This window comes from Cajanus cajan, chromosome 9 (genome assembly GCF_000230855.2).
Source record: "Cajanus cajan strain Asha chromosome 9, NIPB_CcT2T_4, whole genome shotgun sequence".
Classification (NCBI taxonomy): Eukaryota; Viridiplantae; Streptophyta; class Magnoliopsida; order Fabales; family Fabaceae; genus Cajanus; species Cajanus cajan.
In genome coordinates, this window is record NC_138525.1 from 48,982,918 (window position 1) to 49,055,006 (window position 72,089).

At 31.9% G+C, this 72,089-nt stretch overlaps 5 protein-coding genes across 6 annotated transcripts; 3 read left to right on the forward strand and 2 right to left on the reverse strand.

The window, feature by feature from the left end:
• Positions 1–6,895: 6,895 nt before the first annotated feature.
• On the reverse strand, positions 6,896–10,094 carry LOC109795310 (delta(8)-fatty-acid desaturase 2). Its single transcript, XM_029274058.2, has 2 exons — positions 8,265–10,094; positions 6,896–7,169 (listed from the first exon to the last, which is right to left on the reverse strand). Exon 1 carries the CDS (start codon positions 9,966–9,968, stop codon positions 8,625–8,627), a length of 1,344 nt encoding a protein of 447 aa, XP_029129891.2. The 5' UTR covers positions 9,969–10,094; the 3' UTR covers positions 6,896–7,169; positions 8,265–8,624.
• A 15,251-nt stretch (positions 10,095–25,345) lies between these two features.
• Positions 25,346–27,966, reverse strand: LOC109804975 (uncharacterized). The gene is made up of 3 exons (XM_083064362.1): positions 26,942–27,966; positions 26,286–26,831; positions 25,346–25,847 (listed from the first exon to the last, which is right to left on the reverse strand). Exons 1-3 carry the CDS (start codon positions 27,964–27,966, stop codon positions 25,346–25,348), a joined length of 2,073 nt encoding a protein of 690 aa, XP_082920488.1.
• Positions 27,967–38,198: 10,232 nt separating this feature from the next.
• NBP35 (nucleotide binding protein 35) lies at positions 38,199–41,005 on the forward strand. 2 transcript variants are annotated; one of them, XM_020354940.3, is made up of 4 exons: positions 38,199–38,358; positions 38,864–38,931; positions 39,036–39,137; positions 39,887–41,005. In XM_020354940.3, exons 2-4 carry the CDS (start codon positions 38,895–38,897, stop codon positions 40,813–40,815), a joined length of 1,068 nt encoding a protein of 355 aa, XP_020210529.1. In that variant the 5' UTR covers positions 38,199–38,358; positions 38,864–38,894; the 3' UTR covers positions 40,816–41,005. The 2 variants fall into 2 exon arrangements, with proteins under 2 accessions (XP_020210529.1, XP_082919239.1); XM_083063113.1 differs by having other exon boundaries at positions 38,201–38,358; positions 38,794–38,931.
• A 7,010-nt stretch (positions 41,006–48,015) lies between these two features.
• Positions 48,016–53,276, forward strand: LOC109790210 (zinc transporter 4, chloroplastic). Its single transcript, XM_020349328.3, has 4 exons — positions 48,016–48,174; positions 48,262–48,292; positions 48,441–48,949; positions 52,605–53,276. The coding sequence occupies exons 1-4, from the start codon at positions 48,160–48,162 to the stop codon at positions 53,058–53,060; spliced, it is 1,011 nt and encodes a 336-aa protein (XP_020204917.2). The 5' UTR covers positions 48,016–48,159; the 3' UTR covers positions 53,061–53,276.
• Positions 53,277–68,674: 15,398 nt separating this feature from the next.
• On the forward strand, positions 68,675–71,329 carry LOC109795114 (protein CYTOKININ-RESPONSIVE GATA TRANSCRIPTION FACTOR 1). The gene is made up of 3 exons (XM_020354534.3): positions 68,675–69,044; positions 69,977–70,372; positions 70,862–71,329. Exons 1-3 carry the CDS (start codon positions 68,883–68,885, stop codon positions 71,210–71,212), a joined length of 909 nt encoding a protein of 302 aa, XP_020210123.1. The 5' UTR covers positions 68,675–68,882; the 3' UTR covers positions 71,213–71,329.
• Positions 71,330–72,089: the final 760 nt, after the last annotated feature.

Genomic DNA, 72,089 nt, shown 5'->3' on the forward strand with positions numbered 1-72,089 from the left:
ATATTATGATATTTACAAAATTTCTTCCCTTTTCTTTGCTTGAATGGCAGAATTATATGGTTTTTTGGGAGTGTAATTTGCTTATCTTTTAATAAAATATCGAATATCTTATCTGCCTTAGCCACATCGAAACTATATTTCTTAGTTGAACTCCCTTCCATATTATCTCTCGGTTTTAACATTTGACATTGGTAAGTAGGACCAGGACGTAATTCTGCTATGTTAACCTCAAAATCCTTACTCGATATTTCACAATTAGCATCTTCAATCATCTCCGAGTTCTCTAAATAGGCCACCTTTTCTTTTCGAACAAACCTATCAAATTTCCTCAATCTTTCCTTTTCTAACTGAGCCATATCCCTTAACTTTTCATTCACTAATTTCTTACGAATCGAGAAGTCTAACCCTGTTGCAGCAATTTTAACCAATTCATGTTCAGGTACATTAGTATAACATCGAGATTTTAGCTGTCAGAACCTATTCAAATAGTCGTCTAAGGTTTCATGGCTTTGTCTTTTAACATTCATTAGATCAACTATACTAACTTTTGTTTCTCCTCGAAAGAAGTGTTCATGGAAATTACCTTCTAACTGAGCCCAAATAGTTATCGAATTAGGAGACAATGTCGTAAACCATGTAAAGGCATGTTTAGTTAACGAATTCGGGAAATATTTCATTTTTAAATATTCGTTGTTTGCTAAATCCCCACATTCGACCACATATCTAGCTATATGTTCGACCATAGACTCATTTAACTCTCCCGCAAATTTTGAAAATTTCGGGACTTTTGCCCCCCTAGGCAGTTCTACCTGAGTTACGTAATCTGGAAAGGTTGACACAAAATAGGGACGTTCATTTCGACCTACCTCAAAACCATGCCTGTTTAGTATCCTTTCTACAACTTGATCTAGATTGTCCTCAGGTTCCTATGAGGTCGACCTACGTTTTGTGGAAACACTACATTTCCCCCAAGATTTTCCATATCGTTCAAATTCGCACTCATGGCTCTCAAAGGTGGAACATCTCCTAATTTGTCTCCTATTTTGTTTATCAAGTTATACAAAGGAGTCATTATGTTATGCATTTGAGTTGACAACAAATTGACCATGTCATGATTATTATGATCCATCTGTTGTCGAAGAACCATCATGGCTTGATTGCTAATACTTGTGGGCACATAACTACCCTGTCGAACCAAATCCCCTTCGTGACTAGTTCCTACGTGTTGGTACGAGTCTTGCATGACAAAACCCAAACCAATTGGACCAATTGGACCAAGATTATAACCCTGTGGGAATACATGCATTTGTGAAGGTGGTCCTAAATAGGGCATTGGCATTTCGACGTGTACAGGTTGGGTATTTCGCCAATTCTGTGGCATACTCCAGGGATATTCTCTAGTGGCATTTACGAGTTCTTGAGACACATTGGTTTGCCTAGCCACATTTTCTAGTAAAACAAGGGGTGATGTTGCCCCCCTGGTCACAGCAACTACATTATGTGAGTTAGGATTTCCGTGTTCTACATCTCCTTGATTATCATTATTCCTGTTGTTAGAATTATTAGACGTAGACATGGATCTTCCACTCTTAAGTCTCATACAACATGTATACATAAAACTAGTTCAATTATGTTTGCAATTAAAGACGTCCCACTGGGCGTGCCAATTTTTTTATGGTGGAATTCGTTTAATGGATTCTTTTTATTCGAACTAGCACGACAAATGTTTCAATTTAGGTATATTACGTTTTGAATTTTGAGGAACAAGAGAACATGGAGTAGAGAGATTAATAATTACTTGTTTCCAAATATTCATCAATAATTAACAAGTAATAATTTTCATGCACATAAATACTCAGATGAACAGAATGAATAATACATATATTTGCAATATAGATCATGGTTCACTTGCATAGAATTACAATTGAAATCCTGAAGCATAATTATGCAACTAAACTACGTGATTAACAAAAGGAAACTACACTAATTCTAATCCTAAAAAGAGAAAAGAAAAGTGGCCGAGAAGTAGTCATACCCAAAAATAATTCCTTGCACGAAAGCCATATGCGCAGGCGAAGAGTGCTTGAGAGTTCAGTTCAAGTATGAGTTTTCCGACCTCTGTAAATCCCCATACTCCTCATATTTATAGATCTAGTCAAGAGCAGTTGCCTTCAAGTTGGTGCGTCATGGGGAATAACCGCTATCCACTATGCTTGTATCGTGTTTTAAAGTGTAATTTCTCATAACCGTTCGACCTACGTTCTTTGTTTCTTCGACTAAGCTTTGGTAACTACCTCAATATAATTGTTTAACTGCTCAGAAAATTATGTTTTTTCAACCAATTCTCGAGTTCGTATATTCAAGACCTCTTGATAGGTATCCCTTTGTCTAACTTTCTTTCGAGTAGGTTCACAGGTACTTTCGAGTAATCTAGCTCTTGAGTGATCCTAACATAAATATATCATATACATATAATTATTATATGAATATATAGGTACTTTGCATAACAAATCTAGCTAATAGATATTTATATTTTCCGTTATATTATAATTATACCATGTCTAGTATAGTAACGTGTCAGATCTTTGGATGTCACTCCTTCTCTCTCTGAATAAACCTAATTTTTCTATTTTATGTGTTAAGATGTGGGCTTGACCAGCAAAAATAGGAACCTCTTATCTGTAATCGAAGAAACTATCCCATTTTCTAAAAAGCATTTTGCATCTATTTATTCAAGGGTAACTTTGTCAATTCAAAACACACATAAAGAAACACAAATTAAAAAACCGATTCAACTGGTGCTCATCTAAAATTTGCACCGTTGAATTAATTATTCATAAATGTCAAGGTCATAAAAATTTGGTCAATCATGAAACGCAAACTTCATTCGTACAACTTAAACATTTTATATAACTGACTGGTATGTTATACAAAATGTTCCATGATAAAAATTTGTAGGACAAGAAATTTCCTCATGTTATATTGGACTATTTATAAATTTTTTTTAATATAACTTTTCAATTAATTATTAAAATTAATAAATTTTAATTATATCTATGATTATATTTATACTATTATTTGGTGCTCATTTTTTTTTTGAATAATTTTATCCTTAAAATTACTTTTTCTTTTTCTATCATTTAAAAAAAAAAAAAAACTACCCCTATTATACTATAATTACTCAAATTTTGTTCACACTCTTTTATTATTAGTCTCTCACTTATTCTATTTTTTTTATAAAAAATATAGATACACATAGTATCATTAATATTAGGGGTGACAAAGCGGGCCAGCCCAGCTTGATTTGGCCCGGCCTGATATGGCCCGCCAAAAATCGACCGAGCCGTCAATAAAAAAACGGGTTGGAAACGTTGGCCTGCCCCGCCTAAGGACGGGCTGGCAGGGCGGCGGGCCAACCCACATACCACAAAAAAAATTACAAAAAAAATAAAAATAAAATAAAATTTATGTTCAAATAAAAAAAACTGCTACAAATAAATAAATATAACCATATGAAATTAAAAATGCATACATATGGTACATAATATAAGTTCAACAAAAGCAAATTACAAACTTAGAACAAAATCAAATATAAATTAGTCCACTTACACCAAAATCAAAACCAAATTATAAACTTACAAATTACTAATAATCTAAATTTTTTGATAGTCCACAAAACAAGTCCATTACTTATGCAAGCAACTGAAGCTCAATTATTTATGTGGGTTGGCGGGTTGTGACAGGTCAACCTACCATTTCTCCCGGCGGGTTGAAATCATGGGTCCAACCCGCCAATTTTTGGCAGGCCAACGGGCCGGCTCGCAGGTCACAACTCATTTTGTCATCCTTAATTAATACTCTTGTAACAATTAAAAGTCTTTTATAGTCCCAATGTATTCTAATTATATTATATGCATACACAATTTTAAATTTTCAAACAAAGAAACTATATACATAGTTATTTCAAAATAAAATAGTCATACCTTGTGCAAACTTCTAATAATCAATTCCTTATATATTAAACAAAAATTTCTATTTAGTGTGAGATTATTTTTAACAGTTTTTCTTCAACGAGAAGGTTTGTAAGAATGTTTTAACTTTTTATCTAATTAAATTTTTATTTATCATAATTATTTATGAATAAAATATTAATATTTTAAAATAATTTATCAATAAATAAAAATAAATGTTTTTACGGTACACATTATTTATCATAAATCTAAAATATAATTTATATGTTTAAAAATATTTATGTATATTAATTTTAAATATAATTATATTTAAACATGATATTTATTTGTCTATATATATAATTTATTATAAATTTTAATTATATATAATAAATATATATATACATTACATACTAAAACATTGTTTAAAAGTCAAAAGATAATTTAATATTCTGTGGTGATAGATTCATATCATTTAGTATTATGAAGTTAAATTTACAATGGTGTGAGACCTAATTCTGTGGATTGTAGTGGTTGCACTACTAAATTGAAGATTCATATCAAGTCCAGGGCTAACCACATTAGAAAATATGATTTTAACTTTTTATTCCTTATTTTTCAGTACTAACTTCAACTTTCCTAAAGTCTTGAATTTGCCTCCCAATGCGTTTTACTCTTGCGTGTTTATATCTTTATACTTGCTAATTAAATTTTAAATAATGCATCACATCAGTGAGAAACAACACAATAATACCACATTGTTGAGGAAAACAAAACATCTTCATAATTTTCCGGATCTTATTTTCAACCATAGAATGAAGATATAATGCCCTTCGCATTGATCTTTCGAAGCTATAGTTTGTTCCATTTAAAGGTGGGTTGATGGTTACCGATGATGGTCCTTTACTTGGATGTACAAGTAATGGATGGAGAGGTTTAGAGAAGGATCTCCACCTCATGTAAAGTTGTAGAGATAACGTTGAAACATATATAAATATGTGAGAATAACATTTTCTTCTTGTGCATAAAAAGCTTAGGTGGGTGCTCACTAGGATGAGGACAAATTTCAAAGTTATATGAGCGTTTATAAATTAATGTTTTATTTTAATTTAAAATATGAGGATATATATATATATAAAGTGAGAACTATTTTTATTTTTTAAGAGTGTCAGAAAAACAAGTATCGGTTAACTAGGTATTAGTCAACGAATGTAAAAAGCATATTACTTGGAAGTCAACTATAAAGTTCATAACAAGAAATCATAGAAACTCTAGTTGTTCTATAAATCATGGGTATTGGGTACCAGCAAATATGGCCACCTTCCTGCACATGACTCGAAGATTTTGAAGAACATGAACAGAAAAAGGATCTAATAGGACAATAAATCTCTACAAGTTTCATGAGCAATTGTTATTGGCAATATAATCGATAGGGTGCTGCCTCCTTGAGAGGGAATGGAAAGATAAATGAGTTAAAAATAAAAAGATAGTAATAAAGAAAGACTAAGGGTATCAATTGTATATTTTGTGGTTTCTACGGCCCCTAACAGCATACCATTCAAAGTAAGTTAATAAGTGAAGCTTAAATAAATAAAAATGACCATGGTCCATGACATAAGTCCACTAAGCAAGAATAACGAAGAACTGATCTACAGACTAAACTACAACAATGAACTTCAAAATCTAAAAGCAATGAGCCATATAATAAAGAAATTAAGTCAATTATCATGAGTCATGCACTGCTCTAATTTTGCAATCACCCTCGCAAAATCTCTGTATCATAATTTGTGACTATTTGATCCACATGTGCTAAAAGAGAAGATTTACTTGGACATGCAAGTTTACGAAATTTTATCGAATTGATAGAGCGTGGAGAAAGATATGCACTTGCTGTAGCCTATAGAAAAGGATGTTATTAGTCCTGCCACAATCACCTTGCTTGATATTCTCTAGTTTTGGATAAAGTATCGTCGACACATTTTGACTATACTTAGCCCAAAAATTGTAGTCATTTCTCTGCTTGTACTTAACCATGGACATGCAACCATGACAATCAATTTGATTGAGTTCATGCTTGTGTTTTCAACCAATAACAATGTTAATTCACTATTTTTTTTACTCATCTTATTAATCTTATAATTACTGAAAATTGGAAATTCCCATATTCTTTCATGGAAATATTGCAATACTTGTTAAGCATCGGGGAATTACCACATATATACACATGTCTCCATATTGGTGAGATATTATCTGCTTTGGCCCAAGCTCTCACGGATTTGCTTTTGGACACCATCCAAAAGGCCTCTCAACCAATGGAGACAACTGCATATTCAAATCCATGTTCATCCTTTTGCTTAAACGATGTGAGACTTTACTTGCCTCCCAACAATCCTTCCCTCAAACAGAAGACCACGGTTTACCCTCTCCCCTGCAGTGAAAACTACGAGTATTATCCGATGGTGGCCCACAGAGCTCACTCACACTCTGAGTGCTTGCACCGTCACTCCATCTTGATCTCCCTAATGACAGTAGGAGACGCCTCCTAACCCTCCATGTTACCAGGAAACCTCTCTTCCACGTAGACCTACCATTAGGAAGACTTTCGACATAAGAAATCTCAAACTTGGATCTACCTGTCAGCCATCATACTCGTCAAGCCGGTCACCTCAGACCATCGACTCTGATACCACTTGTTAAGCATCGGGAGTTACCACACATATACACATGTCTCCACATTGGTGAGATATTGTTCGTTTTGGACTCAAGCCCTTACAAATTTGCTTTTGGACACCACCAAAAAAACCTCTCAACTAATGGAGACAATTGTGTATATACAAACTCATGTCCATCCTTTTATTTAAACGATTTAGGACTTTGCTTGTATCCCAACACTTTAGTTTAACAATGTAGGAAAATAGGCCCCCCCTTTTCACCCCAACATCATCTGAATAATAATTCACTGAATTCAGCTTGGGGAAACAATTTACATAGCTCATGTCTTTTCATGACTAAGATAGACAGATATCTGTAGCGGAAATGGAGCACAAGTTTTATAGGTAAAGAGTTCATGATTGTATATTATAACTTTAAAATACTCCTTCACGGAAGTGCTCTTTGGACTAGAAGTGTGAGTGATGCACATGCCAATATGCTTTTCATGAGCAGCAAGAATTAAACTCTAGACCACTTGGTCATGAAGGCTCTGGTACCATCGTGAACCTACAATTCCAAAAGCTTAAACTATTAGGTAAAGATACATGAATGATTTTATATTACATCTCTAATCTCTAATATTACACTAACACGCCATTAGGACTCATTCCGCATTCTTGTTGCCACGTTTCCGAGTTTTACCCTTGGTATTGCCTGTTCTAAATTTTTAAAGTCTGTAAATAAGAACATGCACAGCTAGATGCTTTTTTTTTTCCTCCTTTCAAGTGCAACAAGGCCATGTATTTTGAGTTTGTTTTTATCAAGAGAACTTAGATTGTGGCAAGGTTGTAAAATCTATGCGCCAGATTTAAATGAAAATGCCTTTGCTTTCCTCAAAATATAAGTTTCAAATTCTAATATTAAAAGGGGAGTTAGAATAGTATTTTACAAGATTTTAAGATCAAACCTGAAGCTGTCTTTATAATTTTGAAATATAAAAAAAATTCAATGTTAGAAATATCATCTGTTTCCCGTGCAGAATCAAGGTATCTCAGCATCCATATATCTATTCTTAGCTCCATTAACACATTCTTGTCTTGTAGTCAAGTAGTAGGAGAAAAAAAAAATCTAATCTTCAATTTACAAATGGAAATTTGAATAAAGTTGGAGATTCAAAAGCTGTTAGTTAGGGGTATATAATTTCTACGAAAATATACTTGGGGTTTAATTTGGCATCTCATACCTACCTGCAATAGCAAATATCTCCACAAATATATTAAAAAAAAGGAACTTTTTTTTTCATAAATAACAAACTTTATCTCACAATAGAAGCTACAATTTGCAACCACCTGGTTGCACAACTACTAAGAGTTCAATAAACTAACAGGAGAACTAAACCAAAAAGCAGGAAATGACATTCAGAGAAGAATTTGAAACTAACATAAGGTACAATTCTTTCTCCAAATGACAATGAATTCCAATGGGAATGGTTGTGTAGTAAAGAAACCCATGGGCCCAAAACGAAATCAAACAAAGAATAAACACAGTGCTTACATCCAATTCTCAAGCATGAAGTGCTGAGCATAACAAGACTGAGTACTATATATACTAGACTATACTAAACCGCAGATGACAAGTATCAGTAGTTTCTTTCATTCTTACCTATTTCCAAACGACGATTAACCGATCCCGCTACCAAGACAATGAGCACCCGAAGCCTCTAAGCAATTCGCAAATCAATTATTCTTTCTTCAAAACCAAAGATGGACAAAACTCGTACACAATTCCTCAAGTACTTGTAGTGTTCTTTTCCATTCAAAAAATAAGCTTTACCTCATCAAGGAAAAACTCGAATTATTCTGATCGAATAATATCAAGATAAAACTCGAATTCTGATTGGAGAACAGTACCAAAAACAAGGGTACACAACTTCATCTAAGTTTAGTCCTGGCCAACCACCACTACTCAAACCATCGATGACAGCAAAATCACACGAAGAAGCTTCACTCAAGTCCCATTCATTCATCCATGAGTATTAACAGCCTCCCAAACCAAATTCTTGGGGAGGGGCTTGGAGGCGTCGCGGGCCTGCAAGGCGGCGGTCCTCAGAGTCTGAATGGTGAGCACATTGGCCTTCCAGAAAGAGACACAGTTGTAAGGAAGGTTATGCTTGTTGCAGAGATCCTTAACCAATGGCGCAATCTTCCTGAGATTGCAGCGTGGGAGGCGCGGAAAGAGGTGGTGCTCCACCTGAAACTGCAAGCCACCGTGGAACCAATCCATCCAGGAAGAGCAGCTAACATCGAGAGTGCCATTGGTCTGTATCTGAAACCAATCGGAGCCATTGGGGGGGCCAAGGTAGACCTTGGAGGAGAAATGGTTCAAGCAGAATTGAACGTGCTGAATTGCGGTAACAGAGAAGCTAACAAGAACAAAGAGAGCCCTCTCCCACCAATTGGGCAAGAAGGAGATTAAGAGAGGGTACCAAATCCAGAACAGGAGCAGGCCAAGAAGCTCTACACCTCTGTGGTCGACCTTACGGTTGGAGAGCAGGAGGAAGAAGGATTGGGCGAAGAGGTTGAGCCTAGCGAAGCACATGACAGGGTAGAAGGTGAAATGCTGGTAGCTGACAAGAACCCTAGCGAGGGAATCGAAGTTGAGTTTGCGGTCGTAGAAGCGGGAAGTGAGGGAGGTGAAGAAGGAAGAGGAAACGACGAAGAAGGGGAGGTGTTGAAGGTCGGGGTCGAAGTCCAGGCTGTTGCAGGAAATGTGGTGAGCGTTGTGGTTCCATTTCCACCAAGCGATGCTGATGCCGGCCAGGACGTTGCCGGAGAGGATCTGGATGAGGCGGTTCAGGCGGCGCGTGGGCATCACGTTGTAGTGCCCGGAGTCGTGGCCGATCCAGCCGCTCTGGATCCAGGCGAAGCCGATGAGGGTGGCGGAGAGGAGGTGGACGGAGGCGCGGTCCGAGAGGAGGACGCCGGCGACGGCGAGGGCGAGGAGGGGGACGATGAGGGAGAGGAGGGCGAGCGTGGTGTGGCCCTTGCGGTCGAAGAGGCCGGCGCGGGAGAGCTCGGAGAGGAGGCGGCGGTAGTCGGAGGAGGCGGGGGAGACGGCGTGGTCGCGGAGGCGGAGGCCGGTGGAGAGGCGCGGGAGGAGGGCGGCGGCGGAGGGAGGGTGGAAGGCGAGGAAGGCATCAGTGGCGTCGCGGCCGGCGAGCGTGAGGAGGGGGAGGGAGCCCCCGGGGTGGCGGTGGAGCCATTCGGTGACGTCGTAGACGGCGCCGTGGATGGAGATCCAAGCGTCGTGGCGCGTGTTGTGGTTGGCGAGGTCGGAGGAGGAAATGTAGGATGCGGGCGGGTCCATTGGATGGGAATGCAGAGAATGGGTGTAGGAGCAGACAGCAGAGTGGGTAAGAGAAGAGAGAAGAAGAGCATAGAGGACACTCCTTTTGTAACGCTTACTTCGTGTCCCGGGAAGGAAACTGCGCAAAAACTCACTTGATTTTTCTGTTACTAATTCTTCTTTTTCTTTTTTTTTAATTTTAAAAATAATAGTACACTACTAATCATTGTTTTCGAGCGGCAGGATAGTGATTAGTGACGCACCTAAATAATTCATTCCCCTAAATACTAAATACACGCTACATATTAAAGAAACAAAACTCATAAATATCAAAATTAAAATTAAATATTTTAATTATAAAATTTACGAAATTATACACAAAATATCTAAACCTATTAATTATTTGTTCGATAGCTTTTACTTATTTTTATTAACAAAAAAAATTAAAAATGTGTCCATCTTTTTCTTTTTTCTTAAAGAATGTATTTAAACGAATATCTCGTTGATATGGTTTTTTTTTAATAAATTCAATTAGATAATTAGTTAAATATCGAATTATTTATGGAAAATAAAAATAGAAAATATTGAGTATAGAATTAGTGTAATGTAATATCTTCCTATAAATCTTTCTTTTATTTCATAAAGAAATAATTCAATGAAATAATATATATATATATATATATATATATATATATATATATAATGTCTTAAATTTGTAAACTTATTCAAAATTTGTGATATAAAGAAAAAAAAAGTTAATAAGAAAACATAATACCATATAGGATTCGAAAATATTATTTCAATTCTTTATTATTAAATCAATTTTAATAGTTATGGAAAAGAGTATCTTGTTAATATATATATATATATATATATATATATATATATATATATATATATATATATATATATATATATATATATATTATTTTAATATTTATAAGGATTGACCTTGTGACTAAATTTCGAATAAGAAAAAGTTCAAGTAAATATTTATTTAATAAAAATGTTATAGGATAATTTTGTATTGTCATAAATTATAAGTATTTAATTTAATAAAAATATTTTGATCAACTTTATTGTGAACATCGAAACCAGTTATCAAAATCTAAATACTTTTATAAATTAAATATTCTTAATTATTATTTTTTTCACATCAAATAGTCTTAATTCATAAGATACGTAATTGTGTAATAGGATGAAGGCAAATAAATTTAAGAGTTATACTAATTAATGGTTATAAAAGTCAACTATTATATTTACTAATAAAAAACCAAATTAATTAATGGTATTAATTTTATGGAGTATATTAACAGTTTTTTCATTTTCTTTTATATATTACTACTTGGGGAAAATATAAAGAAAATTTAGAAAAGTTTTAGACCTTACCTTAGCAACTAATACACTAAACTCTAATCAATAAGAACGAATGGTATGCACACATAATTTCATTATCATTGTTTTAGGATAATAAATAAATAATTAAAAGTAAAACAATGACAATTAATGTTATTGATATATTTTTTCTGTAATTTTGAAAAATATTTATTAATATCTTAAATATTTTCTCTTGAGATAATAAATAAGAAAATCCATAGAGAGAGAGAAAAAGAAAAGAAAAAAATGTATGAGAATATTTGGTTATATAATCATTATATTGAAACTAATAGTTCAATTATATATCTAATTATCAATCTTACCCGATCATTAATTAAAAATAAAATGATCATCCGAAATTTGTAAGAAAATACGTAATTTAATTAATAATTTAAATTCAATAATGATAATTAAATATTCCTATTTTACCTTGTCATATAAATGTAATTTTATTATTGTAGAGATTAATTGCATATCATCCTAATTGTTTGTATTATATTTTATTAATATGCAATAATTCTAAGTATATCCATGTTTTAGATATAGTTTATATCGTAAAATATTTTAATTTAATGAAATTGTATAAAAAAAAATTAAATAAATGTGATAATTAATAAAAAAAAAAATTATATGGATGTAAGTTAAAAGCGAAAAGAAACGTGTGATTATTATCCAATCAAAATAGAGACAACAACTTTTGTTGGTCTATTCGGACAATGATAATTCAACGTGTGGCAGAGACCCATTTGAAAACGACACGTTTGACAGAGTGGGCTCTCTGCGCTAAGAAAAAGATACTTTTCTCGTATGCAACAGAAACTTTTTTACTATTTTTATAAATAAATAAATAAAAAATCATTTTTTAATTTTTAAGAGATTCTAAATTGTTACACCCATTTCAACCCAAAGTAAAAATAGTGATATTTTGGGCACTTCTAAAAGTAAAAAAATAGAACTAGAAATAAGAAAAACAAGAAGAAAAAAAAACTATTACATGTGATTTTAAATTTAAGACAAAATAAAAAGGCCAAGATTACGACAGGCAACCATAATATGAACATAGTACATAAAATACAACTGTCAAAAGAAGGAGATTATTAGCTGTAATAACAGGCTGTCTCGTGAAAAATAATAACATTTCTCTATCATAAGAGCAAGTAAAATAATAAAATTTGTCTATGATAAGAACAACTTAAAACGAATTGAGATTGAATGGTTGCTAGCATTTTGCAAGGATAATATTTATCTTTTTACAAGATGAGGAAACATTGAAATTCTAAATGCTCTTATCAGAAGAAAAAGAAAAAGAAAAAAAATGATGCTATATTCACGGTGCAGAGACAGGGATAGAAGTTTGTTGAGTCAGTTGCATATGCAGACGAAGAAAAGTGAATCATGCAATATAGTATCTAACAAAACCCTTTTAGAATATGCCACATGGGGATGCTTCGTCCTACACATATTTAATCAAAATATCTTCATAAATCATCCCTCACCGTACCATAGGATGCTTCACTTCTTCATATCATATCATTCATCTTTTACCCAATCAAATTATAGACCAATATTAGGTACGAAAGATCAGAAAATGCTATTCGTGTGAGGGAACTTCCGTTCAAATTTTTTAAACAATGACTTCAATCTGAGTGCGTGAATATAAAGATTGTGACAGAGAAAAACTCTACTAATGTTTCGTACCAACGAGTTAATGACATTGTTGTTAGGTTGTTCAAAAACAGACGCATGATCGGATATATTAAAAATATTTAAAAGTAATTATTAAGTCAAAATTATTAATTTAAAATATTTATTTAATTATAAATTCACATGAATTTTTAGGATTTCGGGTTTAGGGTTTAATTATAAACCCTAAACCCTAAACATGAATTAAACACCAACGATGTAAAATAATTTTATATTATTAATCAATTACAATTCATTATTAATATAATTTTTAATTATTTAGTGTAAAAGCTAACCAGATGAACACATATAATGATAATTGCATAATCGATTTTTTTTCTTCTAATTTTAATGTAATGGGGTGTAATTAAATACTATAATTTTTTATAATAATTAAAGCACATGTCTTTGCTCATTATTGTCTTTACTAATCATTGTCTTTCCATTTTGCACATTCTTGCTTTGGCTCACCACTTCCTTCACCTATATAGGCTTTGGACATTATTCTTGTAGTGTATCTATCCTTTCATCTTCAACGTGCTGGCAAAGAACCTTCAATTCATGGATTTAGTGGTTTGTACTAGCAAGACACATATTTTCTAAAATATCACTGGCAAAGGAACTTCTCTCCTTGTTTGTCATTTGCAATAATTAATCTCCTGCAATTATAAGAACAAGTAATGATATATATATATATATTGGGAGTTATAATTATACCGGTATAATTTTTACTAAGTATTACACTATTCAATAACTTTATATTAATTGTGAATTTTGTAAATCTAACCGTTAGATTGAAAGTTCATATCACTTTATACGTGTATATCAAATTTTGTTATAAATTGAACAACAACTTGAAGGTAATCAAAGTGTTCATATTTTAGTGTATTTTAAAATGAATATATTACGTCAATTTTATTTTATAAAAATGAAGTATCAAATCATCTTGGATTAGTATAAAATTTTGTATATATGATCTAAGAGATATGAACTTTCAATATAACGGTTGGATTTATAAAATTCACATTTAATATAAAGTTATTGAGCAGTGTAATATCTAGTAAATCCAACCGTTAGATTGAAAGCTCATATTAGTTTATATGTTTATATCAAATTTTGTTAAAATTGAACAACAACTTAAAGATAATCAAAGTATTCATATTTTAGTATATTTTGATATGTATATATTACGTCAATTTTGTTTTTATAAGAATTTGAAGTATCAAATCATCTTCGATTAATATAAAATATTGTATATATGATCTAAGAGTAAAAAATTTTCAATCCAACGGTTAATGAGCGATGTAATACTTAGTAAAAGTTACACCAATATTATTATAACTCTCTTGGTATATATATATATGTGTGTGTGTGTGTGTGTGTGTGTGTGACAGAGAAAAGCTAAGAGTATTTTGAAATGCTTCAATCCTCATTATTACCAACCCAAAACGTAAGGTACAAGGATACTGAATATATATACAGCATAGACAATTCAAAATTGAAAAAAGAAAATAGCTAACCATCCTAACAAACTGGCCAACATAGCAAGAATAACATAATTGACAGTAAGGCAAAACTAACTTGCCAACTAATGCTGACAATCCTAACAGAAACGTAGAAACGTATTTCTCACACCCTCCCTCAAGATGGGTGGTGAATATTCAGCAAGCCCATCTTGGACAAATTAACATTGAAAGGCCCGGGATAAAGTGTCTTAGTGAACATGTCTGCCAATTGATGCTTCGAAGGAACATGAGAAAGAACAATGAGCCCATCAAGAATCTTAGCAGGAATAAGATGACAATCCACTTCAATGTGTTTGGTTCGTTCATGAAAGGATGGATTCTTAGCCAGCTGAATGGCAGACTGATTATCACAAAAAGTAGGAAATGGGAGTGGAATTTGGATACACAAATCATCAGCAACATACTTTAACCACTGTAGTTCACAAGCAATAGAAGCTAAAGCTCTATATTCAGCTTCAGTAGAGCTCCTAGAAATTGTGGATTGCTTCTTGGATTTCCAGGAGATAAGACAATTACCATAGAAGACACAGTAACTAGTGGTGGATTTTCTAGTGATACAATAATTAGCCCAATCTAAATCAGAAAAGGTTTGAATTCCATGAGGATTAGCAGAAGGATAGAAAAGACCTAAGTCGGGACATCCTTTGAGATATTTCAAGATCCTGAACGCAGCATTTAGATGAGAGTATCTTGGCTTGGACATGAACTGACTAACTTGTTGAACTGCAAAGGAAATGTCAGGACGAGTGTTTGTTAAATACTGCAATTTACCAATTAATCTCCTGTAAGTAGTTGGTTCTTGAACAAGATCACCTTCATCATCCTTGAGTTTAATAGTAGGATTCGAATGGGATTTGGCAGGCTTGCAACCGGTGAAACCAAATTCGGCCAAGATGTCCAAACAATATTTTCTCTGGTTCAGAATAAGACCCTGCTGTGATCTAGCAACTTCAAAACCAAGAAAAAATTTGAGGTTTCCCAAATCTTTGATTCTGAATTCATGATGTAAAAACTACTTAACAACAACAATTTCCTGCATGCTATCACCAGTAAGAACTATATCGTCAACATAAACCAACAGAGCAGTAAAAGAAGTAGAAGAGTGTATGATGAAGAGGGAGTGATCAGCAGGACTCTGAGAGAAACCATAGGAGATTAAGGCAGAGGTGAGCTTAGAATTCCACTAGCGAGAAGCTTGTCTGAGTCCATAGAGAGACTTGTGCAATTTACAAACCAAATGAGGTTCAGGAAGAATCAATCTCGAGGGAGGTTTCATATAAACCTCTGCATCTAAATCACCATGCAAAAAATCATTATCAACGTCAAGCTGGTGTAAAAAGCAGTTGTGAGAAACTGCAACGGAAAGAAGGAATCTGACCGTTGTTAACTTCACAACAGGTGATGAAGTTTCAAAAAAAATCCACGCCTTCAGTTTGTGTAAACCCTTTGGCAACAAGTTGTGCCTTATGTCTTTCTATAGACCCATTTGCATTTAGTTTAGTCTTGTAGACCCATTTGCACCCAACAACCCTCTTCTTTAGCGGCAATCTGACCAATGACCAAGTTCTATTCCTCTCAAGAGCCCGAATTTCCGCAAGCATAGCCTGCTGCCAATGATCATGCTGAAAAGCCTCTTTAAAGGAAGTAGGCTCGATGGTGGCAGATAAAGACATGCAAAAGGCAGTGTGAGAGTCAGAATAATTGGAATGTGACAAATATGATTGCAAAGGATAAGGAGTACAACAGGAAGTATTAGCAGAAGAAAGAGTTGGACAATCATAATCAGACAAGTAAGCATGTGGTTTCCTAGGTCTAGTTTGTAACATAGTTAAAAAAAATAGTAGCCAGAACGGGCCGTTCTCAGATTGGAACGGGCCGTTCCAAACTACTGTTTTGGCCTTACAGAAATAAAGAGAACGGGCCGTTCCGGAGGGAGAACGGGTCGTTCCGTATGAGTCCCAGAACGGGCCGTTCTGGTTTCAGAACGGGCCGTTCTGGGTGTGGGTTTTGTGCGTGAATTGGCAGTTCGGAACTCGGTACGGGCCGTTCCGAACTCGGTACGGGCCGTTCTGGGCCAATCTGAAAGTCTATAAATAGGGGTGTGGGCCGTGATGATAGCAAACCTAGGAGAAGTGATGGATGATCTTCTCCACGGATTTGCTTAGGCCGGATCTTCTTCAATGGAGACTTGATTCTTCACTTATGAACACTTTGCTAGCTACGAACTCAAGATGAACTCAACCTAAACTAGGAAGGAAGCATCCAAGCTCAAGCATCAATGGAGAGCACACTTCAAAGAGGAGGATTCTAAGGTGGAATCCTAAGGTTTTGAAGATGAACTCTAGGGGACTTTTGAGAGAGGAAACTCGGCCAAAGGCTCACAAATTTCTATATGATCAAAAGTGAGTACAAAATATGAGAGGAGGGAAACATATAGCATCCGAATTGGAGGAGCACACTTGGCGCCACATGATTGGTCACATGTTGGCGCCAAGATTTGAATTCAAATTCAAATTTGAATTCAAACCTTGTGTCACATGCTCATGACCGGTCATGTAGTGCTAAATGATAGATTAGGTTGAATTTAGAGTGAATTTAGGGTTGCATTTCGGTGTCACACTTGTGCAACCAAGGTGGTGCCAAAAGTGTGACCTAAATGCAACTTAAATTCATCCTAAATTTGACCTAATTTGTCCTAATTCAAATGAACTATTAAACCTCCTTAAACCCTAAACTAATGACCAAAATACAATGGTCTAATGAATACAATCAATAGGGAATATTACAAGGAAAATAATGAGCCCAATATTGGGTACCAAAAGCCCAAAGGCCCATGAAGCCCAAAACTAGGCCCAACTAGCCTAAAACCTAAAATGCTACTCTATGTGGTCCAAAATACAAGACCAAAATATATTCATACTATACTAACAAAAATATAATAAGAATGTTAAAAACAAGATAAGCCCATGTTGAAACTTGGTTTGGGCCTTCCAAGCCCATAGGGCCCGTTGGGCCTAGACTGGCCCAATCTTCCATGTCTAGCCCACTCCTCTTGGATCTTTGAGTGTGTCACCTCTTGCATTCCCAAGTATGATTCCATCATCCCCTCCCTCTTGAAAAGGATTTGTCCTCAAATCTAGAGGATGCATGGAAGAAACAGTAGCACCTACATGTAAAACATGCAAGGAATAAGAAGTGACATGGTAAGAGAAAAGATCATGGATCCTAAGAGGAGTCCTACTATTTATCCTAACAAAGAAAGATAAAATACTAGACTCTCTAAAAATGGAAATAGGCTCCTCTTCTAAGCACAACATAGAAGTAAAACCTAAAAATGTAAGAACACTATGATTAAGACAATGAAAAGAATGATTTTTAAACACAACTACATCTTGCCTAAAGTACCCTAAATGGTAACCTAGGCTTTTCCTAAAATATAAAGAAAAAACTACTAGAAAGCGCCCTAAACAATTTTGGATTTGATTGTTTACTAGATACTCATAATCATATAAGCTATATTTATCTTGTGGGGAAGGAATCATATTAAATTGAAAAGAGTAAGAACTTCCCATAAGATCAAACATAGAATATTGATTATTACAAGTTGTATCTACTAAACAATGTAACCCAAAAATTGGGTGCTTTATGAAATTCAAAGAAATACTTCCTTCCTTGTGCACCATCAAGGAAGTAGTATAAGGAGTAATACTAGGTATAGTCCACTCCTTCTTCACTATATCCCAAAGTTGAGAAGAATTCTTTGCTTGAAATTCATTTTGTTCCTCATTCTCAACTTTAAGATAAGTGGCAGTATTAGGATAAGAGTCAAGACTTTTATGAATAAAGAGAGTTCTTTTCAAGTCTTGTTTGGTCATAAAATAACTCTCTTTTGTCACAATGGTCTTAGTGGAGTCCCCTTTATCCACACTCTTTCCTTCTTTCTTTTCTTTGTTTATTTTTCTTTTCATTTGTTTTTGATCCTCAAACACATGGGGTGGTGTTAAAGGATTAAAAACAATTTCCTTATTTTTATGAGTGAAGGATATTTTGTTAGTGAGGCCATCATGTATAGTTTGTTTATCAAATTGCCATGGCCTACCAAGCAAAATATGACAAGCTTCCACAGGGATCACATCACATAAAACTTTATCTTTATAATCCCCTATAGAAAACTTGACCTTCACTTGTTGATTCACCTCCAATTCCTCACCTTCATTGAGCCAATGAAGTTTGTAAGGGTGAGGGTGAGGAATGGTGGTAAGGGCTAACTTGTTAATCAATCTTGTACTACAACAATTTGAACATGATCCACTATCAACAATGAGAGAACAAGTTCTTTTGGAAACTAAACATCTTGTGTGAAAAATGTTCTCTCTTTGTGATAGTGAAGTGGAACAAGGTTGACTTCCAAGAAGCCTTTTGACCATAAGAAGATCACCATCAACAGGATATAGCTTTTCAATTTGAGGATCTTCCTTACTAGTCTCACTATCACTTGAAGTGGTAGAACTAGATTCATCAAGACTACTATAAATGTCTTGTCCTCTCAAAATCATGACCTTTTTAGTTGGACATTGAGAAGCTATATGGCCTCTCCCAAGACATTTAAAGCATTTGTTGTCACTAGTTTTACTACTAGAAGTGACAACATTTTTATCATTTTCTTTTTCTTTTTCTTGACCCTTACTAGAGCTTTTAGAAGAGTCATATTGACCCTCCCTCTTGTAGTCATTCTTGATATAAGAGTTAGCTTGAGTTTTTCCTTTTAAAGAATTTTTCCTTAAATTTTGTTGTTCCACCCTTATACAAAGTTGGACCAAATCATCAAGGTCCCTATAAGGGAGTAACTCAACTCTATCTCTTATATCAAAATTTAGACCACTTAAAAACCTAGCAATGGTCAATCTTTCCTCTTCCCTTATGCCAGCCCTCATGAGATACAACTCCATCTTTTGTCTATACTCCTCAACACTCATATTCTTTTGTTGGAGTCTTTGGAGCTTATCCATAAGCTCCCTACTATAATAGGAAGGTATGTGCCTTCTTCTCATAGCACTCCTCAACTCATTCCAATAAGTGATTGGAGGGTTATTGTGAAGTCTTCTCTCTCTCTCTAAGGAGGTCCACCAATACATAGCTTGTCCTTGGAAAGCTAAGGTGGCCAAGGGAACTTTTCTTTCTTCACCTACTTGGTGACAAGTGAAGATTTGCTCCATTTTCATTTCCCAATCCAAGTAGGCATCCACATCTTCTTTTCCATGAAAGTAAGGGAGATCAACCCTTGATTCCCTCACTTTGTGTTCTTTAATGACTCTCCTAGGTGGGGGTTGATAGTAAGCATCTATTTGTATACTACCATTATTATTTTGACTTTGAGAATCATTGGAGCTCTTGGTTGAGCTCCTTGAAGAACCTTTTTTATTTAATCTTTTCAAAAGTTTTTCTTCTCGTTGCTTAATTTGTTGAATCTCTTGTTCTAAAGCCATGATTTGTACTTCCTTTTCAAGCTTTTCTTTTTGTTTTTGAAGTATTTCATCATGCTTCCAAAGTTTTAGTGCCTCAACCTCCTTAACAATTCTTTTAAAACTTTTAGGAGATTCAAAGTCACTACTATTTTGGGAATGTAGACTCATGATTAAGCAATAAGATTTTATATGCTATGCAAAAGTTATAAAATGTTTTTGGTATTTTCTAGGAATGAAAATAGCACTTGGAAGTCTAAGTGTACAAGTTGCACTATCAAGGGAGGTGAGCTACAAAGAGCCACTTAATAACCAAGCCTTTTCAAGTGGAAATCACTAAACTCCTTTGTGGTATTTCCAATTCCTCAAAACTTTTCACAAAAATTTTTGTATGCTTTTTCACAATTTGTTTATTTTTGACACTTAACTAAACGTGAGCAAATAAAACTACACAATTCTAGACGTTTATAGTCAACAAAGTAAAGCAATTAAGTACAAGAAAACTTAAAAGAAGCAAGTTAAGCAACTAGTCGGATATCCTAAGTGGAAGCTTGAAACATATGAAATTTCCAAGCCACTTCCACTAGTACTACACGTGAGAGTCTATCAAGGATGTAGATATACCTGACCAGCTTCTTAATACTCCCTCCAAGCTTTACAAATTGGTTTAAAAATACAAAAGAATTGACAAAAATTAAACTAGCCTAAAAAGCAATAAAGTGGCGGCTTTGGTGACCAATTAGTGGCGGTTTTGTGTTCAACTTTTCTAACACTTAACCAAGTGTTTAATCCACCACTAATCCTTCAATATGCTGCTCCTGGACCTGCAAAAGAAACACAACAAAGAGGTTAAGGTGGCTGCCTCACAAGGTGAAGGAATTGGTCACTCAAGTGAAGGAGATTTAGGAGAATTTTGGTCACTAAATTAGGTCAAATTTGGTGATTATAGTGTCCAAAATTTTTCCTACTCTTTGTTGAGCAATGCTTGATCCTTGAGCAAGGATTTAAGGCCACTTCCAGCACAGGAAATTATTGAAAGAAAACTAGACAAGCAACAAAGCACAATTTGGAAAGCTTATACCAAAATTAAGAGTAATATGTGTATATGACAAGACTCAAAGAAGTTCAACAAGTAAAACTGAAAATTAAGACTCCAAATAAAAGCTAGCACTCAGAGAGAATAATTCCTAGATAGGTACTAGAATAGATGAACAAAACAAAAAAAACTTGAAGACAATTGGACAAGTATAGCAAAAGTAGTAGCCAAAATAATAACAAGGAATCAAGTAGGTTTTTCAACTTGTATACCTCTCGGCTTTTTCCTTTTAATTTTCTTTCTCTATTTTTTTTTTAATTCTTTCTTTTTCCAGTATCAAATTAAGAGTCCAGAGAGTATATTTGCCTTTTGTTTCAAAATTTTTAAAGATTCCAAGCTATAGAAACCGAGACTACAAATCAGCCAAAAATTAGGTCAAATTTCAAGTAACTTGAATAACTAGTGCACTAGTCTTTAGGTTTTTGGTTTGGATTCCTTTGAACTCTTTTCTTTTTGATCTTTTGAACACTTTAGGCTCTGTTTTATCTCTGTTTTCAGCCTCTAATTTTTTTTAAAATTTGAATCCACAAGAAGAGTGCACTAGAAGTAGGTTTTCACTTGAAATTTTTGAATCACAAAAATTTTAATAAGTTTTTCAATGGAAAGTAATTTGAAAACTTAAGAACATAATAGAAACCTAACTCTAAAGAAACTTACTAGAACTAATAGCAAGTTATGAACACAATAAGGCAAAAGAAAAGCACATATAGGAGGCAAGAACAATAGGTAAACCGAAAGCAAAATATGGACACAAAACTCAAAATAAAACTAGGTTAAACATGCTATTCAAGGAATTTGCAACAAGTAAGGACTAAACACAAACTTCTAAGACAAAACAAAGATTTAAAAACAAAATCTAAATGCAATGCATGAGTCCAATCACGGACACATATTAGGAATGGAGAGACTCAAAATTAAAATCAAAAACAAGCACAAGCTAATAGGTCCTAACAAGTTGATTGAAGGAGAAATTCAAAAACAATCAACCAATGGATCTATGGAACACAAAAACATCAAAACAATATAGATCCGAAAATGAAACTCAATTAAGACATATGAACACACAAGAACAGCAAAAGAACACAAGAAGAAACCGACTCAAAAAGTGAGACAACTTATCTCCTTGAAGACCTTGCTCTTGATACCAAAAATGATAGCAAACCTAGGAGAAGTGATGGATGATCTTCTCCACGGATTTGCTTAGGCCGGATCTTCTTCAATGGAGACTTGATTCTTCACTTATGAACACTTTGCTAGCTACGAACTCAAGATGAACTCAACCTAAACTAGGAAGGAAGCATCCAAGCTCAAGCATCAATGGAGAGCACACTTCAAAGAGGAGGATTCTAAGGTGGAATCCTAAGGTTTTGAAGATGAACTCTAGGGGACTTTTGAGAGAGGAAACTCGGCCAAAGGCTCACAAATTTCTATATGATCAAAAGTGAGTACAAAATATGAGAGGAGGGAAACATATAGCATCTGAATTGGAGGAGCACACTTGGCGCCACATGATTGGTCACATGTTGGCGCCAAGATTTGAATTCAAATTCAAATTTGAATTCAAACCTTGTGTCACATGCTCATGACCGGTCATGTAGTGCTAAATGATAGATTAGGTTGAATTTAGAGTGAATTTAGGGTTGCATTTCGGTGTCACACTTGTGCAACCAAGGTGGTGCCAAAAGTGTGACCTAAATGCAACTTAAATTCATCCTAAATTTGACCTAATTTGTCCTAATTCAAATGAACTATTAAACCTCCTTAAACCCTAAACTAATGACCAAAATACAATGGTCTAATGAATACAATCAATAGGGAATATTACAAGGAAAATAATGAGCCCAATATTGGGTACCAAAAGCCCAAAGGCCCATGAAGCCCAAAACTAGGCCCAACTAGCCTAAAACCTAAAATGCTACTCTATGTGGTCCAAAATACAAGACCAAAATATATTCATACTATACTAACAAAAATATAATAAGAATGTTAAAAACAAGATAAGCCCATGTTGAAACTTGGTTTGGGCCTTCCAAGCCCATAGGGCCCATTGGGCCTAGACTGGCCCAATCTTCCATGTCTAGCCCACTCCTCTTGGATCTTTGAGTGTGTCACCTCTTGCATTCCCAAGTATGATTCCATCACGTGAGGAGAATCAGAGGTTTCTAGAGAGAAGTTTTAGAGAGAAGTTCTCTGGGTCAGTGAGCTCCTTTCTCTCCCAAATTTCTCTGTTAGACTCCTTTTCTCCTCTAGATCACTAACTCCTTCTGACTTTTCTTGAAATTCAGATTAGAAAGCTTGCTTTGGGAGTATTGAAGTTCCAGGTTGAGTTTTGGAAAGGAATTCTATTTCGTCACAATTGTTGGCTTTCTGAGTCAATCTTCAGGTAAGGGAAGCTAGAATGTTTGTTATTTAAGTTGCATGTGAGTTTAGAACTCAATTGATGCATGAAAGTTGAGGATCCATGGCTGGATCGGAGAATTCGCTAATTGTCCGAGGTCTTGGGAACAATGGGGTTTCTAGTGAATTTGATGCATCAGATGGGTGCATGTTGATTTTGAGTTTGTTTTATGTTGTATGGAGCCATTGTGTTTTTGTGTTTGCATATGGTTAGATTTGTTAGTTTGGATGAGAGTTTGAACTCTCTGACTAGGATTAGGCTAAGCGCAGGTTGAGCGCACCAGGCGTGGGAGAGCTTAGGGCTCTCGGGTTAGATATTGGGCCAGACGTGATTTGGTTGCGTCAGGCGTGGATACTCTTAGGAGTCTCTGTTTCAAGGACACCGAGCGTGAGTTGAACGCGCTGGGCATGGATGAGTCTTAGGACTCTCAGGTGGAGATTAGGCTGGGTGAGCTCAGGCTGCGCCGAGCGTGAATATGTTTATAAATAATGGATGCTTATGCATGTTTAACGTTGAAGTAGTAGATCATGTATGTATGATATATGATGTATGGTGATGTGTGATTCATATGTATGCTTTATGATGATACATATGAATGTTTGAATATGAGTATGTTTATTGATCATAATGGTAGGTAGACCATTTATGATGTATGATGCATTATTGCATGTGATGTCTTATGACATGTGTATGATTGTTGATCATGATGGTGGGCAGACCATTATGATGTATGATGCATTATTGCATGTGATGTCTTATGGCATGAGTCTAGCCTAGGACTTGAGGAGAGGAAAAATATTTTCGAACTGGAAGAGCTCACATAGAGTCTCTTGAGAGTGGTTCTTGGATAGGCCACTGATATATGAGAGTGGTGCTCTGGGAGACCACTGGATTTGGGAGAGTGGTGCTCAGATAGGCCACTGGGTTGGGTGAGTCTCCTCTAAGTCCTTAGCTAGTGTTGGAGCGGGGTATGAGGTCGAGGGTTATTCCCTTAACCAAGTACTCGGGAAGGTGTGTGGATCCTTGCGGATAGTCGGTGGGCGAACTCCACAATTGACTTGGTTAATGCATGCCAAGGTCGTGGTAAGCCCGTACCCAGCTGTGCTATACCTGACGGTGGATCTGGACTTCTAAGTGTGTAAGTGACATCATCCGAGTAAACCCGAGTGAGGATTATATCCTGTTTAGCTGTGACCGAGCGGGCGCATTGGGCGTGAAAACGGTTGGGGTGGTTTCGGTAGGATGAAATGTCACTTATCCAGCTCTATTGTTGTGGAGATCTCCTAGGTGTATGCGTGACGACGCATTAGATGACTGATATGCATTGATATCTATCATGAGATGCATTTATTGCATGATTATTAATATGATGAAGTGTGGTGTTTGACTTCATGATTGGTGGGTTGTATTTTATGCATGAGTAGTATTGGATAGTGTGTATGGTGTGACTCTATGAATACGATTGTGTAGTATAGATTTATTGTTCTATACTTGTATGATTGATTTGTGAATTCTAGCTTACCCTTCTGTTTCCATGTGGTGGAACTGCGATGATCATACTTGGTATGGGAATAGGTCAGGGCTAGCTTGGAGTCGAGGTGACCGCTGCGAGACGGGGTGTTTGACCCTCGTGTTAGGGTTACCATTTTGGGTAACAATTTTGTCTGCTTGACTGGCACTAGGGAATATTACTTTTGGGATGACTGTACATATATGGCATTTTATTTTGTATTTAAGGAATTTAGTTATTTTTATTCTTATCTATATCCTGTATGTATGAGTTATCCAATTTAATATTTCCCTTAGTTCACTAGTAGTAGTGTGATTCCACTAAGTGTAAAGATCATGGCGGGTCGTTACATAGTTGAAATTCTAGCAAGTTGATCAACTATTTGCACAACATCATTAAAATCATCATTGAATTGCATAATTGGTTCAACAACATTATGATCAGTATTATTAGAGACAATGTCAAAAGTAACATGATTAGGAACAGTAGAAATAATGTCAAAATCAATTATAGAATCAAATGACTGTTGAGATGCAGTAGTACCAGTGGTGTGGTTATTAGAAATAGATGGGGAATTAGAAACATATGGAAAATGGGACTCATAGAAAATCACATTGCGAGATAACAAAAAAGATTTTGTAGTGAGATTATATAAGAGATAATCTTTGACCCCTGGTTTGAAACCTAGAAAAATACACTTAGAGTCTCTTTTGTCTAATTTGGTTCTGCTAGAAGTGATAGTGTTACCAAAAGCTAAACAACCAAAAACTCTAAGTGTGCTAAGGTCAGGAATTTTTCCAAAAACTGATTCATAAGGAGATTTATTTTCAAGAAAAGGAGTAGGGAGCCTGTTAATGAGATGAACAACATGTTTTATAGCATAAGACCGAAAAATAGAAGACAAACCAGATTGAAAAAGTAAGGCTCGAGCTACATTCAAAATATGTTGATGTTTTCACTCAACTATGCCATTTTGTTGAGGTGTTTCAATGCATGAGGTTTCATGAAAAATGCCTTTGGAGGAATAGAAATCAGTTAAGAAAAATTCTTTTCCATTGTCAGACCTTAGTCTTTTAAGTTTTATACCAAATTGATTTTCAGTGAGATTAATGAATTTAGGAAGAACACTCAACTTTTGATTTTAAAAGATGGACCCATGTGAACCTACTGAAGTCATCAACAAGCGTTAAGAAATATTTATGACCATCAATGGAAATTGTGTGTAAAGGTCCCCAAATGTCAGCATGCAATAGTTCAAAGAGATGAGAACTTTTAGAGATACGAACAGGAAAGGGTAATTTCTTATGTTTGGCAAAGTGACAAGTGTCACATGGCGTACAATTTTTGTATATATATCATTATATTGAGAAGATAACAACTGTAAAATGGAATTCGAAGTGTGGCCGAGTCTATGATGCCACAATTCACCGGTATTTACTGGATTTACAACAGAAATATTTGATTTATTTATAACAGAATGTTGTAAAACTTCATTGCAATTCAAATCATTTGATTCTTCAAGACAGTACAAGCCATCAATCTTCCTAGCTGCTCCAATCATCTTGAAATGAGATTTCTGGAAAAAGAAACAGTGAGAATCACAAAACACTGCCATACAATCAATAGTGGAAACAAGCTTGTGAACAGATATGAGAGTAACAGAAAATTCAGGTACAAACAGGACATCAGCAAGTAATAAGTCACTTATATGAATATTTCTTGAAAAATTAGCAATGAAAGTAGTGTGATTAGGCAGTTTAATGGGTATTGGTTTTGTGGCGCGAAGGTTATGAAATAAAGATTTGGTTGGAGAAATGTGGTCAGTGGCACCACTGTCAACGATCCAATGATTAGAGGCATAAGATGTACCTGAGTTGTGGACAGAAACATGATTTACTGAGGATGAATGATCCGTAGTGTGTTGGAGCAAAGCCAAGATTACGTGATACTGGTCTTTAGAGAAAGTGAATTGGTCATTGGTAGGATTGCCATCCAAATCCAGTTGCTAAAGAGAGGCAGCTGAATCCACTTGGCAGAAGCTTTGTTGTTGGTTTTATTCTTTCTATAACCAGCAGGAAAACCGATACGAAAGTAGAAAGTCTCAATGGTGTGATTGGTTTTCTTGCATTTCTCACAGAATTTGTTCTTGGAATTGTTCTTGCTTGCATTGGAATTGGTCTTGTCAGAGGAGTTGAATCTGGGTTGATTAGGGGACATAGCAGCAAAAGCCAAAGAATCTAGAACAGAATGTTTCCGAATGAGGCCAATGAATTCACATTCATGCTGAAGAACCATAGAAAAAGTCTTGACAATCGAAGGCATTGGATCCAGCATCATGATCTGAGAACGAACTTGTGCATAGCTCTCATTAAGTTCGCGGAGAAATCTAATCAGGTAATCATCCTCTCTTTCTTTGTGAAGTTTAGAGAGAAGACCACATTTGCAAGGTGTCAAACAGGTGCAAGTCAGAACACACCGATAGAGCTCCAATTCTTTCCACAGGATTTTTAGTTTCGTATAGTATTCAAAAACACTGAAGTCACCTTGACGACAAGCAAGAATCTGATCCTGAAGATCAAAAATCCAGAATTTGTCAGCATGAGAGAAGCGATCCTTGAGATCCCTCCAATTCTCCGATGTCGTATCCATCCACATCACCGATTGCTTGATTGAACGAGTCATGGAATGAGTGAGCCATGACATCACCATCCGATTGGATCTACGCCAAGCCTCGTGTAGTGGATCTGTAATAGGTGGACAAGAAAGATTACCATCAATGAACTTCTCCTTGTTTTTGGTTTCAAGGGAAACTACCATGTCTCTCTCCCATTGGTGAAAATTGCTCTCCGTGAGAAGAGGCGAAACAAGTGCCAATGTTGGATTCTCTCCAGGATGCAGGTAGAGCGGATTTGTCGGATTCACTAGGTGATCCGGTGTTTGTGTAGTGTTCTGGCTGGGGGAAGCCATGGTCAAGTATTGAGGAAGAAGAAGAGAACGTTAAGCGGAAGAAGGGTGAGGTTTCAGCGATGATACCATGACAGAGAAATGCTAAGAGTATTTTGAAATGCTTCAATCCTCATTATTACCAACCCAAAATGTAAGGTATAGGGATGCTGAATATATATACAGCATAGACAATTCAAAATTGAAAAAAGAAAATAGCTAACCATCCTAACAAACTGGCCAACGTAGCAAGAATAACAGAATTGACAGTAAGGCAAAACTAACTTGCCAGCTAATGCTGACAATCCTAACAGAAACGTAGAAACATATTTCTCACAATATATATATAAGGGGGGTTATAATTACACCTGTGTAACTTTTACTAAGTATTATACCGTTCAATAACTTTATATTAATTGTGAATTTTGTAAATCCAACCGTTAGATTGAAAGTTCATATCACTTTAAACGTGTATATCAAATTTTGTTAAAATTGAACAACAACTTGAAGGTAATCAAAGTGTTCATATTTTAGTGTATTTTGAAATGAATATATTACGTCAATTTTATTTTATAAAAATTAAGTATCAAATCATCTTGGATTAATATAAAAATTTTGTATACATGATCTAAGAGATATGAATTTTCAATCTAACCGTTAGATTAATACTTATTGAGCGGTGTAATATAGAGGGGGTTATAATAACACCGGTGTAACTTTTACTAAGTATTACACCGCTCAATAACTTTATATTAAAAGTAAATTTTGTAAATCCAACCGTTAGATTGAAAATTCATATCTCTTAGATCATGTATACAAAATTTTATATTAATTCAAGATGATTTGATACTTTATTTTTATAAAATAAAATTGATGTGATATATTCATTTCAAAATACACTAAAATATGAACACTTTGATTACCTTCAAGTTGTTGTTCAATTTTAACAAAATTTGATATACACGTTTAAAGTGATATGAACTTTCAATCTAACAGTTGGATTTATAAAATTTACAGTTAATATAAAGTTATTGAACGGTGTAATACTTAGTAAAAGTTACATCGGTGTAATTATAACTCCCTTTTATATATATATATATATATATATATATATATATATATATATATATATATATATATATATATATATATCCAAAATGCTATTAGAAATGTGATGGTAAATTAAGTATTGGATTAGTTTTTTTCGTTTAAAAACACTAGTACAAAATATACATTCTACGTCGGGTATTTTAGGGGTTTTACGTCGGAAAAACGTCCGACGTGGAAGCGGGGGACGTAAATTTACGTCAGATGTAAAAAACCGATGTAAATTTACGTCGGACATAACAAATCCGACGTAAAAAGTTGTAAAAAAATTATTAAAAAAATGACTGCAAGCAGAACGGGTCGTTCTGGTTGGAGAACGGCCCGTTGTCCAAGCATAACGGCCCATTCTGCGTGGAGAACGGTGTTTTGTGACGACCTTTCACACTACAATATGCCTCACAGATCTCAAGAAATACAATAGGAAGGAGAGAGAAAAAAGAGATGCGACACAAATCTCAAGAAATACAATAGAAAGGAGAGAGATAGAGAATTTTCGTGCTCAAAAGAGTCTTATTCGAAATTTCTCTGGCCGCCCGGTGAACTGTGCCCGAGGCTTCAATTTATAGGAATCAGAAGGGGGCCAGAACGGCCTATTCCGGATTCAGAACGGCCTGTTCTGGCCCAATAGGCATGTGTAAATTTTGCACCCTGGAACGAGCCGTTCTGAAAACGGAACGGCCCGTTCCAGAGTCGAAATTGACACAGATTTGTCCTTTCCAGAACGGCCCGTTCCAAATTTGACTTATTTGGAACGACCCGTTCTGGTATTGGAACGGCTCGTTCCACCCAAAAATCTTTAAGTGGTTTAGTTACGTTGGAACGGCCCGTGCTGATATTGGAACAGCCCTTTCTGATTTTGGAACGGCCCGTTCCGATTTTGGAACGCCCCGTTCTGATTTTGGAACAGCCTGTTCCGGGCTACTAAAACCACCTTATTTGGCCTTTAGGCCTTCTGATGTCCTGTTTTGTTGTTTGCCTGCTTCAGAAGCTCCTTCCTTTCATAACGGAGGTCTATTTCTTTGTTTGTGTGCCCTCCGGACGAAATTGGGTGTCTACAAGTACAAGAACAAATTAATGTAGACCAAGTTATAACACTATCAGCAAGAAAGGTTATATCACCTGTTTTGCTTCCTCACCCATTTGCCGTATGAATGGAGACTGAAATGTCGGAAAAATTAAGAAGGAAGGAGTAGGAGGTGGAGGGATTTCAACGCGCGCGAGAAGAAGTTTTTGAAATCTCCAAATCTCCAGCTAGTGACCTTCTTTTAAGGGGCGCGCGGTCATGTGCATTATTTACATCGGACAAGAGGGGGTCCGACGTAAATTATGCAATCTACGTCGGAGAGTAATTGTGTCCGACGTAGATTGTATAATTTACGTCGGACCCCCCCTTGTCCGACGTAAATTAGTTAGCTTTTATTTACGACAATGCCACCGTATTTATAACGTCGTATTTTGGGAGTTCTGACGTAAATGGAGTGACGTAAAATCCTATTTTTGTACTAGTGAAAGTTTGGGAATTAAATTTGAGTAATTGTAATACCATACTTTTTTGTGTTTGCTAAAATTAAGTCAAATAGTTTTAAGAAGAATGAATATTTTTGTGGAAATCTAAAATTATTTCTGTTAAATTTCTTTGCTAGTATTAGGAATGAAAATAAGTCAAACTTTAAATATATAAATTGGATCTATTCTACAAAATTAAAATTTAAGTTTGACCTATTATTTTTATATGCTTAATTTGACCTATTAGTCTATTTAAAAATTTATTTAAATTAATAATGTTAATTAGGTCAATAAACTTATATTTTAAAATAATAAGTTTTTTTTAAATATAGTTTACTCAATATTAGTATAACTTAATTTTTAAAAGAAGTATGGAAGAAAATTTGAATCATTTTTTTATTAAAGCGACAATTCATCTGTAATCATTATGTTGATGTACACTCATGCACAAGTATAAATCTATAATAAAAAAATAATTGTATAATTTTTTAAATATTGATAATTTATTTTTATTTTATAAATTTATTTATTTATATTTTTAATAATATATATATATATATATATATATATATATATATTACTTTTAATATATAAATAAATAGGTTGTGTAAGACCCGCAAGCTCTTCTTCTTCCTTCTTCCCCTCAACACTCTCATTTTCTCCTCACTTCCTTTTCCTTGTTCCAAATTTCTGAACTTCCTCGTGGTGCTTTTGTTGCTAAAGGTTAAGAGTAGAGGTGAGGATTTCTAGTCAGAAGCGCGGACCTTCTCCTTCTTCTTCTACCGCTCCCCGAAGTTCGGATTCTACTTCTCTAAGGTAAGGGAAGTTAGATCGTAAACTTATTTGCTGTATGGGAGTTTAAGAACTCATTTGAAGTAAGAATGTTGAGAATCATTGATTGATTTGAAGAATTTCTCATTTTCGGGGTTTCGGGAAATTTGGGAAAAAAGGTGATGTTGATGCATTGGATGGTTGCATGTTGAAATAAAGCTTGTTTTTGAGTCATATGATATAAATGTATTTAATTTCATGGATTGTATGTGTTTGAGTTGGCTGATTTTCAGGTTTTTGGTTGAAATTGTCAAAGTTGTGAGGTTGCTGTTTGAATTCGCCTCGAGCGTAGTTCTTGGCACCGGGCGTGTGTTCATCAAGGAACTCCATTATCCAATCACGCCGGGCGCGAGGTTGGTTGCGCCGAGCGAGATTAGGAATGAAAGTCTTTGGATGAATCACGCTAGGCGTGAGGAGAACCATGCTGGGCGTGATATCAGATAGTGGCAAAAAATTTTTTTTTATAGTTATTGATATTGCGTCGGGCACAATTTGAGAGAGTCGGGCGTAGAGACTCCTTGGGGGTCTCTGCCTGGGGTGGCGCTGTTAAACGTTTTCTTCAAATATGGCAAGTGAACCAATCGCACAAGTAGTAAATAGAGGTAATAGTCATTCTTCCCAAAGGACTTGAGTAATACAATGGCAATATGTGGAATTTAAGCTAATACAGACTAAAGAATGATTTCATATTTGGTGGATTGTAATTTTTAAGCTAAAAAAAACAAAATGAACTAAAGTGAACTTTCATCAAACACTTGAAATGCGGTTTTGGAGATTGACTTATATGAATGAAATGTTAGGGTTAGACTTCACCAACTTTAATCTCATGCATAAGAAACCTTCTTTCTCATTCAAACATTAATGCTAGCCCACTAATTTTCTCAAATCCCAATTCCTTGGTTAAAAGAGCCTAAGTTTCATTACCAAGTATCAATCCCTTGAATACTTCAATAAATCCACTTGCATTAAATTTAAGGGCTCAGAACAACAAGTAATTCATGTTCCATTCCTAGACACAAGTTTACTAGGTACCACATTCCCAAACAAGATTACCAATGATATTTTTCCACACCAAAAGTAATCACCAATCATGTAATAGTGGATCATTCTATACAAGCATTAAGCACAGAAACATGATACTAACATTTGAATGAAGAAGATAGATAGATATATTCAAACAAGTTACATGAGAGTCAAGTTGGCTACATCTAACCCCAACAAAGGGTTTTAGCATCTCATGTCCATGAGATTAGCAAGATACATCAAATGAGTGAGAATGGAAGAAAACCAATGAGAAACAATGGTGAAGAGGTGAGCCCTAGCTTCTCCCTTTCAGACCTGCACTACTGCACCCATTTTGGTTTTGCTTCACCCTCTCCCCCTTTCGCGCTCAGCCAAGAATTATATTAATCTACGCAACTCTTTAAGTGACGCGCTTAGCGCGATATGATACGTGCTTGGCACGAGACTGAAGGCGCGCCGGGCGTGTGATTACACATGCCCAGCGTGAGACCACATCTCAATCAACTCAGCTCGATCTAGTGCGCTGAGTGAGCTGAGATATGGGCTCAGCGCGGGTCTATTGAAAATGCCAACTTGCTTCGTTGGAGTCCAATCGAACTTCTTCTCTTTGACATGGATTCTTACAACATGATTACTTATCCAAAAAATCACAAAAAATGGGGATTAAATATGTATAACACTGTATGTGTAACCAAAGTGTCTTTACTTACAAAAGAGAAGTTAAATTGAGGATTACATAAGTCGAAAGTTAGGAAAGAGTTGAATGTGTTAACAAATTTGGTACTAGAATGTAAGTACAAATTAACATTATCAGGCACCGGGCGCAGAATGAGCGCGCCAGGCGTGAAACCCTAGTGAGTTCTCTACCTGATTTGTGTTGAGCGCGAGTTTGGCATGCTGGGCTTGGGAGACTCTTGAAAGTCTCTGCCTACCAACTCATCGGGAGTGATGATGCTACGCCAGGCGTGGGAGAGCTTTAGAGCTCTCAGGTTGGGTTCAGGCCAGACGCGAGTTTACTTGCACCGGGTGTGATGTGTTTGATTGTATGACTAAGAAAATGTTGAATATTGTGATATGATGAGAAAATGTAGTTGTGTGTTGAATCGTAGTTGTGTAATTGTGAAGAAATATTGTATGTATAATTTGGATAAGTTGCTTTGTTGCTAAAACATGTTGTTAAATGCTGTTAGAAGTTATTGTGCTGTTGAAGTGTGTTGTTAATTGTCGAGTTGACTACGTTGTAAAGTTGAAAAGTTGTGTGTTGATTAAGTTGTTGAGCTGAGCTGTGTTGTTAAGTTCAAAGTTGATTCAGTTGTGATGATAAGTTGTTGATCACTAGGACTAGAGGAGATATTTTCGAAGTTGCTCATCCCATTGTGCGGATTGAGATAGTTGTGGTGCTCTAAGAGCCCAATTTGTTGAAAATCCTCCTTGGAAAGTTGTCCCTTGGAGTGGACGTTGTGTTGTTCTCCTCTAGGACTTAGTTGATCCCGTGTGTGGGCAAGGTCGAGGCACACATGTATAAAGCGACCACGGTATAGGGGTCAGGTCAAGCTATACCGATTACAAGCGGCCAATTTGAGTAAAGTACGAAGTCAGAAACTTAGTTCCTAACCGAGTATCGGAGGGTTGTAGTATTTGGAGGATAGTTGGTAGGCTCATCTCATAGATGACTTAGTTGAGCTAGCTAATGTCGTGGTAGGCCTAAACCCAGTTGTTCTATCATGACATAGTGCTATACTTCCTTGTTTAAGTGGCAAAGTCTGAGAAATCGTGAAGTTGTAGATTGATATCCAAATTTACTGTTTACCTAGCAAGCCTAAAAAGGTTCTGTGTTGTCGGTTCGGTAGGACTTAGCCACTTAGACTACTCACCCATGTTGTAGGAGATCTACGAGTTGAACTGCGTGATGACGTAAAAGTTGTTGATGAGTTGAATTGATGTTGATATGAGTTGTATATATGTTGTTGTGTTGTGTAGCTGTGGTTTAGTTGGGTGTTGTTATGTGTTGAACGTTGAATTGTTGAAATTGTTGTTCTATTGTTAAAGTTGTAATTTGTCTATATCTATATGTTGATTATTTTCACTAGCTTACTCTTGCATGTTTCCATGTCGTTTGGACTACGATGATCATACTGTGTATGGGAGCAGAGCAAGGATAGGCTGGAGAGTAGTAGCAGTGCAACAGGTGGTGACTGGAGCTGATTTTGTGTAGGCTACCTCGGTGTAGGATTTTGTTAGTATTAGATATACTTTGACTTGTTGAGCCTCAGGCTGGATATATGCATATATTCTTTTTGTATGCATATTCTACTTCTGTGTAGTGTTGTTATATAGTATGACGGCTAGGCGGGTCGTTACAGGTTGACCTATCAGATCTAATATACTTTTCTAGCCTTAAGTCTAATCTTTTATATGAATAGATTTTTTTAAAAAATATTTAATTTGACCTTTTTATTAAATAGGTTAAGTGTGATCAAATTTTAAAGAAGTAATAGGTTTCTGATTTAAGACTAATCTATTAGCATCACTAGTTACTATGCCTTACTAAAATGAATTTAAAATTTAAGAGTTTTAATAAAAAAATTAATTAACTAAAAATAAAGAATTATAAATTCTGCCAAAAATTTCAAGTTCTTCCCTCACTGGATCGTCTGGCTCCTTCAACCTCGAATTCTTTCTCACTATCTCATATGCATTTCTTCTCTATGGTTTAGAGTTGTGGAACTTGATATTGGGTTCCTGCACTTTCGCAAAAATTACTATTGAGGGGAGTTCAGTTCAAATTTTTTAAACAATGACTTCAATCTGAGTGCGTGAATATAAAAATTGTGGCAGAGAAAAACTCTACTAATGTTTCATACCAACGAGTTAATGACATTATTGTTAGGTTGTTCAAATATAAAAGCATGATTGGTTATATTAAAAAATATTTAAATGTAACTATTAAATCAAAATTATTAATTTAAATTATGTATTTAATTATTAATTGGAATGGTGTGGCCTCTTTGCTACTCATCAAAATAATTTCATATCTCATTTTGAGCAGTTCCTAGGCCTTCCTAGTTATGTTGCTAAAAATCAGTACAAATGGGCGGTGATTTGGTTGGCTTCAATATGGAGTATTTGGTTGGCGAGAAATGAAGCTATATTTGCTAATAAATTCACATCTCTAAAGGATTTGGTTGAATTGATAAAACTACGCTCTTGGAAGTGGCTGAAAGCTAAAGATTTTGGTTTTTACTATCCATTCTCTTGTTGGTCAGGGCAACTTGCTGCATGTCTTAATCTTTATTAAGTTGTCAACATAAGTGTCTTTGGTGGTTATATGTAGCAGCTTCTGAATTTGGTTTTTAATGGTCCTTTATTTGTTGTGCGGTCAAGATAGAGATGATTTTCATCATTATGCTCGGTTGTTGGATGGTGAGGTCATGGAGTATTAGTTTTTTGTTTTTCTTAGTGATTTTGGTTGACCTTGTTTATTTTGGATTACTTTTGGTCTGGTTTTCTTAGTTATTCCTTGTAGGTTACTTAAGAAAATGAATTTGTATATCTGGTTTTAGTTATTTTTTGTAACTGTTTATGGGTTGGAATACCCCTTGTACTCCCTTTTAATATATCTCATTTTGCCTAGAAAAAAAAATTTATAATTTCACATGAATTTTTTAAATAATTAAACACATAAAATAATTTTATATTGTTAATCAATTACAATTCCCTATAAATATAATTTTTAATTATTTATTGTAAAAGCTAACATATGTACACGTATAATGATTAAGAAACTTTATGTGTTTTCTCCTTATACATATGCCTTTAACGAACTCTAACTAAGGCACATGTCTTTGCTCATTGTTGTCTTTACTAATTATTGTATTTGTCTCACCACTTCCTTCACCTATATAGGCTTTGAACATTATTCTTGTAGTGTATCTATCCTTTCATCTTCAACGTGCTGGCAAAGAACCTTCAATTCATAGATTTAGTGGTTTGTACTAGCAAAACACATGTTTTCTAAAATATCACTGGCAAAGGAACTCCTCTCCTTGTTTGTCATTTGCAGTTATCTCCTGCAATTATAAGAAATTGATAGTTAATTTGGTTGTGTATGGAGCATTTGTAAGATTATTTGCCTAAAAAGTATAGGATCCATTCTACTAAGTTCTAACAACGTTAACATCTATCAATCTCACCAGATTCATTAAAGAAAAAAACATTGATATTTTTTTTAATGCATATATAGGAATTATAATGATAACATAAAACTTTAAACCTAAGACTCTATGTATATGAGAACCAATTGAATTAAACTCAACTGAAATTGAAAAAAGAGTTACTTATAAATTGTTTTTTTTCATTGGAATATGTATTTTTTTCTGTTGAACATATTTTTAAACTAATATTCAAACACACATTCTAACCCCTACCATTAGCCAATTATATTGGTTCAAAGGGATGATATATATATATATATATATATATATATATATATATATATATATATATATATATATATATATATGATAAAACTATATAATGGAATAACTTTTACAACATTACTCTTTATGTCTATATTTCTATTATTTCATTTATTATATTTATTAATGATGAAAAGAAATAAACACAAAATAATAATATTATAAAATTATCATAGAATTTTATTATACATGTATGTGTATAATCTATACTTATATATAGAAGCGATTTCCCATTTTCAAGTATATAATTTTTAAATTATTTTATCTTTAAATTTTTAAATAATATAAAATAATATTAAAAATTAACTATTTTTATAAATTCAAGACTTGAGATCTTGAGATTCAAGAATTAAACATAACACTAGTTAATTTAATAAATATTTAATAATTTTTAAATATTTTTAAACAAATATAAAGACACAAAGTGTCTCAATCCACTAGTAATATTATAAAGATAGTTACAAAAATAAAATTGTTCAAAATATGCGTATACAAAAATGAGAATTTTTTTTTATACTAATAACATGAAAAAAAGCATTACATAATTCCATAAAAACATAAAAGTAATGATTTTTTTTTTTGTTGTTTTTATTTATTTATGATAGTTTTTTTTAACAATTACTAATTATAAAATAGGTAAAAGAAATATTTACACCAAATAAAATAATTTTTAATATCAGTATAGATTATTGTTATTGTAAGAGTCATATAATACCAAGTGTTGAAGTGGTTTTTATGAATAGTGTTAAAGTATATATATATATATATATATATATATATATATATATATATATATATATATATATATATATATATATATATATATTCAAAATGTTGTTAGGAATGTGATGCTGAATTAAGTATTGGATTAACTTTTTTAGTTTAAAAAGTTTGGGAATTAAATTTGAGTAATTGAAATACCATTTTTTTTCTTCTAAAATTAAGCCAAATATTTTAGGAAGAAAGGATAATTTTGTGGGAGATCTAAAATTATTTTTGCTAAATTTCTTTGTTAGTATGCTTTACTAAAATGAGTTAAAATTGAAGAGTTTTAATAAAAAAATTAATTAGCTAAAAATAAAGAATTATAAATTGTACCAAAATTTCAAGTTCTTCCCTCACTGGATCGCCTGGCTCCTTCAACCTCGAACTCTTTCTCACTTTCGCAAATAACCGAATTTAAACTGTTTTGAGTTATTGGATGGTTTTTGTTTAGCGGCCCAAATAGCATAGAACCGGCCCACCTTATTGGACTGAAGCCCAAATCCATTAGTCGCCCACCCAAGTCTAATGCCCACTCCCACTCACGAAAAAACAAAACCCACTGGCTCTATTTTCAACTTCTCCACTGCGATCACTTAGGGTTAATTGTGTTCGTTTCTTCTCCGTGCCACCGCACCACCTCGCCGACTTAGGGTTATTTCTGTTGTTTCTTCTCCGTGCTACCGCACCACCACGCCGACGGTGACAGGTATGTCTCATTTGTTTTTTGCGATTTCAATTTGAGAAATTAGTTTATATTTCGATGTGCTTAAGCAATTGCTCTGTATACGTATGCACGGAAGACTGTTGATGTTGAATTGTGATCAGAAATCAGAACCTTCTGAGTTGAATTTCAGCTTATTTCTTTGTTCTTCTATTAGTTCTATAGAATTGTTCTATTTTGTTTTTTTTCTTTTTAACAATTAACTTATAACTTATCCTGCTCGCTGTTTTGGAGATGAGCAATATTAACCTAACCAGTCTGAATTGCTAGAACAAACTTTATTAGAATGCTAAGTTAGACCAGAGCCAGTTTTGTTGTTAAAAATGCTGGTTTTACAAAGTCATTTTATTTTTGTTTTTCAGTTTGGCCTGTCCTTTGATTGTTGATTCTTTGATCTTACTCTCTGCTTTTCATTGATAGTTTTCTGCTTGCCGCAAAAACATTACTGCCTATCTCATCTTTATCTGTGACACGTTCTTCCTTCCTTCAGATATATTTTTTTCAACTTGAGAAGAGCATCCATGGAGAATGGTGACATCCCTGAGAATGCTAATGAGCGTATGTATACATTTTTCTTTCTTTTCTGGAACTTCACTTTGCTTCTGTAGTTTTATATATGCCTATGAATATGGTTGTTTTGTTTTGTGTTATGGCATTTACAGATTGCCCAGGTCCTCAGTCTGAATCTGCTGGAAAATCTGATGCATGCGAAGGATGCCCAAATCAGCAAATTTGTGCCACTGCCCCCAAAGGACCTGACCCTGGTACTCTTCACCTTTATCTTATGCTTTTATGCCTCTTTACAGCAACTATCAACTACTTCAACATGACATGATTTATTTATATAAGCGTGTTCAGGTACCATAATTGATGATTCTAGAATTTGGGATTATTTCTCAGTATGTTGTGAACATAGTGTTCTTATGTAGTAGACATTGTTAGTAATGTGATTTGTACCCCGGCTTATTGTTGTCACTGCTTACATGGGTTGACTAGCCAGGGAAGGGCTTGAATAATTTCCTTCACAGTCATATGCTTGTCATCATATTGTTGGATTTTGGGATGTCATTGTTATGACAAGAAATTTTAAGCGAGGACAGAGAAGCATTTGAGCTGTCATTGTTCTGCCTAGTTCACTAAATTTCTTGTTCACTCTAACTGGGTTATTAATTCTGTGGACATTTGTATGGAACTAACAAGTAACCGATATGAGTTGAACTGCACTTCACTGTTTGGTGTTCTTTCCATTCTTTTACTGACAGAAGGCAAGAACAATTAGCTAGCTTATGACATGATTTATATAATGTGTTCTTTCTAGCTTCTGTTATTTCCCTTTATTTTATGGCTAACAGTGATAAAAGCTTTTTTTTTTCCTTAATGGCAAAAACGTTTTCTTGCTGTTGAGTTTGGATATGGAAATTTAGAACATTTTAGAACTTAAAATGTTGAGAAATTGAATTGCCTTCATTTATAAACATTTTAGTTACCCTGTATTCTACATTTTTTTCTGCAGATCTTGTTGCCATTGCAGAAAGAATGGCTACCGTAAAACATAAGATATTGGTCTTATCAGGAAAAGGAGGAGTTGGCAAGAGCACATTTTCTGCCCAGCTGGCATTTGCTTTAGCAGCAAGGGATTTTCAGGTGGGTCTTCTTGACGTTGATATTTGTGGTCCAAGCATTCCAAAGATGCTTGGCCTAGAAGGTCAAGAGATACACCAGAGCAACCTTGGTTGGTCTCCTGTCTATGTGGAATCCAACCTTGGGGTGATGTCAATTGGGTTCATGCTTCCCCATCCTGATGAAGCTGTTATATGGAGAGGCCCGCGCAAAAATGGGCTTATCAAGCAGTTTTTAAAAGATGTCTACTGGGGTGAACTTGATTTTCTGATTGTTGATGCACCACCAGGAACCTCAGATGAACATATTTCCATTGTTCAATGCCTTGATGCTACTGGAGTAGATGGTGCAATCATTGTTACTACTCCTCAACAAGTTTCTCTTATTGATGTGAGAAAAGAAGTGAACTTTTGCAAGAAAGTTGGCGTGAAAGTTCTTGGGGTTGTAGAGAATATGAGTGGCCTGTGCCAGCCCATCACAGATTTCAAGTTTATGAAATTGACTGATAATGGTGAGCAGAAAGATGTAACTCAGTGGGTTTGGGAATACATGAGAGAAAAAGCGCCAGAAATGCTGAATTTGCTTGCTTGCAGTGAAGTATTTGATAGTAGTGGTGGTGGAGCAGTGAAAATGTGCAATGATATGGGGATACCCTTTCTTGGTAAAGTTCCTTTAGATCCGCAGCTTTGTAAGGCAGCTGAAGAAGGCACATCCTGCTTTGCTAATAAGGATTGCGTTGTTAGTGCTCCGGCATTAAAGAAGATTATAGAACAGATGATTGAAATTAATGGGTGGTCAATGTTAGTGAGTAATGGAGCGTAGGAGATATGCTTTATGCTTTTATATATGAACTCTGCACAGAAAATTTGTTTATTACTTTCTGGAACGTAAGAACTAATATGATGTGGGCTCCAGGTTTTCTGGGCCGCTATGTATACGTACAATGCATGACGATGTAGTTGCAGATAAATTTACAGAAAAATAAGTAAGATTTTATTGACATTTTAAGCTATATTCTGTCTGACATGCTTATTTCTCTAGATTTTCTGAGTACATTTCTTCAATATATAGATGTTTCTAGCTATATGAATTATGAACATTGGTCGTATTGAGTTGCATTTAAATTATGCTCTAACTTGCGACTTAGTCAAGTGGTACTGTTTCTTTTAAACCCTTTGGTTGGTAAAGTACTAATGCCTTTATGCTGTTCTTGTATAATTGGTAAACTGTTCTTGTATAATTGGTAAAGGAAACCTCGTTTTAGAAGGCTACATGTTAATGTGTTATAAGGCTGGAATATTCTGTTTTTATTTTATATATATATATATATATATATAGAGGGGAGTTATAATTATACCGGTGTAACTTTTACTAAGTGTTATACCACTCAATAATTTTATATTAAATGTGAATTTTGTAAATTCAACTGTTAGATTGAAAATTCATATCACTTTATATGTGTATATCAAATTTTGTTAAAATTGAATAATAATTTAAAGGTAATCAAAGTGTTCATATTTTAGTATATTTTAAAATATACATATTACGTTCATTTCGTTTTATAAAAGTGAAGTAACAAATTATCTTGGATTAATATAAACTTTGTATATATGATCTAAGAGATATAAACTTTCAATTTAACGGTTGGATTTACAAAATTCACATTTAATATAAAGTTATTGAGCGGTGTAATACTTAGTAAAAGTTACACTGGTGTTATTATAACCTCCCTCATATATATATATATATATATATATATACACACACATATTCGATGTACAACTGGTACTGTTTTAGTTTCATGCTAATCATATTTTCTGGATAGCTGTCAGAGATACTGATATGCAATATTACATGTTAGAATTGGATTATAAATTAAGGTAAATTCTCTAATGGACCACTAATACAAGTGATGTATGGATGCATCACTTTTATTTACCATTAGATGCATCTAATCTTATTAGCATATCATACACTTTATCACACAAGATCTAAGTTTCCTAAATTTTTACTGAAATATTTTTTTTTTAAAATTATCCAAAAAACACATGTTCCAATTTATTGACGCAACTGCTATTCACGTTCGGAACGGGCTGTTCTGAAATCAAAACAGGTCGTTCTAAATGAAACAATAACACATGACGAATGGATCAGAACGAGCCGTTCTAGATGAAAAAATAACACATGACGAATGGATCAGAACGACCCGTTCCGAAATCAGAACGACCCGTTCTGGTTCAACTGGTCATGTGTTATTTTTGAATATGGAACGACCCGTTCCAGATTAAAAAAAAAATACATGTCCTGTTAAACTAGAATGGGCCGTTCTGATTTCTGAATGGGTCGCTCTGGCCAGATGGGTCGACATATGGAACAACATACGTGAGCACATATTGATGGGTCATCCAATGCAAGACCCATTATTTCACACACAAGAATACATGAAATAGTACATAACTAATTCCATCTATTTCCTATCTGTGCTACGACTATTATCACAAATCAACATAAACCTTAAACCCTAAACACATTTAATTGTGTATTTCTTAATTGATAAAGCATTGACAAGTAGATACATCTTGTTAGTAAGTTATTTCTCAAATATATTGGGCATGATAAACTTTGTTTTTGACACTCATTTTGGAGCTTAATATCAAATCATTAGTACATTTTCTTCCTCTTTCCATCTTTTTCTTGAAGGCTACCATGGAAATGAATAACTAAATCACTCCTTGTTTGAAATTGGATATAATCTTTCAACTTTTATGAATATATATATATATACACACACACACACACATTTTTCTTTTTATATCTATATCAATGATTTGTTCTTACTCTTCATGCTTGCGCTCAACTTCATTCATAGGATGCTTGATGTCATTGAGGAAGGGGCTTCATATCTCACTCACACTTAGCACCAAACTACTCGCACCTAATGTAATTGAGGCAAAGAATCTCCCATTCTCTCGTGTCTGGTATGGCAAATCTCACGCCCGACCCTAATCAGGCAGATGACCTTTGTCTAACTCATGTTCAACGCCACATACATTACCCGATGCAAATCTAAATAAAAAATGAGTATCTCTCCTCACACTAGGTAACATTTAATTCACGCCTAATGTTTGTGGCATTGGCAACAAAATGACGAAAGTCTATGCATCCTAAAAGTAGAGCTGTCAAAGTGGGCTCCAGCCCGTGGGTCAACCCAACCCACCTTAAAAACGGGACGGGCCAGGCCAAAAAATGAAAAAAATTTATGATGGGTCAAAAAATGTGACCTGACCCACTTTCGACCCAGCCCACCCGAGTTGAACCCGTGGTGGGCCGGGCGACCCACCTGACCCACTTACCAACCCATCAACTTAACTCACTAACAACTCACATAATTATTTATTATATATGTATTATTTTAATAAGATGTCATTTTTTTATAGATAACGATAAAATCAATGCTAAATATGAAATTGGTATAAATTTATCTATCCAAACTTCTAATAAAATTTAATATTGATGAATAATCACTCTCATGAAAGAATTTTTATTTTTTTTTGTTTTTAAATTTTTAAAGTTGTACACGTTTTAATTTAATTTTAATGTTGTATTCATGATACTTAATTTGATAATTTTTACTTTAGATTAAATATTATTTTATATTGAAATTTTTTTTAAATTAATTTTTTTTAAAAAAATCAGGTGGGTTGGTGAGCGACTCGTTTAGCCCACCAACCCGTGGTGGGCCGGGCTGGGCTAGAAAAATTTGCATAATAAATTTGGTGGGCCGAGCCGGGTTGGCCGACTTAAAAAGTCGGTTGAGATAGGTCGGGCCAAACGGGTCGGGTTAACCCGTTTTGACAGCTCTACCTAAAAGCAATTAAACTAATGTAAATCAAATTTAAAAATATTTATTAACATCATTTTTTAAGAAGAAAATATCAAGATGTAAAACTAAAATTAACAAATTTTTGCAATGATTTAAATGAGAGAAAATTATATTTATAGTAGAAAATTTTGTTTGGTGTTATTTTCTAATTAGAATTAGAAATTTATCCCTATAATTAATGTAAACCTCTAATTCTAATAGAAAAATATTATTAATTGAAAAATTATACTTAAATTTTAAATGTAATTTAGTAAGATGAAAAAAATATTATTTTGCTAAAAAAAAGTTTTTATGACAAATATGTAGTTGAGTTGAAAAAAATAATTTAATAACATGTGAAATTCACAATTTGTCAAAATATAATGAGTCGAAAATGAATACAATATTTTTATGCATATAAAAATAAATAAAATAAAATAATAATGAAAATAAAAATGATAGAACCTTGTTGGAAAATACTTGGGAGCATAAGAATGTTTTGAACCCTAAACCCTAAACCCTAAACCTACCAAATACCATGAAATTTAACATTAGAAATTTTAGAAGTTAGAAGGAGTACTCATTAAGCACACTTCATTTCTTCTAATACATCTGTAGCACAACACCATCTCATGAGGCTGACAATATGTGGGCACATTTTTTCTCTACATTCTTCTGTTTTTCCATTAATTACATACCTTCTGTCAATTATGTTTTCTTATGGGGTGATGTTGTGTGGAGGATTTGATACATGCTAATGAGTCTCTTCATATGATCGCATGGAAGTTGCACCAGTTTCAAATGTTGTGGAAGTCCTTCGTCGTTGATGGGTGTGGGCACATTTTTTCTCTATATTCTTCTGTTTTTCCATTGATTGCATACCTTCTATCAATTATGTTTTCTTATGGGGTGATGTTGTGTGGAGGATTTGATACATGCTAATGAGTCTCTTCATACGATCGCATGGAAGTAGCATCAGTTTCAAATGTTGTGGAAGTCCTTCGTTGTTGATGGGTGTGGGCACATTTTTCCTCTACATTCTTCTATTTTTCCATTGATTGCATACCTTTTGTCAATTATGTTTTCTTATGGGGTGATGTTGTGTGGAGGATTTGATACATGCTAATGAGTCTCTTCATACGATCACATGAAAGTTGCACCAATTTCAAATGTTGTGGAAGTCCTTCGTCGTTGATGGGTCCTTGAATCTTGTAGTAGTCATGGCACAAATAGGAAATAGATGGAATTGGCCATGTACCATTTCATGTATTATCATGTGTGAAACAATGGGCCTTGCATTGGATGACCCATCAATGTGTGCTCATGTCTGTTGTTCCATATGTCCATCTGGCCAGAACGGCCCGTTTCAAAATCAGAACGGTTGTTCTGGTTCAATTGGTCATGTGTTATTTTTGAATATGGACGTTCTAATTTCGGAACGGCCCGTTCTGATCCATTCGTCATGTGTTATTGTTTAATGCCCATTCTGATATCAGAACGGCCCGTTCTGAACGTGAACACCAAAGCGTAAATAAATTAGAACAGCTACTTTTTAGGTAATTTTTAAAAAAAAATTATTTTAGTAAAAAATTCGGAGACTTAGATCTTGTGTGATAGGGTGTATAATATGCTAATAAGTTGGATGCATCTAATAATAAATAAAAGTGGTGCATGATGCACCACTTGTATTAGTGGTCCTTGGGAGACTTCAGACTTCAGCAATTTGTTATAATCTTGTTCCCTCGTTTTTACTATTGCACGTGAAAATCATACCATAATCTGTTACAGGGGAACTGATTTATTCTCAAATGAGGAAAATTTTGGTGATTGTAATTAAAATTAGTGGATTACTTTTTAGCTAACTTATTTTTTTCTTTCATTTTATCTCTAATAATTGTCCAGTGTGACGATTAATTATCATAATTAATTTCATTTTATTTTGTAATTTTACTATTAAAACTTATTATATTAGATAATTCAAACATGTTTAAATTACTTTTCAAACTAAATTTACATAAAATTTAGTGCACGACTTTGAGAGAATGTCTCCTAAATTTACTGTTTACGCACGTTGATTGCATTACAATTTACAGCCTTACAATACATAAAAAGCTCTTTTTGTTTCTTTAATCTTTTCCTTATAATGGGAATATTAAACCCATATTTGGTTTTCTATTACATCGTTTATTTGATTTTATACATTTATTTTTTTATTTCCCTCTATATTGATGTAAATAAAATGTATGAAAAAAATTTGATGAAATGAAAATTGATGTAATTGAATATAGCCAAACCCATATTCGAATGAAAAATGATAGACATTTGAAAGCAAATCAGGCACAATCGAATACAAATAAATTCCATTCAAACAAATAACATTCTGATTTAACCCTCCATGCATATTAAATCGATGAACATATATAATCAATTAAACAAATGTTTTCATCGATTATGGTGTCACAAAATATACAAATTTATCATTTTAGGATCCAAATTAGAATTACTTGAAACTCACCTCTCATCTGTGCTATAAAACCAAATAATCACATTAATGATAGGCAACAACTAAATCAGAAAAAAAACACCAACAATAAAACAAATATGAAATTTATTTAAGCTTAAACAGTATCACAAACAAACAAAAATGGTATGATCGCAAGCTTCCTTAGTAAAAGAGAAGCATGTGCAAACCATAAGCTAATTAGGGGTGGACGACAATAATTTCTTTTGTAAATTCTTTACTCCTTCTCATCTTTCAAGTAACTTACCTAATAGAAGACTTACATGATAATAATATCACACATTTTTTCTCCTTAATTTCATTAATATTTCTTCTCACCATTGAGAAGAAATTAAAAACATGTAAAACCTGCATTCATTAATTTCCCATCAATGAAAACTCAACTTCACAATAAATTAATAATATTTCTCCTTTTTTATTTCCACTACTTTCCTATTTCTCTTCCTCTCTTATTTCCACTTCTTTCCTATTTCTGCAACATTTCATATAAAGCAATCACAATCAAATGAGTAGATGTGCTTTATACTGTATTTAGATGAGAAATTTTATAAATTTAAAGAATTTTAAATTCTTGATATTTTAATTATTTTAATTTTAACTTTTATCATTTTTAAAATATTTTGTTTAGACAAGTCAATTCAAATTTCTTAAATTTTAAATTGTTAGGTTGGATATGATAATTTGATTCTATCATGGTAAAATTGATTTTAAAAATATATTTATATGTTCAAATTTTTAAATTAAATTTTAAAAAAATAAATATTAGCTAATTTTTAAAATTTTAATAATTTTAAAAATTAATATTAAATAATATTTAATAATTTTAAAAATATTTTTAAATATTTAATAATTAACAACATAAAAAATAAGATATAAGATAAAATATAAAAGTAAAATAAGAAAAAAAGTACGAAAGAATTTTAAATTTTTATTTTTAGAGAGAATTTAAAATTTTATTATTTTAAAAACTTGAATTTTAAATTTTCTATAAATTTTTCGTCCAAATAAAATATTTTTTCTTAAAAAAATTTAATTTTTTAAATAATTTACTTCATTAAAGATTTGGGTGAAACATTTCCTGTTCCTTAAAAAAGGTTGTGAGATATACCTACAAGTACCCACAAAATTCGGGTCCATTTCAATTTTCAACCGGGAAGCCAAAAACGGTGGATTAGAGGCACAGTCTGCGAGTCTGACATATTATAAAAGGATTATTTTCGGTTAGTGCTTGAGTTGATGGGTTAGATCTCATCAAAGAAATTAAAATTGTGCATAAGAAATTCAACATCGCTTTCATACAAGTTGAATAAAATATTTTACCTATCCACCAAAGTCTAGAATTGACGTCATAGAAATCAAATAAAAGATATTAAAAAAACAATTAATACTGAGTTTGATTGTGCGAAAATATCGTGAAAATTGAATGTAGAAAGTGGAGATAAGAATGGATAAATAAGAGTTTGTTGAATACTAATTAATATAATTGAAATAAAAAAAATTAATTAATAAATAATAAATTAACATGCCTAAAAATTAGTTTTATAATTTTTATTTTTTTTTAGTTTGTAATAGTAATAACTAATCTCTTCGTTACGTTAGAGGCACCTTAAAAAGTGAGATTTAAAAAGTGAGATAGTTAGTTCTAAGATTTAAGGCGAATAGATGTACTGGATTCGAACCGTGAGCTTGCATAAGCGTGTGAGTGTGAAATTGCATTGGAATGAAAGTCCACTTTCCGATCTCCGTTTCCATTCCTTCCTAAGTCCCAACGACGATCTTCCCCATGTTTCTAACTCAGGTAGGTTACGTTTCTTCTCCTTCTCTATATTCTCTTTCCATCTACCATTACGATTACGATTACGATTCTCTTCTTCTTCCTTCTCAGGATCTCTCCTCGCTCTATTATGTCTTCTCAGGTACTCACTTTCCTACTTATCTCAATCTTCAATCCTTAATTTACGCCCTAATTAATAACCTTCAATTTATTCTACTTTAATTTCAAACACCTTAATTAATTCATACATGTTGATATTAAAAAACCTAATTATCCACTCCTGGAAACAGACTCCGTAACGAGTGCGAGGTGCAAGAGAAGCGAATTAGAGCAATGCCGCGACGAGTCGGAGGCCTTGATTTTGAAGTTGGTGGCGATGGCGTCGATTCTGGCGGCGGGGCTGGGGGGAATCGCGATCCCGCTGGCGGGAAAATGGCGGAGGGAGGGGGAGGCGTTTATGGCGGCGAAGGCGTTGGCGGCGGGGGTGATTTTAGCGACGGGGTTCGTGCACATGCTTCGGGACTCGTGGGAGGCGCTTTCGGACCCGTGCTTGGGGGGGAACTGGAACAAGTTTCCCTTCACGGGCTTCTTCGCCATGGTTTCGGCGCTGTTGACCCTGCTCTTTGACTTTTTGGCCACTGGCTACTACCAGCGCAGAGAGGAGCGTGGGAAGGTAAAGGATTTTGTCCATGAGAGCGAGGCGTTGTTGTTGGAAACGGGAATAGTGGAGGTTCTTCACGCGCCGCAACCGCATCCTCATGACGTTCAAACTACCCTGCGCCACGTCGTCGTTTCGCAGGTAACCATTTCTCCCTTACTGCCACACCTTGCAAATAAAGTTAAGTTAGGGGATCGTTAAAAAAAAAAAAAAAACTTTTAGAATTTTTTTTATAGATATATTATATATGCAAAATATTTAACGCCTTTTTTGCTTGGTGACTAAGATTTGTTTGATTTGGTTGGTCATCTTCTAATGCAATCATTTTTTAAAATACTTTTCTTTTAAAATTTGGTAAATGTTATTTCTCTTTTAGAAAAATGTTTAAGACACTAAGATTTGTGATTTTTAATAAATATTTAAAATTGTGTCAGAGGTAATTGTCAAAATCAAAAAGTTCCATTCATAATTTTGTAGTTATAAATAAACTTTAACTAATGATGAAAATAGAATTTTTTACTGGAATAATATTTTTTTTTAAAAAAATTACAAGAATGATCACTGTGCAGGATTATTTACCAAGATAGAACCATTTACTGTTCAAGCTCAGAATTTGGTTCCCGGGGAACCGAATTCTAAGCATCAAAATGTAATTTTTTTTGTTTTTTCAACTCAGAATTCGGTTCCCGGGGAACCGAATTCTGAGTTGGTTTTAAATTTTTTTTTTTTTTCGTGTATGGGGCAAATGTGGGCTGATCTGAGAAGCGGAACGACCCGTTCCAAAAGCAGAACGGGTCGTTCTGCTTAAAAAAATAGAGTGCAAATTCTGAATGTGAAACGGCCCGTTCCAAAAGCAGAACGGCCCGTTCTGCTTAAAGAATTTGCACTCCGTTTCTTTAAGCAGAACAGCCCGTTCTGCTTTTGGAACGGGCCGTTCCGCTTCCCAGATCAGCCCACATTTGCCCCATACACGAAAAAAAAAAAAAAATTTAAAACCAACTCAGAATTCGGTTCCCCGGGAACCGAATTCTGAGTTGAAAAAACAAAAAAATTACATTTTGATGCTCAGAATTCGGTTCCTGGGGAACCGAATTCTGAGCTTGAACAGTAAATGGTTCTATCTTGGTAAATAATCCTGCACAGTGATCATTCTTGTAATTTTTTTTAAAAAAAAATATTATTTCAGAAAAAAATTCGATGAAAATATGTGGTAAAAAGTGAGTGTTACTTGCACTACTTATTGAAAAAATATTCAAGCTGTTTATGTATTGTTCCATTCAGTGTTATAATTATAAATTGATTTTGCCTTGAATAACGTTTGAAAAGGGGTGGAAAATAAATGGCAGGGTCTATTTGTTTAAATTTTAAAAATGTGATTATAAAGTATAAATTTTTAAGAAGTAGATATTCATTGTTTCTTAAAAAAAAAAAAATTGTTTAGACAAACACATTAAAAAAATTGAAAACTGATTAGTTTATTAAAAATTAAAAAGTTTTAAACAAATAGTCATTATACATGAAAATTTTGTTTTCATATAGGAATTTCGTTTTGAGCAAAACAAGCATTACTCCCTCTTCGGCCGCTAAACTTTCTTCACAGTAAAATGAACACAGTCTGTACAAAAATAAAGTAAGTTTTACTATGAGCTTTTTTCTGAAATAAAAGTTTTAACAGTAACTTACTTAATTTGCGTCCAATTTAACTTTAATTCAAAATTAATTATGAAAATTAAAATATCCGACCACAGTGTTACTGTTAGGTTGCTTGGTCACCAATTATTTAGAGTTCTTAGAATCAAAAAAAGACAGTAGAATAAAATAAAAAATAAAAATAAAAATAAATATTCATTGGCCATTACGTGCAAGCATCATTTTCGGTTGCTTGGTCTTGAAATGGATCGAGTGCTAAAGTGTGTCCATCAATTTTTGTTTGCCTTTTGAAAACAATGGATGGACTAGCTTCATCTAAAAAACAAAAAGAAGTTGACCTGTCCATCAGAATCTATTAAAGTTGAACTGAACTAACTTTGTTTGAAGTTTTGAAAACGCACTATTGCATTTTAATTTTTTAACTCCGTTTTATTATTAGTATTTTAAAACTGCTTGCCTTTATAATTTGCACTTTGTGCACATATCTTTAGCATGATACAAAATTTTTATCATACCTTAATTGTTACGGTTATTTAATTATTAACACTTTTCTTTATCTTATTTATTTCACATTGTATTACCGTTTGTGCATGTCATTTTTTTTTCTCTCCCTTCTCAAGGTGCATGTATAAAAAAAAAAGTTGGAAAGATCAGTTTTCTTTTGAGTTTAATCTTCTTAACATGCATATTAAAGTTTTTTACAATGGTCAACTCTAAAATTTATTGTAAATATGATTTACAAAGTAATTATTAAAAAAATCAATAATTTTATCAATTATCAAACATGACAGTTTATCCACGCTTAAGCAAGGTCAGGGGTTCGAATCCTGTCTTGTGTATGCAGTTGCGTTAAATCTTGGGACCAGCTATCCCACCCTTTGAGATGCCTCTAACGTAGCGAGGAGATTAGTTACTGTTATCGGCAGTGGATACTCCAGGAACGAACCAAAAAAAACATGACAGTTTATAATAAAATGATCATGTATTTTTTTTTAAAAAATGTTAGTTACATATTCTCAAACACTCTTTATTATTAATTAAAATTTATTAGAAATTTTAAAAAAAAATGTGTTATAGAATAGTAGTATACTGTTATCATTTTGTGTGTGTGGTTTCATATTCTCTAACACTCTTTATTATTAAATTGTAATGTATTTTAAATTTTTTAAAAATTATTATAGAATACTAGTATACTGTTAACATTTTGTGTATGTGTGTGGTTGGGGGAGAAGTGAGTTATAACCTAATAGTATATAATCTGGAGGATGGTAAAAAATTCTCACATCTACATCAGAACTAATGCTAAACTTAGCAAGTAACTCAGCTATTTGATTAATTTCATGGAAGTTAGTTCAGCCTAACATACTTTTAGGCCTAAAATTATTTTTAAAATGAGACCGTATAAATTTAAGAATATGAAAAAATAGTAAAATTTGTCATATTACTTTAATTTTAGTGAAAATTGATATATTTAGAGATATTTTTTTAATTAAAATTACTAACTAATTGATTTTTAAATGATTGAAAAGAACAGCAAAAGAATTAGAGGCCTTGCATCAATAATTAAGAAACAACTTATTTGGGCCTTAAGCTTGGATCGACCTAATTCTTTTGATGTGGTTCTACTTTATTTCCACTAATGGGTTAAAGCATTTTGTGTCTTTATATTTTATTTTAACAATTTAAAATAAAATAAAATAAATTAAAATTAAATAATAAAATAAGTAATTAACAATTTGAGAATTTGAGTAATTATGAATTGTTAACTTATTTAAGTGATAAGAATCAAAGTAACCTCTAATATTATTTTTTATTATTTAAAAATTTAGATAACAATATTTCAGAAAATTAATTGCATAGTGAGTCTGATTACATATGGATGGTTCAAATTCCAAGTTCCCAGGCAATCTTCAACCCATGTCAAGTAGTCCAAAGTTCAGCTTTCAAGATGCTCAATATAATGCCCACCCAGTTTAATAGAATAGGCTATCATGAAATTAACTTTATTGTTGACATCATCTTTTAGTATTGAACCCGTCTGCTAGTATGATATGCATGAAGATTGCTTAAAGTTTTTGTTGATTAATAATAATTGACAAGTAACAAATTATGTCATTTTCTGATATCCGACTTGTATTATATGTAGGTATTGGAACTAGGGATTGTATCACATTCAATGATAATTGGGTTATCTCTGGGAGTTTCGCAAAGCCCTTGTACCATGAGACCCCTAATTGTGGCATTATCCTTCCATCAGTTTTTTGAAGGATTTGCACTTGGTGGTTGCATCTCCCAAGCCCAATTCAAGACCCTATCAGCAACAATAATGTCATGTTTTTTTGCACTAACAACACCAATTGGTGTTGCTATTGGGGCTGCTATTGCTTCAATTTTCAACCCTTACAGTCCAGGAGCACTCATCACTGAAGGCATCTTGGACTCCATCTCTGCTGGGATTTTAGTGTATATGGCTTTGGTGGACTTAATAGCTGCAGATTTTCTTAGCAAGAAAATGCATTCCAACTTTAGGCTGCAGATAATGTGTTACTGTTTGCTTTTCCTTGGGGCCGGATTGATGTCTACACTCGCAATTTGGGCATGATCCTTTTCAATGCTGCTGTAAATTATTTTTCATTTTATATTGATACATAGGCGCTTATAGCTTGATTGTTTTTAGCTTTGTCATATTTCTTCCTGTAACAAATTAACTCGAGAAAAAGATAGAAGATACCCAAGAATCAAGATAGATGGCTGAAAAGGGTGTGCTGACAATTAAAGCACTCAAAATATGCCAATACTCATTATACAATTTTAAGCATACCTGTATATATTTATCAGCCCAACTTACCTCAGTAGTTAGTTTATAAAACATGGTTCAGTATAGCATCGTTTAATTCAACTTTATAAAATGAACCTTTCAAGTGAGGATTAGTCTCTGCTTTGTACTGGATTGTGATCCAGTCTTATTAGCTTGTTTTTACAATGCAAGTGCTAATTACCATATTTTCTAATTTATCGGTGTGGGTCGGCCTGTTTTAATTTGATATGCCTATAGCACCCAGAAGTTGTAGTATAGGAGAGAAAGAAGCATGTGTTTTGTGCATTTTCCTTGTTAGGTGAGTTCCAAAAATTCATGAATATTTTTCTCTCCCAACGCACCATCCTGTTGCTGCAGAAAGTTTTTCTTCCATTTTGTTCAATTTGGATTTTCTCGAACACCTTGACGGGGCAGCACGGAAAAAAGAAAGTTTTAATTGAACTTTGTTGCCGTTTATTTTTTACATTTTCAAAATTTTTATCATTTAACTTTCAGAATTATATATTTTACCACTTAAGTTATAAAGTTGTGTATATTTTATCATTTTATTAATTAATTATTAAATATTACTAATTAATTGATGATGTGACATATTAATCATTAGTATGAATTGCTTACATGTCAAACATATAATGATATAATAAAATTTGATATGTCAACAATTAATATCTCACCTTATTGATAAAAAAAAATAGTAATATAAGTAGATAATATATTACATTAGTGATTAACTAATGACATCAAACAATTAATCAATAAAGTAATAAAATATATAATTTTAAAAGCATGGCAATAAGATTCACATAAATATAAAAGATAAATAAAAAAAAATACAAAGAATCAGGAAACTTGAAAAAGATGGTTCTAAAAAAACATACTAATAACATTATCTACTATTCCAATCAAAGCATTAGTTTCTTAAGGAGAAAAGAAACTCAAAGGTAGAGCGTTTCTTGTTTTTAAATCCTCCTATTCCTGTAGTCTATATTGTTATCAACCATCCAAGTTATTAAATGAAAAAAAAAGTATAATTTTTTATTCTAAACAATGTTTTTTTATAAATATTTTAAAATATTACATGTAACAACCTATCATATCATCATACTTATAGATTAACTACTTCTAGCAATGAAAATATAATTACTACTTAAGATTATATACTCACAATATTAGGATATGTACATTACAGTAGCTATATATGTGGATATAACTAAAACAATTATACAATTATATGTATTGTAATTCGACAAGTATAGAGTATAAAACTCTAAGTTATCGGTCAAACAACGTCTATACAAACCAATAAAAGTAGTCATTAACTACATCACCAACAACATGCCCCCAAAATAGCTCCAACAGTCCTATTCAACTAATCCTGTCTTGCTCTCATGATTATCGCGGTCCAAACCACATGGAAAACATGTAAGGATAAACTAGATTTCAAAAACATACAAGTATAGAAGAGAACATCTATATTACTCACCAACATGTAAATCAACCAAAACACACCACATGGTTTACAACATACAACAATCAACATGTTTGAAAGCTAAGCACCCAAACAATTCAACACATTCATCACAATCATACCATACAATAAGGTATTCATCCGATGCATATGAACAACAATCAACTCACAAGACATCACATGCACACACCACAACTAATGTGTCATCACACATCTACCTACGAAGGTCTAATACACTTTGAGTAGTCTAAGTGAATTGACCCTACCGAATCAACTCGATCACTTTCATGCTTAATGCGCTCGCTGGATTGACAACTAAAATGGGATATTAATCCCTACCTTTAATTTCTTGGGTGTCGTCACCTATACTAGGAAAACCCAATTCCACTGTCAATAATAGTATAGTTGAGTATAGGCGTATCACGACCTTGACATGCATTAACAAGTCACATATCGAGTTAGCCCACTAACTATCTGCAAGGAACCATGTAACATTTCTAGTAATCAATTAAAGGTTATAATTCTTGACTTCATACTTTATTTCACATTGGCTAATGATCTAAAAGAAACTTAACAAATTCACTCCAAGAGTTTCACACCTACTCAAGGAGGATTTTCAATAATTGGCCTTCCAAATGGCCAAAACAAGATTTCCTATATTAAATCTTCAACTTTTAAACAACATCTTCTCTTCTAGTCCTAAGTCAATCAACATACTTTAATTAATACCTACAACATTCTCAACATCAACGCCTTAACATACATCATCCATATACATTATCCAAGGTCAATGCATATAGAGATCAAATTACACCAATCATAATTAGCATACAAATGTTATACACCTCATTCAAGACTAACACATCAATGCTCAATGACTTATTCAATAATAGCATGTCAATGCCTAATTTAACACTCCAACTATGCAATTTATAGCATATCAATCATACATAGCATATCAATATTCATCATCATTTCAATTTCATAAGTATAGCATGCCAATGCTTATTCAACACCATAACCATGCAATTGTAGCATATCAATCATACATAGCATATCAATGCTTGTCGCCCTCATACAATCATGCAACATACAATAGACTTACATACTCTATTCATGTTCACCAAAACATCCATCAAACAACATGTATTAACAACATAACCTGTGTCCAGAGTCATTGAAGTAGGAAGTTTTCTACTTAGTCCATGTTTGAAACCACTTAATGTGCGCTCGACATTACTGAGGTAGGAAACTCTTGGGACCTCATGCCTAGTGTGACAAAATCTATGTTCGACCTCATATTAGGTAAAAAGTCTCTACGTGACTTACACTCGACATCACCTCACTGGTGCCTAACGTCATATAGGCAAAGAGTCTTCACCTTGATCATACTTGGCGCTACCTAATTGGGCCCAACATCACCAAGTCAGAGAATTTTTAGTGTTTTCACACTCAACGTTATTCAAATCATGTTTGGCGCCATCCCAACCCAAGACGACTCTCTCTCATTACGCTCGATGTCATTGATCCTACACTCAGTGCGAACGAGACAAAGGTATTTGATTGGAACTACGCCCATCACCACAAAGGTGCACCTGGTGCGACATTAGAAATCAACTAATGCAAACTTTGAAAATTGTCTCAATCCACCTGAAACACAAGAATCTCTAACATGCAACATATAAACAAGTATATAGTTACTTCAAACAACCCATATCCAAGTCCAAAAGACACATGCAACCACCCAAAATGATAATTCACCATTTTTCCACTTTTACATCAAAACCCATCCAACAAAACATTCAATCCAAATCTATTCAAAATGGAAACAATTGATGATATCAATCAACATACAATTCAGTCAAAATCATCCAAAAAAACTCCTAGTTTCCTTTACTTCTAGAACTTGAAAATCTAGAAAAAGAGTAAGGAAGAAGGAAAGACACTACTTTGAGCTTTGAGAACAAGAACTTTGCACCAAACACTCTGATTTAGCTCACTAGGGACCTAAATCAAAGTACACAAGCACATCAGTGATTTCGGGAAAAGAATTGTCCAATTGAGAGAAAGTTAATTTAGAGAAGAAGAAAATCCACAGACCTAGAACACATATCTCTAATTATCTCTATAGAATCTGGAGAAGATGAACTTGTGAGGCTCAATTCTCAACAGAAACCTTATACTTCCTTCCCTCAAGGTTAACTAGACCTCTGACCAAAAACCCTCAAAACTAATCAAACTCCTAAGAGTCCCTCAACTCTTAGAGTCCCACAAAATATCTTAAACATCATATAGGTAAATAATTATTATTAAAAGAAAAAAATTAAAAACTTACAATGTTATGTAACATTAAAAAGATATTATTTTTAATAAATGTGTAAAATATTTTAAAATTCAATAAATATAAAATTACAATTAAAAAGATAATAATTAATGTTACTTTAAAGTTAAAAAAAAACAATTTTTTCAAAGACAAATAAATAAGATAGCATACACCACTAAAGACATAAATTAACTAGCTGAGTTTTTATTTAACTAATAATCTTGAGTTTGAGTCACAAGTATGTAATTAAATATAAGAGCGAGTTTTTTCACTCATAATTGTCTATAATTTAAATTAAAAATACTTTTATTGTAATTTTTCTAAACATAATTTTATATAAAAAAAATTGTTTAATATTTATTTTTCTATAAAATGACATTAAAATTTCATAAAAGAATATAACCTTACTCTAAGAAGAAAGATACTTTTAAATCTTAATATTTTGATTAGTTCTCCATTTGAACTATAAGGATTGATTTGGATAATCATAAAGTCCTATTTTTTTAACTTTGTTGCTGGTCATATATTCTCTATAAATGTATAATTTTAACAATGGAGATTAGATCTAACAAAAGAGCATGATATCATAATAACTCAAGGTTTGAGTCTGTTTTAAGAATAGATGAACGCAAATTTAACGCTTGTTCAACACAAGCCGATTTGGCAGGAATCGTAAATTGGCCAGGAAACATATAGAGACAAGAACAAGTGTTTTCAAGTTTGAAATGTCATTTATAAAATCAAATTATTTTTGTGCCACTCACTGTGCTACCTCCATTAATTGGTCTCACCAGCAATGTGTGACTGTACCCATAACATGATTCAGAGTCGGTGCTGCTGCTGAAGTATGTATACCAAGATGGATATATCATGCATGAAAAAACATTTTGAATACACGTAAAATACTTGTTTATTATTATTTTTATATAAAACACTAATTAGATAAGAAACACTTTGTACCTCTATTAAAAAATAAAATAAATAAATAAATTTTTTTTTTTTATAATTGTTTGAGGATATAATTGTCTTTAACAAAAATTTAGGCTAAAGAAGTAGTAACAAAAGGTATTCCTTTTATAATAGTTATAAATTAAGGACAAAAAAAATATAAGAAGATATAAAGTAAATAGATTGTGCAATAAAAAATAAAAATAAATTCTTTTTAAAACTTTTAGGAGCGTTCGATTCCAGGTATATTACTACTTTTTTGGGAATGACATTTCTGAAAATGTGATTATTAGAATGTTATTCATAAGAATATTAAAAAATGTGATGAGATTTTAATATTTTAAGGAATATTTAAAAATTTTAAATTAATTAAAATAAAAAATGAGTTGAAAAAGTGAGTTAAAATATAATTTTTCACACTCGAGGATACAACTTTCTCATTATCTACCATAGAAATTAAAATGGAGTGAATTATGTTATGACTATTTTTCTCAAAATAGATTATATCTAAAAATATTTTTATAAAACTCCAAGTAATCATGAAAATATGAAATTCCTAGCTCAATATTTTCAAAAATAAGTTTTTAATATTTGAAACAAACACAATATTCACATTCGATCTTAATTATCTTTTACTTTAAGTATATCAAATTTTATCATTATTATATCAAAAATATATTTATTATATTAATTGACATTACAAAAGTGCAAAAAAAATAAACTCAGATGTAATATTATGCTTGAAAAATGGTGCTATAGAGTAGGCATTTAGTAATAAAAAAAATTACGGTGCTACAGAGTAGGTTCATTTAGAAATAAAATAAACTTTATAGATGGTTGTTGGCTTGTTGGTATGGAATATTCTGTTGTTCAATTCTATTACTTCAATCACCCGTGTTTGAAACCACCAAGTGAAGAGAATATGAGAAACAAATAAATTATATTCTAAAATACCTTTTTTAATTGTAATTTATTTTTAAATGAGCATGCTAATAGGTTAATAGTAGAGGTTAGTGTTTGATATGTATGTATATATGAAAAACTATTTATCTAAAAAAAATAATTTATTTGAAGAGATTAGTCTCTTATTCTTAATTAAGACAAGTCCTAAAATTGCAACCACAGTAATAAAGAACTTTATTACACTTAACACGATATTGCTAAATATAAATATAAAAATAAAAAGAAGTTAAGAGGATATATCTACATATAGTTTCATTTGAATACAAATGCATTGAACCTGAGAAGTCATAACATTGTTCTCCCTCCACAATCATTTCGTGAAAATGGCTATTGAATAATGATAAATAAAAAAAATTAATAAAATCTATTTATTTTTATTAAAAGTCAAGCAAAAATAAATTAATAAAATTATACTTTTTTACAAAATAAAAATTTCACCAGAGAATATACCATATCATATAAAGTTGAGTCTTTGTTATCAAACAAGAAAAAAAAGAATTTGAAGAAGATAACTGAAAAGAAAATAATGTAAAATTAAAGTAAGAGCTACAATTATGTTTATATAATTAATCATATTTAATTAATTACAGTGTTGGATCTATATTGCTTCCACCACCGACAAATTAGAAACACACATTATCATAGATCAAACAGAAAACAATGTTAAACAAACTCATTATTCAAGATCAAATCAAAACCACCAGTTTCTAAAGGCTCTTCCCACCCATTCACAATCTAAATGTTCCCAATCATCAAACCCAAATAATGCTTGGCTAGTCTCTTTCAAGATTTCACAACTTCCATTTTTTGCAACAGGAGGGTTAATTGGTACATGGCTAGTAGAGAATGCTATCTCTTTGTACAACTCTTGCATCACCTCCTCTATCATTTCTTCTTGGAAACTAAACTTTTCACTTTCTTCGTTGTCCAATTCAACTAAAATCTCATGAAGCTTTTTTGTTAGAGCTTCTTCTGTGGAGTTTGGATTATGGTCCATTAAAAACTTGGCAACAAGGGAAAGAAAAAAAAAGTTAATTATAAAGTTGCATGGAAGTGATATGAACAAGAAATGGATCAATAGTGAGTTTAAGTTTAAGAAAAGATATTGGTGTCACATACAAGATAGAGACAAGTAGGATAGTCATAAATCATGCGTTAATCATGCAACTTAATTGACATGTTAATATTTATAAAATAAAAATGAAAAATTAAGGGAATGTTTTTAATTCAGAATTTTTTATTCAAGTTTTTACAATTTATATAGAGGCTCATGTAGGGTACATGACCCAAGCTTCTTTATTTCGTGGCATTGTAGGGCATAAAATTCCTCTAAAATGTATGTACTATTTTCGATTATAATTGTATGTAATATAAGAGAAATTATCAAGACATAGAAACATAATTAAGTTGTTTATTTTTAATTAATTCTGTCATAAATTTTAATTTATTCTAAAGATACTATTATTTTAAATATTTATTATATATTTAATATTAGTTATAAATAAATACATAAAAATAGAATTAATAATTAATTAAAGGTATAAAAGAAATTAATTTACCTTAAATAATTTTAAAAATTAATGATTGTTTCTTATAATTAAATAAATTTCTTTTTGTTTAAAATTAAAGTGTTATTAATTTAAGACTAGTCTATTTTAAGTATTTTCAAACTTATACAAACTTATGCTATGAAATAATTACATGTCTACTAAAGTTCGCAATAAGTGCTTGAAATACTTAAAATAACTTATTCAATCCAAACTCTTATTCTATGTTATTAGGTGTTATTTTCACTCCTATCATCGTGAATTTTAGTTTATTTTAATAAAAGTAGTAGAAAGATAATAATACTCTTAAGACTAAGCAGAGAGCTAACGACAGGTTAAAAATTCATAAATCAAACATTATTATTTACTTTTATAAATATAATTAAAGTTATAATAAATATTTAATTTGACTCAAAATTTTATTTATTAAATTAAAAATCTATTAGAAAACTTAATTTTTGTCTTTAGCAACAAAGTATCTATAAGTGAGAAATGAGCAATGTTTAATAAATAAAATGATTTTGAATAAATAAAATGAGGGAAATTGAGAAACGGGTGCCAAGCTAAAATATTGGTTGGTGTGAAGATGTTTATGACATGGAAAATTTACTATTTTGTTGATGGAGTTTTTTTTTTTTTTTTCCTTAAAATCTTTGGGTTTATATATATTCTAAAAAATAATTAGTATGTATATTTCATCTAAATTTTAGTAGTTTTAATTTTTATAAAATAAATTTTAAGTATTAAATGTATTTAAAATATTTGTTCAAGTTAATTTTATCATATATTTTACACTAGAATGTGTGTTACGATAAATAAAATTAATTTTGAGTGTTAATTAACTGATTATGAAAAAATGCGCTAGATTATTTTTTTGTAATTTATTTTATTTGTTTAGATTCAATTTATTTATTTATTTATTTTTTAAAATTATTTTGATCATTTATTTTTTAAATCTGGTCTGATTTAGTACTTCTAAAATAATTATCATTTTCAATTTTAGAATACAATCAATCTTGAATTTTTGTTTGACTAATTTAAGATCTAAATCTTGTTTCATAAAAAAAACTATGAAATTCAACTGTTGTTTAAATTAAAATAAATATAAATATAGTGAAAATTATAAATAAAAAAAATTCTAAAAATGAATATGATATTAGATTTTTTTTTAATTTTTTGTTACTCATTTTCATGAGATTTTCATTATGTGTTTATGACTTCTTTGAATTTTAACAACTGTTTGGTTTAATAGTTTTTCGTGTAAATAAATTTAATAAGACAAGTTTCATAAGAATCACTTAAAAGAGATTTAAATGGTTTCTTAAGATAAAAATATTTCAAAATGAATCAAGTTGTCTCAAATTTAAAAAAACAAAACGCTAAAATAATTATAAAAAATAAAATAAAACACAAAAATATAATTTAACTAAAAAAGAATAATATAAACTTATTAAGTAGAACAACAAAGGGGAAAAAATAAAAAGGTGTAAAATTTATAATGAAAAATATAGAACCAATGTTTTTATTAAAAATGAACTCTCTCTCTCTCAACACTTTCCTTTTGCATGCTAGTTTGGAGCTGCATAGTTGTCAAACCCTTATTTTTCCTTTTTCTCAATTTAAATTTTAAATAATTAAACATTTTGAAGAGACCTTATTCAGCTTAGATTCCGAGGGGTTTGCCTTGACTACATCAGAAGTGCCAGGCACATATTCTTTTTTAAAATACGCAATTTAATTAAATTTATTAAAAGTTAAAAAATTATGAATATATACATTTCAAAAATATACTAAAATATGAACGGTTCAATTTTAACAAAATTTGACATATATGATCTAAGGAATGTGAACTTTCAATTTAATGGTCACATTTAATACAAAGTTATTAAGTAATGTAACACTTAATAAAAATTACACTAATGTCGTTTGAACCCTCTTTATATATATATATATATATATATGAGATAAAGATAAAAGAATGAAAAAGTACAGTAATAATATAAATAATTTTACACTTTACATATATACTAAATAGTGCTGCTGGTTAATGTGTTACATTATATAACCTAAATAGTTAACATAATAATTGGATTAAATATTTATGATAACTAAATTCAATCTACTCAAATGATTAAAGATTTAATCTGAGTTGTTATATACTTTTTATGACACAAATCCAACATCACCATAATCATTAAAATTAAATATTTTTAAATTTCAACTAATGATTAAGAAGAAATAGTGTCAGTACATCATCCTTTAAAGAAATTAAATCCAAAAAATAAGATACGGCGGGTTGGACTTATAGCTTATCATTTGAATTAAAAAAAAATGGCAACCCGACTTTATATTGAGAAAATAGATTAATATATTGCCCAACATGTAGCATGTAATGGTAACTTGAATGGGCATTGTCATTTTGCAGAATATGATGGCCCCTCAAATTTAAGACTACCACTTGCATTAGGACATACTCTATCCATTGAGACAAAGCCTTCACCATCAACAACAGATATGTCTAATCTTCTCCCAGATTCCAGACACAGGAGTGACTCTTATCACTCATACGTAGCTTCCTTCTTCATCATAAGAATTATGTATGGAGATTAGGGTCACTTATATGTGCAATTCAATCCTTAATGAGTGGTGCTAATAGCCAAAAACAATTAGGATAGATAGATTTGCAAGCTTAAGTTATCTCGAGATAATTAAAGGAGATCGTTATCTTTTCACACATAGTGTCCTATTGATCAATGATATTTGTCAATATTTTCATTGTGATTTTCTCCACCAAATTGAAGATTAATTGATGAGATATTTTCACAAGTCATTACATGGACATGTAGCATATAGTAACACATTTATATTCATTAGTTAAAAATTATTAAAAATTACAAGTTAAAAAAAAGCTATTAAATAAAATATAAAAATTCACTAAATTTAATGTTTTTCAACCAACTGTAATCAATTAGAAAATATATACCTAAAAAAAGTATGTTAATATTTCTCATATAAATAAAAATAGTATAAAACAGTATGTTTGACTAACTTTGGCTCCATGCGACTTGCTCTTTGTTCATTGGTTTAAAAGAGTGGCGGTGAGAAGCATGTTTAGCCTTTCATTTGAGGCCACAAATATGTTTCATAAATAATAATGTTTACTAGAATATAGACGATAAATAAAAATAAAAAATAATAATAATAATAATAATAATAATAAGTATAAAATTATATTAATCTTGAATTATCATATTAATCATAAGTAAAATAAAATCAATATAAAAATTTTAACTAACAAAGTCAATTGATTAAAAATTTAATTAAAAAAGCACTATTTTTTATGTACCAGAAAATATTAAAAACTATATAAAGAAAAATAATTAACACTTGAATATTTTATCACAAAAAAAGACACATGTCATTATCATAACTCTTAATGGTAAGAGTTGTAACCTACATCCTCCCAAACATTCTAAGACATCTTAAAATTTTGAAAAGTAAAACATGTTAATTGACAAGTGTCATTTGGATAATTTTTCAGGTATTGTTTTTTTATTTTCTGAAAGAAATAGCATTACTCTGGGTTAAAACATGCTACCATGAAATCTCATATAGCAACCAAATCAGATCAAACAAATAAGAGAGAAATATATCCTCGTATATGTAAATATAAATATATATATATATATATATATATATATATATGATTAAATATACTTTTAAATCCTCTCAAAAAAATATTTTTAAATCTTTATAGTTTTATTTATTTTATTTTTTATTTTTTATTTTTTATAATTTTAAATAAATATTTTTAATCTTTATATTTATTTTTACTAATCTTTTTTAATTTCTATATAATTAAGACATATTTTTTCTTATGTTTATTTATTTTAATTAATTTTATTTTTTGTCATTAAATTTTTTTTACAACCTTTTCCTTTTTATGTGACATAGTAGATATTTCTAATTTCATAAAAAAAGAAGAAGATATTTTAATAATTAATATCGTTAATAAATATTAAAAAAAGTCACAAAATATTCATCAATCTATTTATAATAATTTCAATTAAATAAATTTAATATAAAATATATAGAATATTTATGTTATGTAAAAAAAGTGAATATTAAAAAATTAATAGCAAAGTCTACAGTAATTAAAAAATACAATTATAAAAGCTAAAAAAAATATTTTGAACTAAAGGAATTAAGAAAATTAAAAAAGATAAATATAAAAATTTGAAAATCTATTTAAAATTATAAGAATGAAATATAAAATAAGTAAAAAAGTATTTTAACCGGAATCATAATTATAGAAGGTATTGGATAATTTATAATTAATAGCTTTGGTGGAATGTTTGGGAGCCATCACTTAAAATGGAAGGTTGGTGTGAGTGGAAGGGTCATTTTCACTCTGCCATCCCAACTCTCAAGGAGAATGTAATCATTGATTGCTCATGAGTCCTGTGTCATGTGAATTGTGACCTACCATCCCATAGATAGAATTGAGATACTTTATTATTAGTCAATGTATAATCACTCATACATAATTATATTTAGTGTGTTTTTAACATACTAATACTCTTTCAATCGCTATATTTTATTATGGGGAAGCTCGTTGTTTGGGTTACAGATCAAGTGTTTGGATTGCACATTAAACCTAGTTAAATAGTAAGAAGAGGAGGAAATTTTAAAATTCATATAAAATATTAGAGTCCTACAAAAGTTCATTTATTTCATTTGAAGGGAGTTTTTGAATATATATTATGAACAAAACAAAGTATTAATTAGAGGAGAGTGCAGCTGTCAAACAATGACAACAAGTGTCCTTGAGATGCAGTGTTTGCTTTTCATTTTGAAACGCAATTCTTTTGTTTCTTTCCACGTTTACATACGGATTTACGTAAAAACAGTTATTCATTATTTCAAGTTGAACTGAAAAATCACGTTAAAACGCGAATGCAAACACACGGAGAGTCAATTTCTCATATACTTGTCGTATGCATTATTATACAAACCGACATGGAGTCAAGTTGCACCTTATAGAGTTGATGGGGTTATGTGGTCTTATAGCTTATGTTACCTCTACAAATTATACAAGGGAACCCACATCTTCTTTAGCCTTTCTATGTAGAACCTCTAAATAAGCATGTTTAGATATAATCTAAAAACATTTTTTAGAGTTTATCTACTAAAAATAAATTATTTTTTAATAAAAAATTCTTCTAAACTTATATCTAATAATATACTTTATATGTCACGAGTTGTACAACTTGTATTACATTCTATGCAAGTTAAAGTCAATTTTTTTACAACACAAGAAATTTTACCAACTATGTTAATGTTATCTTATGGGACATACTGTTATACTAATTAATATATATAAAATATTTATTTGTCATTAAAAAAACCTAATTAAATCATCTGAAATTTTGTAATGAAAATAAAATTAAAAAAGAAAATTAAGTAAAATTTAAATTTTGTGGGGACTAAGTCTAAGAGGGTGTGTTTGTCTTATAGAGACGTGGGTGCAGTGGCAACGTTAGATGTTTTGTAGGAGTGAAGCCCTCTTGCATGTCAGTACCTATCTCTTCAGATCTGCGTAATCTTCATCCTTCCTGTACCTCCAAAAACATCACACCTCATTACTTTTCTTTAATACCAATAATTTTTTATATTATATATGATTCTTTACCTGTTACATTATGCAACGTTAACAGATTATACTAACAAGTTATTGGTGTGAGAAGTATCCATTTTAATCTATTAATTAAAATTAAAATTATATATATATATATATAAAGAGGATCTGGTTGAGAAAAGATATTTTATAAAAAATAATCAGTCAAATTTAAAATATATAAAAATTATTCATTAACACTGCTTATAAGAGAGAACTAAACTCCTTGATAAATAAAAAAGAAAGAATACTTATAAGAACATTTGTTTATTGTATTTTAAATAATGATCTTATTAAATCATTGTTGTAAAAATATCATTTTCCGTCACCTCTCTATAATAACTTTGTACTTTGAAGCAACTTTTTTTAACAATTTTAAAATATAATTTGATACTTGAACTAATGTAAATTATGTAATTTGTGTTTTAAATTTTAAAACTATAAAATAAAAATTAGTGAATAATTATCATTTTCAAATTAGTGAACCATATCACCACAGTCTCCACAATTATTATCATTATAATTGTTTCTATTATTATTATTATAGTTAACGATGATCATAATTATAATGGTAATAATAATTATTATAAAAAAAATAATCTAAATTATTTATTTTAATTTAAAAATTATTATTAATTATTTCCTATAAACAAGTGTTCTCATTTAAATAAGTCACCACATAGACAGTCAAAATTATGCAACTTGCTTCAAGTTTCTTAGTTTTACTTTCTTTGATATATATTTTGTCTCTAAAAAAATCATGTGTTTCAAGCCTTCAGTACTCTAAACCAAAAAATAGCGTCGTCTTTTGGATATTTTTAATAGAGTCATATTATTTATATAGTATATATATAAGTTTTCATATATACTAGCATTTTTTTTTTACTTTTTCTTCTTTTTTTTTCTATTTTATAATTGTATAAACTTGAACAATTTTACTGTATAGAAATTAATTTCTTTTTCTAATTCTTCACTCCGAAGAATATATGATAGTATATTAATATAAGTAAAAGGCATAAACTATTAATGTAAACACTCATGGGTCGTTAACTATATAAAGGTGATGATGAACTTAGTGAAGAACTTTTAGCGGATAATTTTTAATACACGTGTGTCATAAAAAAATATTCAAATAAAATATTTAAAGAACTATTATATTAAAATATAATATTCATTCAGTGTTTGCTCAAGTAATTAAAAATATTTCATCAGTGATTGCATAATTGCATTGACCAATTTTGCAATCCTTGGACTAAATACAATATATTTAATTTTTTTAACATGTGCCTACGTACATATATTAAAAAATATTCTTTGTGTGTAATGATTAAAATAATAATGAATAAATATTTTTTAAATCAAGATAGAGATCATATTGGTAGCAATAAATATATTATTTTTAATAAAAATACTCTTAAGTTTTAATACTTAAATTGCAGAAAGAAAATGTTTTAATACTTAAATATTATAATTGCTGTAGTTAATAGATAAAATTTACAATGCAGTTTTCTAATATGTTAAAGAAGACACAATTATTTAGAATGAGAAGAATTTATATTTAATATATTTTACTAAATTAAGAGAATATATTTTAATTGAAGATATTTCAGTTTAAAAATAATTAATATGAGATAATATAAATTAAATTTTATAAAAAAAACAAACAATTAATTTAAATTAGGATCTTATAAATAAAATAAGAAATAACACTAAATTGTAAGCTAATAATAAAAAGTATTTTTCTCTCAAATATATGTTACAATATTTACTTAAAACTTATTTTATAAAATTATAAGTTATTAAATTAAATTTTTAAATAAAAAATTAGAAATTATTTATGATATTTGAAAATAATTTTATTATAAACGACAAATTATATATATGAAAAAAATTAATACGATAACTAATATTGTATTGAAAAAGTATTTTTATCAAAATAATAAAATAAGAATTAGAGTTAAATATAATAAGTGATTAAAATTCTTTAATATTTGTATTTCTTTACATACAATGTAAAACAAATTACATAGTATTATATATTTTTAATTAATTTTTAAACAAATTTTAAAAACTACACATACCCAACCAAATCAAATTAAAAAAAAGACTGATTTAGTTCAAAATTCATAATTTATTCAAATTAAACCAAACAGTAAAAATCATACTTAATTTTTTCATTAATTTAAATAAATTTTAAGATAAAAATTGAAGCAAACCTTGTCATCAACACCCCCAAACTGAATTAGCAAAAGTGACGTGTGAATCTAAAATCAATTACAAAAACACGTTAGGAGTCTAAGCAACAAATAAGTTATTCATTTTCTAACGTTATTTTTTCTTCTCTCTCCATGTCAAATGTAGATTTTTTGTCTTACTGGGGGAGTTCTGGAGTAGCCACACTCTCCTCTTGATATCTTGTCTCTTCTTAATTTATTTTGTTTGTTATAAGAAAGCCATCACGTGAATGCCTTTCAGACAACTCTTCTCTTTTTAGCCTCTCCTTCCTTTTATAAGAACTCTACCACTCTATCATAAGCCTCTTTCTCATTCATTCTTTCATACACTACACACTCTTCTTATTCCTTCCCTATACCTACCTAGTTACCTATCCCTCTCTCTCTACTCTTCACTGTCCATTTTTGCCTAACAACAAACTTCTCCTTTTTTTTTATCTCCATCCATGACTCCTTATTCTCTGAACCCACCTGGTTCAGGTCCTTCCACACAAGGTCAATCCCACCTCTTCATTTCTCCTAATAATCAAGACTGCCCTACCTTTTATAACATATTTGATCCAAGGAAAACCATAGAAATTGGAGGGTTTACAGAAAATTATCAACAGGCAAGATATCATATCCAATTCATATTAATTAGTGTCTTTTAATTTATGTATTATATTTGATCAAAATTTATCATTACTTTGATTTCTCGGTTATATATTCATGAGATCATATGTACCCCCATGTTTCTCCCTTATGGAAGTTTTAACCATATATCGACACTACTTTCGTTATAAGTTGTTTCTTATAAAAAAGAGGAAATAGTAGTTTATAACAGTTGATAATTATGATCCTTACATCTTATATATGTATATAGAATGGAAAAATCTATTTACTTCAAGAATAAGTTATAATATATTTATTTTATTTAATAAATTATGTTCTATATTAAGTTTTAATAATTTAATATTAAATTATAAGTTTCTTAATGCTTATATTAAATTTATACAAATTTTTAAAAGTTATATATGATATTATTATGCTTTAAGAAAAATAAAACTAACTTTCTGATCATGTTTCTAAACTTAATTTTATTATATACATGTCTCGTAGAAAAATTAATTTCATCAACTTAAAATTAATTAATCATTTGTCTCTTTTTTCATTAGGTCAAATTTGTTTTTCTTGTTGATACTACAAAGACTTACAAAAACGAAATTTTTTTTATTTTTCCACACTCAATATTACGTTGAATTCATTTTTCCCCTCCTTTTTATTAAAGATTTCACATCATCTAAAAATATGATTTAATATATATAAATGAATAACAATCATCTATTTATAAGTGAGTGTTTAAGACTGAGTTAGGCTTTTGATCACATTTTAATTCTAACATTTTCATCATTCTTGAATATCATATTATCTATAATTTGACATTTCTCTCTCTTTACAAAATGTGAAACAAACATTGACAATAATAACAAAACAACTTTTAAATTTTCAGCAGTCTGAATATGCATTTAACACGTTTGTCTTGATCTCTTAATTACTTTAGGATGAAAAGATGGTACTGCATGATGGGTCAGGATCATCAAGCAGCAATTGCAACTCATCCTTCAATATTTCAGCTGAGCATGTTATGGAGGATCGAAGCAGCGCAGGTGAGAGTAATTTAGGGTCAGAAGATAGCAAAAACAATGTTAGTCACGGGTCTGGGAAATGGATGTCTTCAAAGATGAGGTTGATGCAAAAAATGATGAGACCGAGTATGAGTCCAACCACTGACAAATTAGCAATCAATCCAAACCCAAGATTCCAAAATCAAGGGCACCAAAGCAGGTACAGCCAAAGAAGCCCTCGTAAATACAACAACACCACCACCACTAGGGTTTGTTCGGACTGTAACACAAGCAGTACCCCACTTTGGAGGAGTGGCCCTAAAGGTCCTAAGGTTAATCTTCTACCTTCCCTATCCTCTTTCCTTTATAATAAAGCTACTATTGTTAATAATTTTTTAATTATCCATATAGACACACATATTATCAATTAAAAAATAATATACTAATTAACAGGTAGCAGTCTAGCAGATAATTAAATCTATCCTATTAGTTTATAGTTTATACATCATATTGTAAGCCATTAGTAAATCCACAACATTTATCTTGTTATGTTAATAGTTTTATTACTATTAGACAAAACAAAGTCTATATTATAACCAGGTATAAGTAAATGAAAAGAATTAATTAGAGTCAGCCTAGTAGTTTGATATTGCGGTAAGCATGCATGAAACTTTATGTTTGATAGTTTTCGTTATCTTTACTATTAATTAAAAAAAAAGCAAATGAATAATGGTTATACAATTAATTTAGAAAAATCAACTAGTACTTTATTAATAAACATTTAGTAGCTTGTTGTGACATGCAATGTGTTGCTGGTGCAGTCTCTTTGCAATGCTTGTGGCATTAGACAGAGGAAGGCAAGAAGGGCAATGGCGGAAGCTGCAAATGGGTTAGTGACTCCCATGAATGCAGCATGTGCAAAGAGCAGAGTTAATAACAAGGAAAATAAGTCTCGAACACACCATTTTGCACAGTTCAAGAACAAGTACAAGTACTCCACTAGCACTACTGCTGAAGGCTCATCTGAGGGGGTTAAGAAGCTTGAATATTTCAATGATTTCGCCATAAGTTTGAGGGGTAACTCTACTTTTCAACAAGTGTTTCCACGAGATGAAGTAGCTGAGGCCGCAATGCTTCTCATGGACTTATCTTGTGGCTTTGTTCACTTATAATTAGCTAGCTATAGGCTATAGCTAGATACTTTTTTCATTAGTATTTTTGTTTTTGTTTTTTAACTTTTATGTAAAAGTTATTAATCCGTAGTTATTTGTTTGGTTGTGACGTGTGAAGTCGAGTTGGTGTATCTGCAGCAGAGCCAAAATATTGTCGGCTACATTATAGCTACATCATGTGATGATTGAGTAAAAGTTTGTGCAAGTGATCATATATATAACTTAATGGTATGACATGGAAACAAATAGAAGGAACTAGAGAAGTGATGAGAAAGGAATTGGATAACAAAATAGAATAAAATTAAGTTGTTTGATAAGGAAAAACTACGAGAGGATAGAAATTAATTATTAAGAGATTGTTTAATTAGTTTTAAAACTAATAAATAAATTTTTAATTAATATTTATTATAATTTTATTTTTAATTATAAATTAAAAAAAATTATACATACATAATTAATTATGTGCTAAAAAAGCAAAAATCTTATTCGTCAGACTTCTTATAAATGCAAAGATTATATATATATATATGGACTTCTCTCTTACCTTCTCTTTCACCTTACGAATTAATCCTGAATATTCAAGTAATTCATAAATCTTTTTATTTTCCTATTTTTATTCGGACGAGTTAAAACTAAAGTTTTAATTTTCTTTGATATAGTTCAGGTAAGCCTTAAATGAACTCCACAGCAGATTGATGTGAAAAAACAAATTTTGTTTATTATACATAAAAAATAAATAAATAAATAAATAAAGACAGATATTGCTATTGCAGCAAATATTTAACTGATAGGAGGCTATTAACGGATTTTTTTATTATTATTTTGGGTAATTGACACCAAATAACATACTTAAAAAATACTTAATATTTCTACGACT

What these genes read in the sequence shown, in the direction of transcription:
- LOC109790210 (XM_020349328.3), top strand. An exon ending in GCTCTATTATGTCTTCTCAG is followed by an intron (nt 48,293 to 48,440) that starts GTACTCACTTTC and finishes TCCTGGAAACAG; the next exon opens with ACTCCGTAACGAGTGCGAGG. An exon ending in GCCACGTCGTCGTTTCGCAG is followed by an intron (nt 48,950 to 52,604) that starts GTAACCATTTCT and finishes TATTATATGTAG; the next exon opens with GTATTGGAACTAGGGATTGT.
- NBP35 (XM_020354940.3), top strand. Translation starts at nt 38,895, where the DNA reads ATGGAGAATGGTGACATCCCTGAGAATGCTAATGAGC. An exon ending in CCCTGAGAATGCTAATGAGC is followed by an intron (nt 38,932 to 39,035) that starts GTATGTATACAT and finishes TGGCATTTACAG; the next exon opens with ATTGCCCAGGTCCTCAGTCT. An exon ending in CCCCAAAGGACCTGACCCTG is followed by an intron (nt 39,138 to 39,886) that starts GTACTCTTCACC and finishes TTTTTTCTGCAG; the next exon opens with ATCTTGTTGCCATTGCAGAA.
- LOC109795310 (XM_029274058.2), bottom strand. Translation starts at nt 9,968, where the DNA reads ATGGACCCGCCCGCATCCTACATTTCCTCCTCCGACCTCGCCAACCAC.
- LOC109795114 (XM_020354534.3), top strand. Translation starts at nt 68,883, where the DNA reads ATGACTCCTTATTCTCTGAACCCACCTGGTTCAGGTCCTTCCACACAA. An exon ending in TTACAGAAAATTATCAACAG is followed by an intron (nt 69,045 to 69,976) that starts GCAAGATATCAT and finishes TAATTACTTTAG; the next exon opens with GATGAAAAGATGGTACTGCA. An exon ending in GTGGCCCTAAAGGTCCTAAG is followed by an intron (nt 70,373 to 70,861) that starts GTTAATCTTCTA and finishes TTGCTGGTGCAG; the next exon opens with TCTCTTTGCAATGCTTGTGG.
- LOC109804975 (XM_083064362.1), bottom strand. Translation starts at nt 27,966, where the DNA reads ATGGCTTCCCCCAGCCAGAACACTACACAAACACCGGATCACCTAGTG. An exon ending in TCTCTAAAGACCAGTATCAC is followed by an intron (nt 26,832 to 26,941) that starts GTAATCTTGGCT and finishes GATCGTTGACAG; the next exon opens with TGGTGCCACTGACCACATTT. An exon ending in ATAAGAAATTACCCTTTCCT is followed by an intron (nt 25,848 to 26,285) that starts GTTCGTATCTCT and finishes TCTCATTAACAG; the next exon opens with GCTCCCTACTCCTTTTCTTG.